The sequence below is a fragment of the Patiria miniata genome, unplaced genomic scaffold (assembly GCF_015706575.1).
Source record: "Patiria miniata isolate m_02_andy unplaced genomic scaffold, ASM1570657v1 HiC_scaffold_6, whole genome shotgun sequence".
NCBI classification, from domain to species: Eukaryota; Metazoa; Echinodermata; class Asteroidea; order Valvatida; family Asterinidae; genus Patiria; species Patiria miniata.
In genome coordinates, this window is record NW_024037073.1 from 4,568,458 (window position 1) to 4,620,530 (window position 52,073).

The window sequence follows — 52,073 nt, forward strand, 5'->3', positions numbered from 1 at the left end:
TAAAAATTGAAAATTCGTTAGGAGAAAGAAATCCAACATGTTTGAAGAGCAACTTTAATTGTGTCGTGATTCTTACAGTTACAAGGAACACAGCTTCATAATTGAAGACATAAAGCACTATTCACAATATCACAAGAATACTTAGTCATACAATGATCTCCCTTCTTAATACATTTATTTGAACACAGTATAACATTGCCACTTTCATGTGCTGCACATGAACTGCACTAGGACATGCAGCTCTCAAAAGTAGCTTGCTCATCCAAATTGCAACCCCCCCCCCGACACTCAACTTGTGATTATCTATATCAGTCTGAGTTTTTATAACTTAACTGTGATACAATTTATAAAAACAAACTTTATATACATGTGCTAATAGCACAAAAATAATTACAAGCAAATCATATCTTTGCTGTTAAGTGCATAAAACATATGACATGTAAAAATTAATGTAAAAATGGAAAATGAACAAAAATATGGAATACGAAGATGTCATAAACTTTAGCATTAAGGCCAACTCAAAATCCAGTGCTCCCCAGGTAGTACGCTAAGCAATTTCCCATGCTAAGCAGAAGTAAGAAGAGGACCAGTTCCAAACAATATACAACTGATAACAAAATGGTTGGCAACCTTGTTTTGCTAATCGAAAAAAAAGTGCAAGGTTAATTGCTTAATTAAAGGCACGTATGAACATTGGGAAAATGTGAACAGAGCTAATAAGAGAAACGTTTATCCAACTGAAGATGGGGATTGGTACAACACCCTGTGTAATGCTATAATTGAAGGCAGATTAAAACGGAATCCAAATATGAGACCCGAAAAAGTATGAACATGTTTTCTCTGTTTTATCAAACTGTATACAGTTTAATCTCGTTAGTACAAACTCTGTTAATACAAAATTCTGGTTATAACAAACATAAAGCCTTAGTCCCGACTGTGCATTTATGTGCACAATGAATGGGACTGATGTTCCTCTTAGCACAAAATTCTGATATAACAAACAGTTTGGCTAGGTCCGAACGAGTTTGTATTAACGATACTTGACTGTAGTTGTCACTGAGCTAAAACTTCCTCATGTATATCAATCAAATAAGGTTTTGCCCTGCACCGATGTTTAAACACTGTATACTCAGTGTGAAAGTTGGAAAAAATCACTCGGGTGGGACTCGAACCCACGACCTCCTGCTTTCTAGTGCAGATGTCTTACCACTCGACCACCGAGCTAACGGGATCGGTTGGCTGGTTCGAATCTGATGTACATAGCAGCGGATACCGCGTAAACTATTATAAGATTATAAGCCCCACCCACCTTTTTCCAACTTTCACTCGGGAGGCAACACACCGAGTATACAGTGTTTAAACGTCGGTGCAGGGCAGAACCTAATTTGATTTATATCACCCCGACGCAAAAATTCAATCTTATAATTCCTCATGTATGTTAGTTGCTGTGCACCTTACTCAGGATTTTGAGCCCCCCCCCCCCCCCCCGATCCTAAGAACCTTTAACTTTGGTTTGATACTTGACTGAGGAAAACAAATCTTGTGACTCGAATGTGGTCAAGCTGCATAATCTTTATAATAGAATAATTTCTTTGAAGCAAAGTGTGTTGAACTTAATGACGATGAACGTTTTCTGAGAAACCAAGTGAAATGCATTAATAAACAAGCTGCAAGATCCAACTATCTGTAACGATGTTTGATTATATACAATGAATATCGACAGCTTGTGAATGAGTTTCTGATTAAATTTCAGAAAATGACGTTGTTTTACGGTGTAAATCAAAGATCATTTTGTTGTTACTGTTTGCAGAACAATTAGAACAAGTACCAAGTGGTACAACCCACGGCAGCCGGGTAACGTGTGAAGACGACTTACGGTACCGTCCGAGCACCGGGGCCATACCGGTGCCTGGAGAGTACCGAAAAGAAAACGAATGGGGCATGATCAAATATGCAAAAATGTGCTATTTAGATGCATGCGCAACAGTGTTTGCAAAACCAGTCTTCGAATGCAAAGCTGTTATACTCGAGTTGTATGAATACAAAAAAGGCTGAGTAAAGTGTCCACCAACCAACCAACCCACCAACCAACCAACCAACCAACCAACATAAGCAGCTCAAGCCCACGGCGTGTTTCACACCACCGTGGGAAATAGTGTGTTATGTTTTTTTTTAAAGGCATTGCAGAAATTGATCTTTCCTTAGTTCAGGTCAAACATTCATAAATCCATATAGCAGAAAACACAAGTGAACACACGTATTGCGTTGAGTAAAAACAATTGCAAGCAACCACAAGAATATACCTTGCATGGGATTTTTTTCAGGTAACCCGTTTTTGTCAACCAGCCTTTCCATGAAATTGAGACGTGACCTAAAATTTGCCAAATATGGACTCCATTTCATTTCAAAAGAAAAAAAACTATCACCAGCATGTTCTAATTTGTCCTTCTAGCCCATATTCCCCCAAGGAAAAACAACAGGGTGCTAAAACCTCAACTGATGAAATTTGAGGACCTTTTTGGACAATTTTGGAATGTTTTTATTTAAAGAAGTTGGACAATTTTGCTGAATTTGAATAACATATCTAGGAAACTTTGCCAGCTTTGAGACAGAAGCCAAATCATAGGAGCCTCAAACAGTTTGGATCCACATCCATGGTTTCAAACAATATAAAGCTATTTATGCCTTTTCCGAATTCTGAGCGGTGGCGCTGGAGTGGGGAGAGGGGCAAGGGAGGCTGGAACAGGGGGGGGGGGGGGGGCACAAGGGCGGGGGAAACAGGCCTTGGGAAATCCCCCCACCCCCTCTTACTTATGCCACCGAGCTTGCCTTTTGAATATTTCATTGTTTTACCATGCAAATTTTCTGACATTTCCAAATGCTCCAACTTGACTCCATGTTTCAGTTTTCACATCTCATCGTCTTCCATGTCTACATCCTCTTCAGGGAAATCCCCCGTTGTCACAAACTGTGGTTTGACAAAGCTGCCATACTTGGGCTGGCACTCAAAATACCTCTTGCCCTGGACACTGCAAGGGGAAAAAACCATTTGTTATTCTTAAATACCTGAGACAGTTTATTGGTTGAGACCCTGTCACGTGGGTGGTTTTAAACGGATGATAAAACACCGGCAAGAAATGAAGGTGGCCCCTGAATCAGGACAATTAAAACTGTTCTCCCACACTATTTATTCCATTATTAAAGCTATAGTCCATCATTTGCAGCCATCCGAAAAAGTAACTGGCGTATTATTGTTAAAAAAAACATACTTGGTTGAAAGATAGTAAGTGGACTAAACTCCCTGTGAAATTAAGCTTTCTGGCAAGCTATCATTTTGAAGTAACCAACGAAAGAAGGCCTTTCCAACGGTGCGTCTTAAGACGCACCGGTTGCTATAATTCGTCGGATCAGTGCGCGTCATCGCGTATAGCTGCAATTCAAAACAATTCAAAACATGATTCAGCAACTTTTGATTTGAAATTGAGATCCTAGAATGCTGTTTTTCTCGGAATATACAGCTGAAGCTGAGCTGAAACTTCATCAGATTAGTTGTTCAGTATCCTTCATTAGATTTTGAACACTTTTGTTGCTTCAAACGAACAAAATGCACAAATTACAAATGATGGACTATATCATTAATACATGTGCTATTTCTGAGTTGCACGTCAGAATTGATTTGATTTTTGAATTGCTATTTTTCTAGCAATACAAAATTTATTCACAAAAAGGAATTTAAACATACTAGACAAGGCAAGCAAAGCGGGTCCAAGAGCACACAAATCTACTGGATCGATTTACAAAGGCTATTCGCTAAAAGTCTTTTCGTGCGCATGCCCTACACATTGCAATGGGCCGTATTTAGCCTATTCATTGGCATTACAGGGTGATTTAATTTCATACTTTTGGGTCAGGGTGAGACTATGCAAGTCTAATTGGTGAAAGTCAGGGGAGTGGGGGAGTAAGCCAGTCGGGGAGTCAGTCAGTCAGTCAGTCAGCTACAAAGAGGACGATAGGCTTGCCCTCTAGGACCAGCAACCAAAAAAAATAAGAGTTCGTAAGATTTGGGAGGATTCCAGTTAAGGGGCAAGATAAGAGCAAGGTTGGTGTAGCAGTTCTTTCCTCGCATTTCACCACTGGGACACGAGTTCTAATCCCGCCTAGGCCAATATGTGGATTGGGTTTTCAGTCAGTGCCTGATTCCGTGGGTTTTCCCGGAATATTCTTCTGGGGTTTTCCTCCCAACTCTATAACTGTAATTTCTTCATTGTCTTCTCTAGACAGGTTTCTTCAGGCGTGTACGAGCTACGGTGTCTTGGGCGCTTGTGAGGAATTATTGGTTTCATTACCAGAAATAGAAACAAGATCAGAGCAAGATTGGCATAACGGTTCTTTCCTCGCCTTCCACTGCTGTGTCCCAGGTTAGAATCCCACCTAGGCCAGTATGTGGATTGGGTTTTCAGTCAGTGCCTGATTCCGTGGGTTTTCCCGGAATATTCTTCTGGGGTTTCCCTCCCACCTCTATAACTGTAATTTTTTCAATGTCTTTTCTAGACAGGTTTCTTCAGGCGTGCGAGCTACAGTGTCTTGGGCGCTTGTGAGGAATCATTGGTTTCATTACCAGAAATAGAAACAAGATCAGAGCAAGATTGGCATAACGGTTCTTTCCTCGCCTTCCACTGCTGTGTCCCGGGTTAAAATCCCGCCTTGGCCAGTATGTGGATTGGGTTTTCAGTACCTGCCTGATTCCGTGGGTTTTCCCCGAATATTCTTCTGGGGTTTTCCTCCCACCTCTAAAACTGTAATTTCTTCTCATTGTTCTAGACAGGTTTCCACTGAAGTGCAAGCTGCAGTGTTAAGGGCACTTTTAAGGAATGTTTGGTTTCATTACCAGAAATAATGAAAAAAATAACTGAATTCACAAACCTTCCATCGTTCTTTCCCATTGGTTCATCAAATTTGACTCCAATCCAGAAACCAGGCTTGAAATCTGTTTTTCCTGTAATAACCACAAAAAAAAAAAAATCGTTAAATTTTACACAAAGAATAGACTGATCCACTGAGCCCCAGCCTTTGTTATTGTGACCAATGGGCTCCATACACAAGTACCCCCTCAACGGTAAGAAAGGGAGAGTTGGGGGAGACCACAGGAGAGGCATTCGAACCCATTGCTGATGCCGTCTGACGCCCATGCAAAGACACAACTGGTTTCAATAAATAAATAAAATTACATGTAGTCATGCGTACTTTGCGCTTTATGCGCGCAAACCAGTACACTCACGCAGTATGTCCCAACCACTGGGCCCTCGAAAGTGGTAAAAAGCGCCCTCTCTAGTTTGTGCACGGAGCCCATTGCAGCTGTGATTAATGTCTGATACTAGTGCTCAAATTGTCCGACGTGCATGCACTTGTATATGCAGTGTTGCTTTGGAGCATGCAGAGTCAGGAAAACACTGAACAAAGTTTGACACGTTTGAGGATCATGGTATCAGCCACAAGAAATTCAACATGTACACAAAGAAAAAGAAACATCATTCAAAGTAATATTCTTGAGGAATAACGTTAAGATTTTCCTTTAAACAGGTCATTTTAGCAGCCAGCTCATCAACTCTAACTCTCCTCAATCCTTCAAAATCAACCAGGCACTTTTGATGGCTTTTGGAGGATTGAGCCTTTATGCCTGTTAAAGTGCTGTTTAATTTATGGAGGATTCAGGGCACCTCCTGATTCAGTTTTGGTTGATTCTGGGGAAAAAAACAACCTTGCATTGTTTATTTTCGGCCACGCATAAATGTATACCTACATTATGTGGGATTTTATCCATCTTAAAAGTGAGTTGGATGGCTTTGCCTTAACTCTCTAGCATCTTTTACCAGGAACTGGACCAAGTCCATCAAAATCCATCAATCACTGTGCGTCCATTACAAAACTGTACATGACATAATGGAATCCACCACTGACGCACTGGTTGACATTCATGGACTTGCTACACATGGCTTATATGACAATAGCAGAACAGGAAGGTAGGCAAACTCAATTGGATACCCCTAGCACAGCTTCAGGCCATTAGGCCCAAGTCCATCATACTCCATCAATATTTACTCACGCCAGGCCTCCTGGACCAAGTCCCCCAAAATCAACCACAATGAAGGGATGGATGTTGATGGATTGGGTTGGTTATAGTTAAGGCAGTGGTTGCCCCTCCACTGACCAATATCAAGAGTTCAAGACATACATGTAACAGATGATTTTGGAAGATTGAGGCAGGATCCAATTTTTAAGTAGAGGGAGTTTAATTTTGAAGAATTGAGGATGCATCTTAGCGAAAGGGCCCAGGGTGATGGGAATAATGACTGCCACTACAGCGTGATGAGTGACATTAATGGATCAGTTTATTGCAAAGCCACTGTACACAACCAGAGGCCTTACATCCTTGTTTGACTGTTTAGCAACTCACCGACAAACATGACTGTTCCTCTCTTAACGGGTGGAGCGCTGGGAATGTTGACCTGACATCTCGACCCGACCTCTATCGCCCCTGCTAGTCTCTCCTCCTCTGCCTCTTTCTCCTTCTTCAGGGCTTCCCGCTGAGCGGCCTCCTCGGGATCTTCTTCTCTGAACTGGCCCATCTTGTGCTTCTTCTTGAATGCAAGTACGGAATCTGTGACAAGAGAATAACAAACCTGCTTATTTCTACCACACAGCAGTGTGACATTTTTCCGTACTGACAACACGTACTTCTGCTACTTAGCGTAAAAGAGCAAATAATCTAAAACAGCGAGTTTCATTCTGATCTTAATTTGAGGATCTCATTGCTTTCTTTAAAGTGACTTACGAGCGCTTTTCCTTGACCAGGACTACTGACCTGTTCTTTTGGAGTAATCGTCGTCTGTGATTTCATACTTTTCTACTTTGGACAGATCTTCAAATTCCCCTCTTAACCTGTTTGGGTCGCTGTCTTGCACCTGATTGGAGGGAAAATACAACCTGTCATTAGTTGGGCTGGGTTGATTGGTAGTGGGAACATGTAATAGGGTGTTCGGTCCAATGTTCACGTTCACCTAGTTTGGCACTTATCAGTAATAGACACATTACTAGTCAAACAATGGTCCTGGTTCCCTGGTGTGCTTTATGATGCATGCGGCTTTGGTAACCAGTGATTGAACACTGCCCTGTGTTTTTGTTCTAAACACATAAGTGTAGTCAACTAAAGTAGTCCAACAATCCTTCGATTTAACAAAGTTAGTCGAACTAAGGTTAACTATCGTTCGCCCAGGAACTTCCCATAGGCTGGCCATCTGTATCTGGGACTAGCAAACAAACATAAAATCAGCAATAGGTCTCTCTAAAATGACATCACTTCCTACAGATTGCCACGTTCAGCAGCATCTTGGGCGTCAAATTTTCGTGACACATCGGCTGTGCCATATTTCAAAGCAACACGCACGCGTGTTTAGAACATTTTGCACACTGTGCGCACACGCATCTGATGGCCTTGAACACGCAGCTGTAATTTTCCTACGACGATGGCGTCCTTTGAGAGAGATCTATAAAGAAAAGGTCAGAAGGCTGTAATCTAACAACTTGGGTTTCCAGGATTAACTCACGTGTATCCTCATGCCATCCTCCACGGGATAAGAACCTAAGAGTGCATTATCATCACTCATAATCACCACTAGCTGACCATCCTTGTTGAACAGCTGGAGCTCCATGGATGCACTCACTGAGCCAGTCACCATCTCCAACTTGCCCTGGGATCAAAACCAAAGGAATGTTTAGAACCAGAAACCACTGAGACAGCAGCCAGCAACTTCACCGACGTGCAATTGGTTCATTGTGGTTACTCGCATCACACTCTTTTGCATCCTTTCACATTCCAAGTGTTGAAGTCTTCATACTTACCTGTACCTGTAGTCAGACAGGTACTTACTTTCTTAGTACTTACTTGATCTGCAAGTACTCAAGACTTTTCCCTCATGACAACAGTTAAAAAAAGTTTTGTTTCTTCATTTGGCACTTGCCAAATGTGGTACATGCCAAGTCTCCTTTAGAGAATTTTGTCAGCTTAGTATTGACTAAAGTTGACCTGATTTTGTTTTTTAAAGTTTTTCTGCACTCAACTTCCCAATCTGGTACTAGGAGTCCATTGGTTTGAACGGTTGTATCTGTAACCACGCAAAATTAGTCAATTTCAAACAGTGATAATAAAGCATCTGCATGGCTCTAAAAATAAAACAAGTGTCCTGACATAAAAGGACAATTTACTCCTATTATCCATGAAAATAATTCAGAAATTTGCATTTATTTGGATGGGAAAATTTGTTTTAAAAACGAACTCTTTACTCGCAATAGAGACAATGTCACAATGGGCTTCGGCAATTTATTTACACCACATGTAAAACTTTAATCTCTTTGATAAATCTTAATTTCTTTTTAGATTAAAAAGGGTTCCGACTAGTACACATGTACTCTCGAAGTTGAGAGTTATATTAACACAGCAGTGGAAAAATGACAAGCCTGGCGCAACTGGTGGCCAAGCATGTTTAAAGGTCGGGCACAGAGGCAAAACAGAAAAATTATGTACAAGATTGTACAACGCCTGAAACATCTTGCGTGGCAGAAACCAGACTTACAATTTGGTACCGTATATATGCATAGTGTGAGCAGATGGCATTGGTCTATTGCCAGACTAAGTATGGCACGACGCCTACGCCCCTTCCGTGTTGCCGTGTTGTGCCAAGTAGGATTGGAACTGTAGTCCTATATTAGCCTGTGTTTACGGTTGGCCGTCTGGCATTGTCTGGTCACAACAGCGCGTGCCTGGACAGTGTGCGATGGTATGGGGAAAAAACACTATGCTGTTTGTGTAGAGCAAAAAAAACATGCTCATTTGCTGATCGTGCGTTTCGGTTTTGGGCGTATTGGCTTCAATGATGTACCGGTATGGAATACAAACACAGATATCTGGGGTGATCAGAACATGAAAGAAGACATCTTCAGCTTTCTATAAAAAATAAGGATGAAATTTGTCATTGACAGTGCTCGGCCAATAACGACCATTTTAGTTTGAAAAAACACATCCACGCTTTGTGCTCCTATTCAATAGTGCACATCACGAAGCGTAAACTAGCTTTTTAGTACGCATGTCCAAGTGTTTTTTACCACAGCGTCAAAACAAAAAGTTCAGCAACCTTGGGGTGACGTCATTCATAAAGTTTCTAAAAGTCTCTAAACGCTGATATAAGAAGAAGCATGCTAAATGGACAATAAATTCCGACGACCATTTTGGCTTGAAAACATATAGCCAGCCAGTGTTTTGATAAGTTAGCCCATGGTTAGCCACCCACACACACGCGCGCGCGTATTATGTACATGTACATTGTAGATAGTGGATATTTTGCCGGAGGTAATGACGGCAAACTAACGATTACCAAAGGTTTGCCGGCAGCAATCCATATCAACAGAGGGCGCTGTACTCTTTAAAATAGGGCTGAATTATAAGATGTATTAAATTCCCACCAAAAGTTGTGTAGCACGTTTGGTGTAATGGTTAAGCAAAGGCTCTAGTAAGCGGGATGACTCGCGTTCGAATCCGACCGCACCACATTTTAAAGGTTTTTTTTCTCATCCCCAAATAAATAAGAATATTCTTCTTTTATCATTTTAACATGTCTCAAACATTTTTTGCAGAGTATTACATTTTCTTTTTCAGATTTGTGGCTCTGGAGGATTTTTTTTAAAAGGGAAATAAAGTCCGAAATTATAAAATGGTCTGAATCCCATCTTGTGAATACCAGGTAACAACGATAATTTTGGCATGGAGCCAGACTAAAACTTTTCACCGGAAAATGTTTAAGTACGAAAAAAAACGGTAACTGCGCATGTTCAGTGCATATCCGGCAAACTAACGTTTACTAAAGGTTTGCCGTCTCTGGCAAAATATACACTGCCTACATTGTATATAAATGTGCGCGCCTGTTGTGTAGCGTGTGTTCTGTAGTACAGTGTGTGTATGCAGCGCCCCGCGTACTTGAGCTTATCCTTATGTCCGTTTGCCTATCATTGCCTAGACCCGTGAACGTGGCGTTGTATACAATGCCACGTTGTTGTTTATTTTAAAACCTAGCGAAATCGATCCGACATACATAATTCCGTATGGGTGTTGAGTACTCACCTAGAAATCTAAATTTGCCCGTCCGATTGTTTAAGCTGTGTAATTTCGACGAAATTTGCCCATCAGTAAAGACCCATACAAACGTGTAGAAATTTCATTTTAACCCGACAAGTGACCCTGACAAATGACCCCGGACGAGTCACTTGGACAGATTGACGGCTGTTTCATGTCGCAACCCCGAAAAAAAACCCGCACCCGATTGGCTGCTCGGCTCATCTCGTGTACGTGTGCGCACACGCACGTGGGCGCACGTGCACCCGCGTGCAGTGCGGTGAGAGAGGAAAGGACTTGAAACTTGTCTAAAACGATGTCTCTTTTAGCTGCGACAGTAAACAGCCGTCGAATTATACGAAGGACGGTACAATAAAACGCAATGCGCATGCGTCACTTGGGAGAAAATGGCAGCTAGCAGGACTTCATAAACCGGGGCCAGAATTTTCCTCAAATTTCGTCAAATGCAAGTTTTGATGTACAAACAGATTTCAAGACAGCTTCATATGTGAGTACTTATTACATTTGGGCAGTGGATATTTTGCCGGAGACGGCAAACCTTCAGTAAACGTTAGTTTGCCGGATATGCACTGAACATGCGCAGTTACTGTTTTTTTGTACTTAAACATTTTCCGGTGACAAATTTTAGTCTGGCTCCGTGCCAATATTATCGTTGTAACCTCGTATTCACAAGATGGGATACAGACCATTTTATAATTTCGGACTTTATTTCCCTTTTAAAAAAAATCCTCCAGAGCCACAAATCTGAAAAAGAAAATGTAATACTCTGCAATAAAATGTTTGAGACAATGACATGTTAAAATAATAAAAGAAGAATATTCTTATTTAGGCCTATTTGGGGATGAAAAAAAAAAACCTTAAAAATGTGGCAAGGATCAGGATTCGAACTCGGGTCGGGACATCCCACTCACTAGAGCAATTGCTTATCCACTGTACCGAATGTGCTACACAACTTTGGTGGGAATTTAATACATATTATAATTCAGCCCTATCTTAAAGAGTATAGCGCCCTCTGTTGATATGGATTGCCGCCGGCAAACCTTTAGTAAACGTGAGTTTGCCGGCGTTACCTCCGGCAAAATATACACTTCCTTACATTTGCAAAATAACGTCCAGTGTGTGTAATGGAGGGAGTCAGAGGGACAATTTCGCCAGGTTCTGAAATACACAACAGCGTGGCGTAGTTTACAAGCCACGTTCACGGGTCTAATCATTGACTATATCAACTTTTCATTTAGCCCCATAAATGTGGCCTATTTACTGGACTGCCTCCGTAAACATAGGCCACACATCCACACATCCACATGTACAAAAATCGTGTCGACGGAGCCAAATTTTGATTTTCACATTTAGGCTTAGTTTGTAGGTTTTTTTTGCTTTAGAAGCATACTCACCCTCTTTACAGGCTAATCAGAAAGTGCTGCCTTTTTCAGATGTCTAATTTTTGTGAAATTTCATGTTGAAATTTTGATACGCAAACGTGTAAAAATGAATCTGGAAATTTCACGAAAAATATACATCTGAAAAAGGCAGCACTTTCTGATTAGCCTATAAAGAGGGTGAGTATGCTTCTAAAGCAAAAAAAACCTACAAACTAAGCCTAAATGTGAAAATCAAAATTTGGCTCCGTCGACACGATTTTTGTACATGTGGATGTGTGGCCTATGTTTACGGAGGCAGTCCAGTAAATAGGCCACATTTATGGGGCAACTTTTCATTATGAGGCTAATAAACGTAGTTTACCTTCAGTGTTCCGATAGTCACATCTTTTTGAAATCGTTTTTCCGACGGGAAATTATTAAGAGTACTAGTGATCTGTAAATTGACATAACTAGCGGTAACAACGGTAAATTCTTGAGCCATTTTGGTTGGCACTGGCAGAAGATTAATTGTGAAGTAAACCGAAATAAATTTGCGATCTGTACTGTTTGCGCGCAATCACGTCACCAGACTTTCGAGCGGATTTACAACAGGAAAACCGGTCATCGAACGGGGACCCGACTATTACTAACATGACGGCCAAAAGGGGGCGCTATTTTACACAACAGGCTGAAAGCCCATGTCAACTCGGTGTCATTGCGGGTCTTTACTGTCAAGTTGCCTGCCAAAATGAAATTCCACCTTCCTACTCAAGAAATAGAAAGAAACTTGAAAGAATCTGAACGACATACACCCATATACATAAAAAAAAACCTCGTACAATTTCTAAAAACAGTTTCTTAAAGGGCCTATCAGTAGTTTGTACAAATCCACCGGGGCCCATTTTGTGTTGGTGTGGGGTAGGGGGCATGGTGGGGGAACTGATCTTTATGTAAAAAATATGGATAGCTCGTTGGGCGTTCAGTGAAGTTACGCACTGGTTTCCGATCCTTCCATTCGAATGTGGGGAGGGAGCCAATCTCAACCACTCCCATTTTTTTGTTCAAAATAACATGAGTCAGTCTAACTTAAAGTACACGAAACTTTTTTAAACAGAAATTGTTATGTAAAGTATATTTTCTTGCTATTTTAATTTCATTGAAAACAAAAATAATTATTCATTGATTGAAAAATGTACTTGCCAATTAAATGTGATATCTCTCATTACAAATCTATTGTTTTGGAGTGGATATGGCGGAAGGCAAAATGTGCGTCTAATTAACAATGATACGTATTTTTCAGCCGTCAGATGCGAAAGACGGTTATGCCGAAAGCAGACAGCAAAAGAATAAGCATTACACGCATACGCATCTTCATTGAACTGTTTTCCCCAGCGTCCCTCCTTAATTACGCCATATTCAGACCGTACGGATTATTGCACGACATCAATTTCAAAGATATATATACTCTGCTAATTATCATCTTGCGCGTCACGCGAGCAGGCCTATTAAACTATCAAAGTACCTGCTCTGTGTTAGCAAATGGAGTAGGCCTATACTCTTTTTAATATGCAAGGTACCCGGTACTGTATAATACTTGATATAAAAATGGAAGTATGAAGAAACTGAGGAGAAATTAATGCAGACATTGGGGGGGGGGGGGGTGACTCCAAAAGGTATTCCGTGGAAACGTTATTAGCTCATATAGAGATGTGAAACGTCATTTTTTGCAGGTTTTTGTTATGGTGTTCATCACACGTTGTCTCTGATCAGCTTTTTAATTGGCAACAAAAATGTAACGTGTATAGAGGATCGATCGATGATGATAATACTAATTATATTATTAATATATCAAACCACAGTGCCTATCGTTAATTTGTATCAACGCAATGCCAACATTTCGATCGTATTGGCACTTAAATCAGAGGTTCACTGAGCGGAGCGGTCATTGACATTGCCCCAGTCATTACTGATTAAAACAGTTTGAATCAGTCATGAGGTGTAAATTAGCCTACACTGGTGAGTACGCTTGGCTGTTGTTTTCTATATAGTTATTCGATACGTATATCATGGCCACATAACCAACTACAACATACTTTGTTTGAGCTTATTAAAATCTCACATTTACAAAGACTTTTGACAAGCGGCCCTTACAGCTTGAAGAAAGACACTGACATGATGGGCTGGTATATACTCGGTAGAGCGCCGGAACGGTAATCCGGAAGTCGCGGGTTCAACCCGAGTCTTGCTGTTCAAGAGGATATGATACGCGAGCAGATTCAGTGATTAATAATGCAAAACAGGCCTGCGTCTTGACCTCGAAATTCTGACCATTCAGCAGGCTTCTTCTATCCTGTTTTCCGTAACCCGTTGTTGTATTACAAAAACATGACATCAAAATTGACCAATCTACAGCTGAGTCCACATTTCCGATCGAAATGACGTCACAGTTTCTAAAGACCTCTCCGACTGAATGTCTGACATTCTCGATCCTCAGACTAGTTCAGGGTGACCGTAAGATTATTGCCAATTTCTGCTAAATGCACTTCAAAAATCTAGCAGATTTATCAAAATCGGTCAAATTCCCCAGAATTACTCGAAATACACTATAAACACTTAAAATCACATGCAGGTGTTGTAGTATTGCCCCAATTAAGGTTCAAATTACATTATAAACTATGTATAGACACAAAAAGATGTTATGAAATTATTGCGTAAATTTCAGGAAAGTGAATCTCAGCACCTAGACAAGCCAACCTGTCCCATTATGCAAGGGTCTGTTTGAAAATTTGAAGCTTTTTTTTTCAAATTTGCAATGTGTTTCTGCTCAATAACCATTCTTGCAGAATTCTGACAGAAATCTGTCAAAAAAAATTAATTCTGTCAAATATTCTGTCAAACTCGTTTTTTTAACAAAAAAATCTGTCAAAATTAGCCGAAAATCGGCTTAAACGGTCACCCTAGACTAGTTCTAGCCCCGCTACGGTTAATTTCTTTGTGTGACTTCCAAACTTTCAATTGTTAATTTTTCCAAAAGTGAAACTATAGGGGCCAGACGGATTAGAAGTTTAGAAATGCTTTGAAAAAGAGTCACGGAAACTCAAGTGCGGAAACTTGATCTAATCGATTGAATTAATTGCACTCCAAATCGCCTTGTCCATAGTTTCAATTTTCGCACGAAAAAAGCGAATTGAATCCATTTCTTGAAATAAGAGAGGTATCAGCGGCGGCGATTTGTTGTCAACACCGGGACAGTTCGAAAAGCGGAGGAGGAGGGGGGAGGGGGGCTTGGGCTTGAGCAGTGGCGAAGGGTTCTCATCGTAGGGGGCGTGTGGGGGCGCCCAAAAATGTCATCTGTGCTGAAAGGTAGACAAGGTATTTTTCCCCGGACACCCGGCCTCCGTAAAATCAAAAAAAAGGGGGGGGGGGGAGGGGCTGGACACCATCTTCTCATGGGGGCGCTGTTCAAAACATATATATATGCATGGTTATAGTTATACAATAACTGCCGCTATTTACTTTCCATGGACGTTAAAATAAACAGCCACTCGCCAAAAGAAAGCGTTTGGGAGGAAAATACGCACAAAATCTGTCTTTTTCTCCAGCTGCCAAATTTCCAGGGGTGGGGGGTGGGGGGAAGCGACTGGGGGCGCGAACTTTGGGAGGGGGGGGGGGCGTGCGCCCCCACGTCCCCCCGTAGCTACGCCGGTGCATGGGCTTGAGGGACCATCTGACTATTATATTTAAAGCTCGTCTATCGGACGCCATTCATTACGGAAGCTGCAGTCATAGATTGTTCGATTTTCGGTGCCTTGGTTGTGGCTGTTTTGAAAATGACTCAGTTATACACCACTTCTCTGTTCTCTGTTTTGAGTACACATGTTTATTCAATTCGTGGTAGTCAAGTTGTGGTAGGCCTATACAAACAATCATAATGTTGCTACATTGTTTGATCGTGCTCGATCGCACATAAGGGCTCATCATCCGTTAGGGCCCTGTCACACTTCTGCGTATCCTAATTCCTTATGAGTTGCGCATTGACATTTTTTTCATACGCAGTCGTACGCACAATACGCACCTCATATGCATCTCTATCGTTTTGTATAAGTTTTGTGTACGCAGGCATACGCATGGTACGGCCCAGTACGCCGGATAGTTTTGGGCATGCACAAAACTACGCTGCGTACGCTGTTACGCAGGTCATAAGTTATAAATACGCAACGCATCGGTCCCGCATCGGTCGAGCACGGTACGAGTACGCTATGTGTTCGTGGGGATTTAGCGGTTCATACGCGGTAATACGCTGACCTCCCGGCACGCACCCCGTCAGCATATGAGCCGCCTAAATTGGACGTATACTTGTAGCGCAGATACAACGCACGCTGAACGAACTCATAGCGAATGCCGACGTATCCTAATTCCTTATGAGTTGCGCATTGACATTTTTTTCATACGCAGTCGTACGCACGATACGCACCTCATATGCATCTCTCTCGTTTTGTGTAGGTTTTATGTACGCAGATATACGCATGGTACGGCCCAGTACGCAGATAGTTTTGGGCATGCACAAAACTACGCTGCGTACGCTGTTGCGCAGGTCATAAGTTATAAATACGCAACGCATCGGTCCCGCATCGGTCGAGTGCGTTACGAGTACGCTATGTGTTCGTGACGCGCCCCGTCAGCATGTGAGCCACCTGTATTGGACGTATACATAGCGTACTTGCAGTGCAGATGCAACGCACGCTGAACGGCGAGCGGCGGAAATGCGGCGGGAATACGCTCAGAAGTGCGTCAAGCATGCGGTCGGCATCAGTCGGGTGCGCACTGCATACTGACCTATTCGCAGCCCGAAAAATAATGTTGTACACTGCATACGCAACTCATACGCATCTCATACGCAATGGATGCGCTGATTTCGTTACTTGTACGCTAGATGTGCGTCGCACATAGGCCTAAGTCAAAGTGATCAAAACATTTCGAGGTTAATTGAGCGTACGGCTGCGTATTGAAAATTTTTGATAAGGAACTCATAAGGAATTAGGATACGCAAAGGTGTGACAGGGGCTTGAAATGACTTCCAAGTCGTTAACCCGGTATTTCACGACTGGAAAATATTAAGTTTTTTTTTGCAATGCCCTGTGTGGTTGGTCGGGTGACTGTTTAAAACATTTGGACATTGAACCCGGTAGAGTGAAGCCAGTACATGGGTTTATGTTGATGAGTAAACCCGGGAACGGGATCCTCCAATGCGGATCTATAATGATGGCGAGATAGAAAACCGAGTCCGCAGCAAATTAATCACACCGGAACAGCAAGCCGACACCACGGGGATCGGGAGACCATAAAAAAAAAACAATCGGCTCACCGAGTCTCCACACAGAGCGCCAGAAACTAAAGAGGGAACAACGCCGCACCGCACATGTACTGAATCAACTCCTATATGAAACATATTGACTTTGTTTCTCAATCAAAGTCACCAGAATATCGTCGGGATCTCGGACTTGAGGTGTTTTGCTTATACCACTTGAAAATGAAAGTGTTTACGTTCGTCATTTTCTTCCTGTGCTTGCTATTTGTGGTGGACTTGGTCGAGTGCCGTCGCCCAAGGCGCGGGAAACAAAAGAGGCGAAGACCAAAGGTAATGTGGTGGAAACTGTGTTTCTTAATTTATTGAACAGTCTGAAACATCATGCGAGTCTGAGTATGTGGCTCATCCGAATCTTTCCTCGAGTATAGGCAACACGCACACGGCCTAACATAATTGTTTTATACATCACAGGAATGTGTTGGCGTTCGATTTTATTTGGCTATATCCATTGAACGTGACAGGGAGACATGAGACTTTAGGAGTTCCGATATGAGTTCTCAAGTTCCCTGACCTTCCCCCAAATGATCAGACACGCGGATAAAAGACTGTTCCATAATGTGTTGCAGAGTTACATACATGTATAGCAGCAGGTGAGTATGTGCAGGTGTACAATTTGACCATGAATTCTTGTTGGATGTAACGAAGGAGCAATAATAAGAGCGCATGAAGGTATTAAAGGTTATGTACAATATTCGCGAACATTAAAATACGCAGCCACCAAAATTGCTACGATTGATTGTAAGTCAAGCATTAGTATCAAGCGTCCTATATAATCCTTGTGCCAGGTATTCCGTAAAATAGCGACAAAAGCAGACGTCGTATCACCTTTAAGACTGGAGGCCATATTTTGTTTAATGTATCTATGCGTTATATTAAAGTTGACAAAGCTCAAGGGAGGTGTTTTCAAGACTTAACACACCGCAAACTTGCTGCCAATTTATTTTACAAGTTGAACAATAACATTATGTTTAACTTGTGATTTATATCACCCCGACGCAAAATTCTATCTTATAATAACTTGTGATTGTCAGGAAAACATAGTATCGAAAACTCCAGAGTCGATCATATACAGGCCCTTGATTTGCACTTAAACGCTAGAACAAGAATTCATGGTCAAATTAATTTATTGACCACTGTTTTAAATTATAGCTATAATTGTTGTTTATTTCATAAGTTATTCACAAACAGGACTAGGCTCTGTATAAGCTTAGGCTTTTTTTCCTGGTTCCCCCACCTGTCACCATATATGTTTAATTGATCAAAAGTGTTGTACATGTATTAGCATTCTATTAATTTTAGTTATTGTTGTAGTAAATAATCTGTTTCATTTGCATTATATTAATTTGTGACAAATGGAAATAAAAACAATACAATACAATACAATCGCAACACAAATTGCTTGTTGACTCCGTGGACTTGGTTTACGGACTATAGACAGAGGATAAGAATTCGAAATTACCGACAAGACCCTTGGTCTTCATTTAAATGAATAAGTTTTGCTCATAAAACAGAATCATATAGCCGCAAATATTGTGAAACAAATACCAAAGCAAAAAGTGAATTTACAATTTCCCGCTGATAGAAACTATTTTGGCCGTCATTGCTAGTATTGTAAAGTAATACTCTATTTTTTGAAATATATTTTAGTGATCAATTTTAATCATAAATGTAATTGCAGAACCAAGTTGGCGCGGCGGTTTTACGTGCTTATGTGGACAACATAATGTTGCTCCTTTGATGTCTGCACTTGATCATGTGACTTGCAATGAATGCTCCGCGATGTTATCTGTGGCATTCCACGGGAACATGGCAACCATTATCACTTTGATTCTTGGCCTGCATGCGTATGCATAATGCAGTCTTGTTCAATGTGGTATGATGGATACAAATATTCTTGACAACTTCCCCAATGCACAAACATAATCATTTCCGCGTGGGGTCGTGGGGGTTTGCAATTTCCTGTCGTTGCGGTGCAGGAATAAAGCTCACGTACTTCATTAAAATACTATTCCAGAAGCGAACGTACATGCTCGTAGATACATCAAGTCATCAACACCTGAAAGGTGGAGCTTGACCCCACTTTTAATTTTCTGCAATAATTAATGAAACACCGTGCCGTGTGTTTTCTTACACTTGATACACGATGCAGTATTTTGTTTTTAAAGCGTATCAGCATGTGGACAATTCCTGCGTCATGAAAGGGATCAGTGTAATCTCCGTGACAGACCCAATTAACCATGATAGTTAATTAATGATACCGACAAATGATCTGAAACTCGTAGTCTGTTCCTTGACCATTACTATGTGATGGTTGAATAAGATTTGCAAAATATATTTTCAGGTTATGATTCACTTGTGCTCTGTCACAGACATTACGCTGGAATTGTCAGAGTACATGTATATGAAATAGCTGTGTAGAGCGTTGTAATCCTGCATAAAGTGAGTATATTAAGCTCAGACGCTTCTGTCTACCTCATATTGTGGGACAGGTAGCCGTTGATGAAACTATTCTGTGACTTGGAATAGGCTTGAGCTCAAATTAAGATGTAAAAGACATTGGATGAGTGCCGATAATAGGCTCCCTGCTGTTCACACAGCTTTTGCAGTTTTCAACTGGGACCGGGGGTTGGGTATTAGAAGAGAGATACCGACTATTTATACTAATTAGGTGTAACGTCCATGCAGTGCATTATTAAAAAGACAGTTAAACCAAGACTGTCACTGTTGTATCATGACATATTCCACTTCTTCTTTTTTTTGGGGGGGGGGGGGGTAAGTTGAAAGAAGTCGATTCAGATGACTCGTTTGCCGAGTCCCGTCACATCGTCAGCAACGTTTGCTTGAGTTTCAATAACAATACCCGTTTCCTAGCTTGAAAATACTCTTCAGCTTTTGTAATATTAAATTCCGTAACTGTCTCCGTAACTGTCTCGAAAGACCAACAACTGGTTTCACAAAACTATGGAAGCACACAAGCAAGGCATATGTAATGATATATGTCAATGAATGACGATGTCTGCTGTTGATAAGGATGCCTGATATCAAAGTAAAGCTGGCAATACTCTCGATCCACATTTCAAAATATCCCATCATGGTTGTTTCTCGAAAGTCTGATTTCAGTTGGTGTATTTTTAGAATGGTTTATGCACAATTAAAATATACCTTTGGCTTCTGTTTGTGGCAGAGCAATCACAATTCGAGCTCGGATAGGATTTCTGTAGAATGTCTAGAATCTGGAACATGCCCTATCACATGTCATCGTTAGATACACATGTATATGAAATACATCTGCGCCAACTTTGACAATTGTGAACATAAATCGTGCGGAGGTCAAGTCGGTCTTGTCAACAGGATAAAGGCGTAATTACCAGTTATACATGTATATACTTGCATGCATGCACAGGTTTACTGTTTTTGGTGTGTTTTTTACAGTTAAGGTGGACATATATGTTTACTATTAAAAGTGTATATTTGGCCGGGTGATGCTGTGTTTTTGTTCTTTCACATTACTTGAAAACTGGATGGGTTAATAAAATTGTTGACGTTAGCTGGAGAAGAGAAAACAAGACAAGGCAAGCCTAGTAAAACTGGTCCCAGAGCGCAGAAAATTGTATTGAGCCGATTCAAAATGGCTGTTTAATGGAAGTCTTGCTCTATGATCTGGTCTATGCACAAAGGGTCAAATATAGCTCATTCAGTGACGTTCCTGAGTACTCCTATACGATAGCACCGCCCGGCTCACAAGTGACAGTGAGTGATTCACTGAATCCTCTTGGACCAGCAAATATGAGAAAACTACATGACCTTTAATATTTTGACGTTTAATCCTCACGCATTACGCTGCAATAACTCTGACGATAATATTGAGCGTACTGTTATTTCTCACGTCCAAGCTGAGTACGTGACTTGCACGTATACAGGGTGACCCGGATTAAAGATTTTATTCCAAAACTCAATCAACTTTGATACATCATTGAAGCATGTCTTAAAGTAGCATGTTCTTCCACTTATCTGAAAAAATAATAATTACTGAAATTGATCCATGCCATCAGAAGTAGGCCTAATGCATGTTTTACTAATAACCCATTTTTATAGCTGGTCATGGAATGCCATTGGAATCTATTGAGCTGAGTGAGAATTACAGATTACACACAGGCATTCAAATATAAATGAGATATTATTAATTGAAATCAGGACTGAAACATTGTCTTTACGGTCGGATTTTGTGTTAGTTGAATATGAGGAGCAAGTCACCTTGTTTTCTGAAAAATTGATGGTGATATTTGTATGTTTTCCTTTGCAAGTTCTCGTTCGTTCATCGAGGTGGGAAAACATTCTCGTTATATTGTACTTAATGGGCATTCCTCAGTTCGTAGAGCGGTATATGATCAGTGGTGGACAGCCGAGTTTTGTGATCTTTTTTTTTGAAATAGACATAACTTGCGAACAGAATGCAAATGACGTGAAATTTTCACAGTTGAAAGTCAATGAGATGTACTTTATTCCTTTTTTTTTTTAAATGAAATGGAGCAAGCCCCAAATAGTAAAAAAAGAAAAAAATTCAAATTCGGTCACTTTCTTTTGTACGCACCCTGTATTTATTTGCGGACAATTTACATACCTATCCTATAGAGGCCAGTGGTATGGCAATGGGGTAATTGGTATAATCAGTGGGTGTGGTCATAGTTTCAACACAAAGATCTTTGTTCTTCGCCAGCTTTTTAACTGCATGGGCCCACGTAGGACTCACCACGGATGGGGCTAGTACTGAGAGCATGAGGGGTTTGGAGGCGTGCCCCGTTTTTACGCCCCTCTCAGGTCGAGATATTTACTTCTTTTGGGTCAGTCTTATCAGTTTTGTTGTTGGTCAAGCTATTTAGGCAACCTCTCTCTCGTTTTCTGTTCGTTGGGTTTGTAATATTCCCATCCCATCTTCGATTTCCCTCCAGCTGATTGTACCAACAACGACAAGAATTACAACACAGGCAGTCACTAGCCCATCATTGCCTTCAACTACAGTGCCATTCATTGCTGGTGAGTCAATCGTGTTTTGTTCTGTTTTTGTGAGTTTGTTCATGGTGTAAATCGAGGACATACATGTCAAACATCATGTGTAATTGAGGACATGAGTCAAATCGAGGACGTCCTCGATCAGAAAACGTGTACAAAACCAATGGAAGCTGTTGCCAAAAAAAGTTAAGGTATGAACAAAAGATCGATGATGAGGAACAATAAGAAAATCTTCGATTTAAACCATAAACAAACTGTGTGTTTGTGGGTTTGTTAAGGTGTAAATCGAGGACACACATGTGACATATCATCGAGTAATATTATTGAGGACATGAGTCAAATCGAGGACGACCTCGATTACAAAACGTGTACAAAAACCAATGACAGCTGTTGCACAAAAGTTGGAGTAAAAAGATCGATGATGAGGAACAACAGAAAATCCTCGATTTACACCATAGCATAAACAAACGTGCTGGTGCTTTCGGGAGTGTTTGAGAGTTTCCATCACTTGTTATCCACGATAATTGTGTTCTTCTGTAGTCACTCAGCCCAGCACACCGACGGATCCAGAACCAACTTCTGGGGGGGGGGGGCTCAATGAAGCTAGGGACGCGCTTTTCCCCATTTCTTTCTTCCATTTATATTTCACGAATCCAGGAAGGGATGAGTAGCATCGATTTAAAAGCAGTCGTCTTCACGGCTCTCCTGGTTGCTAATCCCCTAAATAGAACACAAAATATTTATCTTTGTTTAAATAAAATACACAAGTTGAAATTGTTAAGAAGAAAGGATTTTGTTGAATAGCGCAGACAGTCATCTTTAACCATCATCTTTTCTACTGCGTAGCCGAAGCTTGCCATCGTGTATGCGAGGGCGACTCCTTTCTCCAGGAGGATCTCTGTACTTGCGATTGTGTACAGCCGGGCTTCGCTTACAACGAACGGGCCGGAAAATGCAAAGGTAAGGCTGTGCGCCGCTGTCATTTTAGACTCCTGTGAAAATCTTGTCTCTTTCCGTTATGGCACGATATTTCGTTTACTGTGACAAAGATTGCGTGGCCAGTTTGTATCCCAGTCGAAGTTGTCAAAATAAAAAGTTTAATCTTGTCTTTTTTAAGCCCGCTGTAAAACATATACATGTTTTCAGCACGAGCAAGTTTTTTTTCCACGTGCACATCATCAAAAAGTATAGGCTGTATAGCGTGCCTCTAAATTATGCGGTTTTTGTGGGTCAGTTGAAGATGCAATTGTAGGAGTCAAAATAGAATCAGCAGAAAAAAAATACTTCTCATTTGATGTTCGGGCTCTTGAAGAATAACTTTGCCTCCATGATAAAAACTTTGAAAGAATATTATACCATTTCTTGAACCCCATTCTTCATCAGATATTGACGAGTGTGAGGACGAGTCAAATTGCCAAGGAGGAACTTGCACAAACTTGAAAGGATCCTATCAGTGCAACTGCCCCAGCGGTTACAATCTGCATGCCAATGGGAAACTCTGCCTGCCGCAACCCCACGTCATCCGTATGTATACATTGATTATGTCAACTCCCTTATGTTGATTTCCTGTAAAAACCAGAATAGAATGAAGTGAAGTATCGGTTGTGGGCTCCTTTCTTTGTATGCCACATACTTCGAATACCACATAACCAAAATCTTCACCGCCACTGCGGAAACCTTCTCATCTTAAAGGTAGGAAATGTGGCTCACGTCAGTTGTTGTGGGTAATCAATCACTCGGTCAAGTGCAGTGTGTGGTTCCGAGAATTATGTGAGTTACCTCAGAACCACTTGACTCCAGAGGTTTGGAATTTGTTTTGGTTTTACTGACGTAACTTCGTTCCGCAAGGCACGGCGCGGCGTTGGTTTTGTATCAGCGGGACACATTTGTATTTCAACTCACTGACTGTTGAAAACATAATCAAATAACAACATAGTTTGCGTGGTATCAGTTCGCGGAAAGCTGCAATAGACCATTATCATGCAGCCATTTGTTTTTCCCATTCAAATCAATGTAACTAAAGCGAGGCTGGAAGGAAAAATGGTCTATTTCCTTTTTGCAAAAAAAAAGTATCATTCATCACTGTTATTGGATACAGGGAACATGACTGAAATGGTGGCATGATATTGGGGTCTGTACTGTGTTGAGTTAATCACAAGCTAGACAGGGGGCCTGGAAACTACATTACACTAGGGGTCGCTCTTCAGGATATAGATGTATATCAATATGTATGCTCGCGCTTACATCAAAACGGCACATTTTTAAAGCTTTTGCATTTTTCAGTGCTATTGAATACATTTTGGTTGTTGAGATGTTCGAAAAATACCTCGAAATCCGCATTTTTTTCTCATCACGAAACAGTGGGGGATGATTCAATAGCCCATCCCCCCTGGTCAAAAAGTGGGGGGATATATACCCCCATCCCCCGGGATTTACGCCCCTGACCCGAAACGTATTCTTCAAAGTGAAGATATGACTGACCCTGTTAAATGATTCCGCCTGAAATGATATCATTCGGAAGAAAACATGGAAGGTGGATTAAGAAAATGTACCCGCGAGCAAATGTGTTAAACGTGCGTTAGCAACGGAATCCAGATCCAAAACAAATATGCATAAGGCCTAATGTTTCTGTTTTCTCAATGTGTATAGTATCCATTGAGCTGAAATTCAACAAGTTAGTTGTAATGCACCCTTCTTAAGATTTCAAGAACTATTTGTTTCAAACGCAAACAATGCACAACAAATGTGTTGCCATGTACTTTAACGGGTGGGCTAAACATTCGATGGCTTCGTCACTGCTTGAAATAATGCCGAAAATCGATGCCGCGTTACATGACATTGTAAACAATCGATTGTTTTCCAACTTTTTCTTCGAAACTTTAAGACATTGTGTGGGCTTTCTGTGACCAGGACCTTTGAAATATGGTTTGGAAAAATTGGCGAACTTCGGACGAAGGTGAACACTGATTTGTTTTATTTATTTATTTGACTAGCTTGCCGAGGGCTGCTCTGTTTCGATGGTGCTTCTCTTGACGAAGATAACTGTCGATGCAAGTGTGACAATCGGGGACTCATGTACGACTATTTTGAGGAAGAATGTGTCGGTAAGCGGTTTCAATGTTCTTTCTTTAAAAGCAGACACAATGGTATCCGATTTTTGACCTGGCAATACAGGGTGAGTCAAAAAACACGAAACCCAAATGTCGGGACTATTGTTTTAGTGAAGTTCTGCATATAGCACTTTCAAAATCTAGGATATGAAAGCCCAATTCATAAGCTTTCTTTTAGTACAAAAATCGTTCAAATCACTCAAGTACTTTTCATGGTATATACTTTTATACACAACCACCGGTTTAAGTTCTGTCCACGGATCACACAAAAGGTGTGCGTTCTTTCAGCAAAACGAAAACAATTCATACAGATCCCTATGTGATTTGTTTTCGTTTTGCTGAAAAGAACACTTACCTGTTTGTGATCCGTGGACAAAACTTGAAAATGGTGCTTGTGTTTAAAAGTCCGTAACTTGAAAACTACCTTAATGATTTGAATGATTTTTGTACTAAAAGAAAGCTTATGAATTGAGCTTTCATATCCCGAATTTTCAATGAGCTACATTTAGAACTTCAATAAAACAATGGTCCCGATATTTGGGTTTCGGTTTTTTTTACTCACCCTGTATACTTAAGAAAATGCAGACACAAATCTGACGAGGTGTTTTAAGAGCGCACATACAATTAAGAAACAGAAATGGGAAAAATAAACGAAGTGGAACCATGATTAAATTGATCAGTAAATTTTACCTCCTTTTTTGGGGTTATTAATATTCAGATATTAACGAATGTGCCAAGGGCGTAGACAACTGCGAGCATGTCTGTGTCAACACGATGGGTAGTTACCGTTGCCATTGTTACCAAGGTTTCAGGCTCAACTTTGACGGGGAATCATGTGACCCCATCGATCCAGGTAGGTTTGGTCCTTATTCTTAAACGAATGAGGGCGCTATTGGTGTATAAAAGACGTGAATTCAAGGTTATTGGCGTATTGTTATACATTTTGCAACAGCTCAAAAATTACTTATTATACTCTCTATTTTTTTTCGATTTAAGTAAGTTACTAAATATTGCTTACGCAAATTAAAGTTACTAAACGGCTTCAATAAAGAGATTTTCTCGTGTTCGAACGCGAACAATTGTTGTTTTGTACAGCTCTCTTAAAGTATGACCTATTCAAACTATCATATTGTGCATTTAAAGTGCTACCGGTACTACTCGAACAATTTCCAATCGGTCATCACGGTAATGGCTTCTTCGCAAAATGGACGAATATCCTGAACAATCTTTTGTGACGTTGCCTGCTTGCACACTGGCATTTTTGGTTATTTTCATCGTTGACTTTACCTAGGAATGGTTGCTCTATGTAAAGATCTTTATGCAGAGATTTCAACTATTGGTGATTTGGGTTACATTTATTTCTTTTTCAGATTGCAAGGATAAAGCAGCATTTTGTGTGCACCTGGCGAGTGCCATTGAATGCTATTATGATCCAAACACTCGCACCATGTGTCCAAAGAGCTGCCGAGTCTGCGTGGGTTAAAGACGACCGGAATTCGTGCTTTTTCGAAGGGGGTGGAAAGATAGTGACATATTTAAAGGCAACTCTTACAATAAATTGAAAATGTTCGAGGCCATGATTCCGATCCTAGCAGAATCTTTTTCAATGGCCCTGCACCTTTTTTGATTTTTTGGACAGTACAGTCAGTACGCAGTTCTAGCAGTTTATTTTGCATGTTAAAATAAGTATGAGGCCACCGGTAGCCTTTTATAAGAAACTTCATTCAGAAAAAACTTACAACCCAAACCCTTCACAACAATGAAACTATGCTGTACTTGACTGTCCATATAATGAGAGCGTCCTGCGCCCTCACCGGTGATACAAAATAAAGGTCATGGGAAAATAGAGGGGGTGATGTATGTTGCCTATATAAAAGAAAGTAATACGGATTTTCGCAGCCTACAACACTTTGATCGTAATCTTAAGCTTAGGGATTATGAGTATTTATTAATAACTATATTTATTCTTTTGACAAAATGTACCTATCCCACTGATCTCCATGTAACAAAATCTGGATAACCCATTCTTGGGCGTCGCTAGGATGGGGCAAGGGGTGCACCTGCCCCCCCCCCCCCGGAAAGCCCCCCCCCCCCCCCCCCCACCAGAAAAAAAAGGGAGAGAGGGAAATAAAAAAGGAAAAGGAATAGGAGAGATTCGAAGTGAAGATATTGCTGGTAATTTTATGTATATTTAGCAATATGAACCACCGAAAGGACCGTTATACGCGTTTTCGTACATAAATACGTATATAAACGTTTATGAACAGCGCCTCCAAGTGTCAAATCATGTTCCGTCCCCCCTCCCCCTTCGATTTCCCCCCCCCCCCCCCCCCCCCCCCAGCTATAGATTGGGCAACGAGCTAGCCAGATTTTTACTTGGAGATCGGTGACTTATTCTCGGGCAACCCAAACTTCTCTTTTTATGTACATACTTTGTATTCACTACTATTCATTATTTATTATATAAGAATAACAATTTATTCATAACTTTTCCTTGTAGTAATCGTCTGCTTTAAATATTTAATGGTATGAATTCTGATTTAAATTTTGCAATTAAAATATCGTCCACTTTTACTCTGATTTTATTGCAAGGAAATTTAAGCTTGATAATGCAACACCGTACGTTCTGTCCAGCTTTATTAAAATATATTGTGAAAAGCTGAGCAGTTCAGTGACAAATAAATCAAAATTATTTAGAACCGTCACATATCATGTTTTTTATAACCTTTCACTCATTACCAAATACAGCCAGCATGTACATATACGGAAGCTTTTGCTGAGTGATGGGTTGGTACCCCTACACTTATAAAATGGTGTATGCGAAGGGCTAGGAGGTATATGGCGCCATAAATAGCGTTCGCTATTGTCAAATTATGTCAACCCCCCCCCCCCCCCCCCCCCCGCATTTTGCGGCGGTATGGTTATACTGAGGGAGAAAAAGTCCGTATCAGGCAATCAGCAAATGTGTGGTGATTCCCCCGCCCACCACCACCACCACGACACACTCACCCTAACCCCACCCTATTCAATTTTGTCTGGCGACGCCCGTGATATAATTTGAAGCTAAATGTCATCGCAGGTGGACAATCGATCGTATTTTTCACGGTAAAAGAGATGCTTAATGAACCGAAGTCCTACCTGCATCAGCAAGTCATGGATACCTCCAGGCGCGGATTCAGAGAGAGGTGGTTTTTTTTTTTTTTGGGGGGGGGGTTCACCCCCCTTCAGCTATTTGGGGGGGGGGGGTAGTAATATACTGGTAGTAATGTCCGCCTGTGCACAACTTCGGACAGCCTCAGCTGGGTTACGGGGTACTTGTACACTAGGCCTATTCTGTAATATATGTAGTGTTAACGATGGTCGGATTTTAACAACGCCCGCATTGCAAATATGGTACGAGCCCCCCCCCCCCCTCAACCTATTGATTTTACCCTCCCTCAACCTATTGATTTTACGGAGACCAAGTGTCTACATTTCAGCATTGATTTGCTGATGACCCCCCGCCAAAAAAAACCCACACACACACAATTCTGGTTCCGCCCCTGACCTCGCGTCCTATAATGCACCAGGCACTATAAATTTAAACTAACTGCAGCCTCGATAATAAGTAATGTTGTTTCGCGATAAAATGTTCTCCGAAGATGTTGCAAAGAACCAGTACATGACATTTGGTTTCTGGAGTTAGAACTACAGGGTGAGGAAAAAAAAACGAAACCCGAATGTCGGGAGCATTTTTATGTAGCACTTTCACAATTCATAAGCTTTCTTTTAGTACAAGAATCATTCAAATCACTCATGTACTTCTTCAAGTTACGGAATTTTAAATACAAACACTGTTTTGAAGTTCTGTCCACGGATCGCAAAAAAGGTACGTGTTCTTTCAGCAAAACGAAAACAATTCACATACAGTTGAATGGAAAGAAGGGGTTATCGTGCATCCTCGGAAAGCAACTTCTAATGGACGTCTCTCGATCAGAAAAAATGCCTAGAAAACGATTTGCTATGTTAAAAATAAATTCAAAAATGTCCCATGTATTGTTTTTATGCAAATTAGTGCCGCCATTGCCGAAAAATCAATTTTTCACTATATCTCAGCCAATATTGCTGATATCTGAACAAGTAAGGTGTCTAAACCCATGTTTTCAGGGTCAAAGATCACAATATACTATTGTGTAAGTGACCACATGTGTCTGTGCTATAGGAGTATTAAAGCAAATTAGTGCCGCCATTACGGGAAAATAATGTTTTTGGCAATATTGCTCATAACTACACAATACAAGTAAGGTGTTTAAACCCATATTTTGAGTGTCAAGTATCATTCCTGAAGTGTGTCATGTGTGTCTTTGGCATGTAAATGTGTAAATTCTAAAGTGCCGGTTTACCAGAAATTTGCCTTTTAGCCAATATCTCAGCCAAACTTGAAGCTAATGTTGACGGAGGGGTTTTGAACGCAGGTCCTGGCAGCCCTAAACGCTATCCGCCTACATGCGACCATTATGCTATCCAGTGACCAAATGAACTGTAGATCCAGGACCGAATATATCATTTCTAATATTCAAATTCGTCCGTCAACATCGATTTAGTAAAAGCAGTGATGCCTTTTACCTTTTTTTAATATAAATATTAAGATATTTATGTAGAGGGTGTGATGCGTGAACAATAATTATCTCACATTGATTTAAATGCGTTCGAATAGGTCAACACTTGATTGCTAGTTTGCGGTTAGTGCTAAACGCACCGTGAATACCCACATCTAGAGGTTGTGGGTGTCTCACACACTAGTAAACACAAGTCACTAATTAAACAGAAGTTAATAATATTACTGCATCCATCAAATTAATCACGGTCAGAAAAGGTCTGCAGCGTGGGCGCTATACAGAGGAAAAATACCGAATTCACAAAACAAGAGTCTCCACCAATGTAGCCTTTTTTTGTAGGCGTCCAATCAAGAGTCTTCTATTATCGACCTTGCTTAAAAAGGCAAGACAAGTGAAATACTCCGCCAATTTGCACAAACAACTTTGAACTGCGGCAGGAGTGTTGGGTTGTGACTGACTAAACACGGGGCATCATGGCTGTCGCTGTGGCTGAAATCTACCGACTGTTTGTTTTCACATTTGTGCTGTTTTTCATCTTGAAGCAGATCGGCGGCTGTAGCTTTCAACACTGTCCGTTTGGATGGATTGCCTGGAACCAGTCCTGCTATATGATAACACCCCAAAAAATGCTATGGGTAGATATCCACCCAGTGTGTCGTAGCCACGGCGCTCGCATGGCGGTCCCAAGCTCCGATGAGGAGAACCACTTCATGGCCCAGGTTGCAACCGCAATTCACGAGAATTTGTGGTTCGACTGCACCGACAGAGCTGTGGAGGGAACGTGGGTATGCGCCGAGGATGAAGCGGCAGGGGTTGGCTACCGTCACTGGAGAGATGGTCAGCCGAATCAATGGCCAGGAGACGGGGATTTGGCATCGATGTGGATAGACGGCTTGTGGGGAGACGCCGGTGATACTCGTTTTTACTCACTCTGCGAAATGGACTATAACTGTGCGTCGTTCGTGCAATGCCGAGTCAAAAATGCTGATCTGTGCCACTAAGGTTTTACTTTGAACAAAAGTGATTTCATGACGTCCTAGCTTACATTTGCCACCCCACGTTTGTCATTTAATAACTCAAAAACAGAACAAATTTTGCAGGCTTTTTATTGAAAGACAGAAACAGTCACCTCCAACTCTCCTATAGTTGTGAAAGAATCATCATTATTAAGACTGGCAATTCGCTAGAAACGATGAAAGCCACAAACAGGTTTGTTTTTAAAAAGTATTACAGCGGACAGTCTCACGGCACCTCCATTTCTGGAATTGGGCACTCAATAAAAAATTCATTGTTGTAATCCCCAAATTGCGAGCGGGGGTGCGGAAAGGAGATGGGTAAGCCCCGAGTGGCGTTCCCCTTTCATGCTGGCTAGTTTATCTGTATAGAACTAAACAATCAACATTTTCTAACACAAAGCCAAAGAAATAAATCGTGGTTAGTGAGAAATTGATTGGAAAAAAAATGGATAGGTTGACTGTAAAATGTAAAGTATTGATGGCGTAAAAAAAGTTTTGATTTTGGATGCGAGTCTCGAGTGCACTGAAGGAAATGTGCGAGTTCTGTTAAATACTTTCCTATGGAAATTCAATTAAGGAAAACAATAATATGTGTACCACGTTGGATATTTTAGTTCTTCCGCACAATGTTACATTTTAATCAAACTGTTTAGTAAACGTATTGACGTTTGATGAGCACATAGGGAATCTGTACGCCGAGTTTTGTCGGAGGCGGTCATTAAGCTATTTGTGTGAAGTCATTGAAACTGCGAGTGGCAAATATTACGTGTTCAGAAACCTGTACTCTAACACATCAGAAACGACGCATCACGAATCACACGTTCTTTCTTTAAAGCACGTATATGAACATGAGTGCAGCTACCCGTAAACGTATCTACCGATTATTAAACGAGAAAATCCTTGCCATACCCTGTGAAATTCTAACGCCTTAAATGGTATCATTTGGAAGAAAACCATTGAAGATGGTTTATGTCTGTTAGCAACATAATCCATTTACGAGACCTAAAAACATGTGCATATAAGGACTAGGCCTATACGTTTCTGTTTAAAAAAAACTACTACAAAATTACTTTTTTGAGCTAAAACTACAAGAAGTAAGTTGTAATGCACCCTTCTTAAGATTTTAGCAATTTTGTTCCTTAAAGTGGGTGTATACGTGCTTTATGGGTGTGGCGCCTTGAGAAATAGATTTTCAATTTGAATTGATAATTTTCTAACATTATATTAGTTATGATCACCAGATCACCAGGCTCAACAGCTTCCACCTGCGCAATCTGAGGAGGATTCTAGGTGTCAAGTGGTGGGACCGAGTGTCAAACGCAGAGGTTCTGCAGCGTACTCAAGGTGCAAGCATGCATACCATCCTCACAGAGCGCCGGCTCAGATGGTTTGGACATGTCTGTAGGATGCCGCAAGACCGTCTTCCCAAGAGAACTCTTTTCAGCACTGGAGCCCGAGTTCGTGGAAGACCTCTACTCCGTTTCCAAGACCGCGTACGGGACGACCTACGACACTGCCAGATCAAGGAACGCGGAGTGGAGGAGTTATGTGCTGTGAGGGGAGCGCATGGGCGTCGCGAGGGGGGGGGGGGGGGGGGGGGCAAGGGGGGCACTTGCCCCCCCCCCCCCTGGAAAAGCCAAAAAAAAACAAAAAAAAAACAAAAAACAAAAAAGAGAGGCGCGAAGCAAAGTGGTGTAAATTTAATGAGTTGGGGGAGGCAAAATGTCCCTGCCCCCCCCCCTAACACTGATAAATCGAAAATTTGTTGAGAAATACAAGCATTTTTTGGCCAAATTTTTTTTTGCCCCCCTCTAGAAAAAATCCTGGCGACGCCCATGGGGGAGCGTGGCGGAAAGCAGTCCATGAGGGAGCAGATGCGGCGGAGAAGAAGTGGCGCAAGGAAGGACGGGCGCACCGGAAACAGTCAGCCCAAGGAGCGGTAGCATGATCCCCATTGGATCTTATGCGGCCAACCAACCAACCAACCATTAGTTATGAGCTTTCCAATGAGACATCGAACAAAAAAATCGGCCCACGACAAGTAATCAATTAATTCATTTCAACTTTTGAAGTTCGAGCGAGATGCTCCTAATTCAACCTCGTCCCCAGTACTTACTTTATTTCCAACCTCGTTTCCAATAGTAAGCCCTGAAAAGGAAACTTGCTTCCTGTGTCCTGATTTTATACCGCAATTGGCTAGAAATGGATTTATATCGTGTACTTGGTGGTGTTATTCACAACGTGCAGTGCGAGTTTTTGCGATCATTCGTCCACGCCTTCTCGAAAATACTAATTTCCTTTCCAATTTGGTCACATTAATATGAAATGTGATACTGCATGTTGTCTCGATAAGATCGTAACAGTTTAATGAAATAAATCGTGTTTTCATAACTCACGCCATGCTCGCGCTGCGACGAATTGACTCTGTTTTTACCCCAGACCCCGCATACAAAAAGAAACGCTAATGTAACGCACATGCAGGCACCATACTATTCCTCATTTGCATACTTGCACATGCAAAACTCATGATGTTTCTATATAGTCATTAAAATGTTATTTTCGAATGTCATAGATATAACATCGGTACGACTTTACAAAAATGTTATCACAGCATTATCGCTTTAAAATACATGATTAAACGTCAAATTTGAGGCATTTAAATCACGTTATTAAAATGTTTGTGTATATGTCAAGATGTTTCTATATAGTCATTAAAATGTTATTTTCGAATGTTATAGATATAACATCGGTACGACTTTACACAAATGTTATCACAGCATTATGTGTTTGCTGGGACGTAATATATATATGCGCTATTAACTTGGTTGAATGACGTCACAGACTGTTTCTGCACCGAGAGGCTGCGTCTCGACATCTTCCGTGCTGTCGGCGTTGGTTACGACGATGCGATCTGGAAACCCGGGCTTTTGGAGTTTATCTTGTTTCTGAATTCCCACGAGTCTGACTACCACGCATAACAGCAGGAATGACAGCAGGCAAAGGGCGCCCCCGGTCAAGAACGGCGCGACGTAACTCCCAGTGGCGTCGTAAATCTTGCCTGAATTACAAACGAAACACAAAACATCCGAATGTTTGGACCCCTTGTGCAGAGCGCCCTCACGAAAGACGAATTTTGTTATTTTGGGCCAAGTTCGGGCAAGGACCACTGGTCGACTAGTGGTTGATTTGTGACGTACCTTACGCCTGTGCACTGATAGCAACGTGCGAACGTCTCTAGTCAAACGCTGGTCAAAATGTCATCGCACAACTTCTGGATCCTGGCTCTCTGCTAGCGTTATGAATGCGCGCTGCTATTGGTTACCAGCGATGCAACCAGCCCCAGTAGATTGGTTCCAAATAGTCGACTAGCGTAGTCAACCACCGTCGACTAGACAGAGTTCGGGCAACCGTTAGTCGGACTATGGTTAACCCATTGGTCAACTACAGTCCTTGCACGAACTTAGTCTTATATTCAGTGACAGTAGAGCTTATAAAGTGTCTGCTCATGCGTATCAGAGCGAAGTTCTGTCATTAGTGAGGGCGCTCTATAGGTGTCTATTATTACCGCGACAATTACGAAGTAACCTTAATCAGACACATCAGGTCGACTTGTTGATTTGTTATTTATCTCGGAAAGATTAATTATAAGATAGTCTCTACATATAAAAGAATTTTACATCATCAAAAAGATAAGTTATACCGCAATGTGATATGACACTCCAGGATCACTGTACAAACACCTTCATGCGACATTGTTGGCCAACCGTACTAGGTTGAAAAAGTTGAGTTATTGCAACGGATTCTATACTACCTTTTTATGCTGCTATGAATATAAAAGTTTTCTAGAAAACCTTCAGTAGAGGGCGCTATAAACACCAATAGAGGGCGCTTTCAACACGATGCAACTGAAATATAGTCGGCGGTCACAAATTAAACTTGTACTTACCCGCAACAACTGGCCCGAAGCCATCGGAAAGGAAGGTTGACGCCCAAATCAAGCTGAGTGCGGCCGGCTGCTCCGACGGACTGGCCACGTTCTTCGTGTTCACGATAAAAAGAGGTGTGGAGATTCCGACAAAGGTTCCCAAAACGACTGCGTAGGCGACTAAGAAGCCGTAGCCGTCCGAGACAGGATTTAAGAAGGCAGTGACAGTCATCCCAAGAACAGTCACTAAGTGGAGTTTGAAGGGTCTGATGTAGTTCCTGTCCACAAACCAGCCGTGTGTGGATCGTGTGATGAGTGATACCAGACCGAAGGCGAAGAGCAACATGGCACTTCGGTCACGTGACCAACCTGCCTCCTTGGTGCGCGCCGGTAGATGAATAATGTTTGTCATTAAACCAATCGTGTAAACATAATTTGCCAACAGAATCAACATTACGTTGATGTTGGAGAAAACGCGAAGGTATCTTCTTGATAGTGCGTTCATTTTGTCTCGTCTAGTTCGGTCACTATCACGGTCCTGTTGCTCATGCTGTGGGGTTGGATGACTGAGATTGGACTTGAGCGGCCGGAAGAGGGCGCAAGCAGCAACCCCGTTCATCTGCAAAGCGCCAATGATAAACATGGCGCCTCGCCATCCGTAGTTCACAACCAGGAGACGAATTAAGCGCGGGAAGACCATTTGTCCCACATTCACTCCAAGTAAAACAACTCCTGTGGCGAATGTGTAGCGTTCCTTGAAGTACCGAGAGATCATTATTGTGCCCGGGGAAACAGTCATCACCAACCCGACACCTAAACATCGAAATAATTTCAGGTTTAAAGATCTACTAGCTTAATTGGGTGATCATTGTCATCCAAACGTTAATCTAAAATTGGGTGATCATTGTCATCCAAAAGTTAATCTAATTTTCTAATTTACTATAGTATCATCGAAATAATTAACTGCTCCCAATTGACTTCAATGAAAAATACGGCATATTGTGAGGACACAAAAAAGGGTGGGCTATTTGGATTGAGAAGACAAGTTTGTATTTACGCAAATTTACCCACCAAAAAAATAGCAACCTTTTGTTGTATCCATAATTACAAACTATAATGGAGCAGAACCATCCTGATCGGCGTTTTTTCAGATGTGAAGGACATAATGCAAAAGGAGCGGCCGATAAACCTTTCGACCAACACGTTAAATCTAAGAAAACTGGAGCCTTCATCTGAATCTTACAAAAGGTGATGGTTCTTGCTCCCCAAAACGTTGTACATGCTGAAATGAGCTTGGAACGAAGGAGAATCATGGGAGTTATGGCTTATCTTACAGTTGTCCAAAAAGAAAAACAAAGTCATATTCAGGGAACATTCACAAAGTTGTTACACCAGACTTCGAGTTATATCAAGACGATCCAGCGGCCATGAACCATTTGCTATGAAATTACAATATAGCTCTTAGAATGAACCACGATTTCGATTTGACAACTAGGCCCTACTCACCGGTCAGTCCATTGAAGATGTACAGCTGTGTGATATTGGAGGCGATTGACCCAAGTACAGTTGAAAGTCCGGTAATTGCAGCCCCAACTATGGCTACATGGCGTATACCGACACGAGTTGCTAGAATGCCAGTGAAAAAACCTGCACCATAAAGGTCAGTTTAAAAAAAAGGAATAATACATTGTACCAGCTATGAATCATTTTTGGCCATTATTTGATTTTTCGCTCTGTACCCAAGTGTAGGACTATGCTTTATCAATAGGTACAGCGTCACTTCGAAACACCTCATGTTAAAACTACAAGAAAGTGCTCAAACGTTTTGGTTAAGTTGGTGTCTCATTTTTCTGTTGCAGATAATGAGCCTACATTAAAGGATCTAAACTCATTCCTTCACCGAAAATGCAGTGTCGTGGATATCACTGTTGTGCGCTTTCTTGAAAATCACGCATTCTTAAGAATGCGCATTCTTATGATTGTGCAACTGGATCCTTGCGCAATCTTCGTAAAAAATTACTCTTCCAGATTGAGCGCACATTCTTAAGAATGCGCGACAAGATAACGGTCTTGTCGATACCGAGCACCCAGCCTCGACTCCAGGGGCGCGTGCTCGTTACGATCGCGCAGGGCATGATGGGAAACAACATGGCGCTGCAAGATCGTACCCACGGGGCACGAGGTTGCCGAGCACCTGCTGCGCTTGGCAAGTCTAGCTGCATCCTCGTTCACTGATTCTTAATCATTATACGGTTGCAACGCAAGGCGCTAAAAAGTAGAGTTGATATGAAAAGTATACGCGTATTGGGGGGGGGGGACCGGGGAAAAAATAAGAGACATAATAATAGTGTATTGGAAAGAATTCTGATTTTTGGGATAATAAAAGCGGGGGGGGGAGGTAAGAATGAAGAATGTGAAGAATGAGAATGAATACTATGACATCCCATAGCGCTAATGCTATTTCCCATTTAAATTGCCACCAATTTATTGTTCACACCCCCACCATTACGCCGCAGAGCTGGATTCTATCTAGTCAAAAGAGCAAATTTGGCAGCTTCTGGACATCGTTTTTTTTTCGTGGCATGCATATGATACATACAGGGACTTGTCTAGTCTAAACAAAGCACTTCCCAGACTAGTTCCCAGTCCTCCGTTATTACAAAACTTCCCATAGTGGACAGAAAAAAACAATAATGTTTAATTTGATTCAAATTATCGTAGTCATACGAGTACAGAAGCATAGAGAATTTTCTTTCCTCTTTATATGAATTGTTTCCCTTTTAACCGCTATACATTTCATTTAACATAATTATGTCGTGCAATGTTTGTTAAGATTGCGCAAAATTCATAAATTGTGCACGTGATATTCCCACGCAATCTTAAGAAAGAGCGCTCATTCTTAAGAACGCGTGCACATTCTTAAGAATGCGCGCTCATTCTTAAGACTGCGCGCTCATTCTAAAGAAAGAGCGCTCATTCTTAAGAACGCGTGCACATTCTTAAGAATGCGCGCTCATTCTTAAGACTGCGCGCTCATTCTTAAGAATGCGCGCGAATTCTTCAGATTGCGTGATTTTCAAGAAAGCGCACAACATCACCAAAGAACTCCTGGAAATCTCTGACATGTTAAAACACTTCGCGTGCTAAATTTTGGCAGTATAATATCAGACGCCTGCTGGGAATCAATCCATGACACAATGTAATTTGAGCTACCCGGCCCTCAAAGTCCACCATTCACCCCAGATTAACCCCTGGTATCTATGGCGTGTCAAACGTTGCAATATTCAATGCTTTTGTTGGATGTTCAATATGTGTTTGTTATCTTTTACATTTATGTGCGATGTTCAACATAAGTGTGCGATGTTTTTTATTATGTGTGCGATGTTTAATATATGTGTGCGATGTTTTACAATATATGTGCGATGTTCAATGTATGCGATGTTTTACATTTATATGCGATTTTCAATTTATATGTGCGATGTTTGACGATATATATGTGCGATGTTTCTAATATTATGTTCGATGTTTTGCATTAAATGTGCGATGTTTTTCGATACAATTGTGTGTGATGTTTTCCAATATATTTGCGATATTCTCAATATGTGAGCAATGTTTTACAAATATGTTCGACATTTCGAGCTATTTGTATTCAATGTTTCATCGGTATGTTTGCATTCGATCTTTTGCAATATGCATTTGATGTTTCACTTTTCATTCGATGTTTCGTTAAGAGTCACAGTCTGGTTACTAGACCGCGAAAGTCTGACTATTTTGCCTAAAGTCAGTGTATGAGACGTCAGGGGATCGCGTAAGTGATTAGAGCCAGACCTAAACGGTAAAAACCGGAATTGTGGGTAATTCTTTAAGCATACGCAATGCGTTCATCATTGTTTGGGCAGTACCCCCAGCTGTGTCTGTACTACCCATAGTGTTATGTGCATCATCTATGCATTGAGGAGTGCATGACATGATGGTCTGAGCTCCAAGGCCGATGTCCACCTGTCCCGTTTAATGATCCAGGTCATGATAATTTGTTAGCACAAGCTGATAGGCGACAAACGGAGTTACGTAATTCATTGGCTTATGTGGCACACGATGGAAGTTGTGTGACATTTGGGCCGAAGATAGATATATTTTTTTAAAACTTGACAATATTAATATTCAGTGCAAGTTTAGTGAAGTATCAATTTAGCTACTTATTCTCAAGTTGCACTCTTTTTTGTAGTACAAAATGTCGAATATACGATCGACTGTTGTAAATTTGAGCCGGGAGCGGCACTGAGAGGGATTATAAGGCCATGATATAATACGGCCGATACTGACTACAACCACAAAAAAGTTAATATGTCTGAAAAATGTCATCATTATGATTGTTTATATCATTAGCAAGGGGCTCTGTGCTTATCGGCAAAATGGGTGCGTTTTGGGCGAGCACTGTGTTCGGGTACAAACCCCAGTCCGTTTGCTATTTTTGCAATATTTTCCCGTCCAAAACAATAGCTGAACCCGTTATCGGCCGCGGCTGCCTCATCAGACCTCGGCGGTGTGCGGGGCGCAACGAACGGCACGTACGTGCACTCTGATCAGCGGACCGCGCCTGTCAACACGGGCCGGGCACTCTCATCTCTGGGCCCTCGGCCTGAGAACGTGGCCCTTCCCGACCCGATTGCACTGTGGATTTGAAGGAATTTCAAAAGGGCTTGCCAGTGCGTCGATTTTTTCGGGGCAGGATTCTATTTCATTCCCCTTTCGTAAGATGATTTAACAAAAAAAACACCGAAATTGTCTCATTAAAGATGGAACACATTCATTTCAAAGCTGGAATCCGTAATTCTGATGAACGATGTATGTAAAAAAATGTTTTGCCTGGATTTTAACCTCAATATGAAATTAGTTGGACTGAGACTGTTTCGATACCGAATTATTTGGGGCGCTAATAAATTAAACTTTAGATGTGCCTTAACCCATCTATCGAATCTGGACATTTCTGAAATTAGCGATGGAACAAAATCGTCTGACTGAATTACTGGTTTTCGTTCCACCCAATGGCAGTGAATGTTGAAAAAACCGAATATCCGTCTCATCATAAAATGTATTGGGCTGGGTTTACCAATGCACCGATTTTTTTCAAGGCGCTTATACATTTTTATCATTCCCCCTTTCGTAAAATGATTTAAAAACAAATTAAAATTGCTGTCATTAACGACGGACCAAATTCATTCCAAAGCCGGAAATCTGTTCTATCCGCGATGAAAAATGGGTGTTCAAGTGCCTGGATGTAAACCTCGATGTAAAATGAGTTGGGCTGAGACTGTTTTGATACCGAATTATTCGCAATTATTTCGCTTATAATAGAAAGTTTGGATGTCTTTTCTCTATGCTTTACCCATCTATCGATTTAGTGAAATTTTGCAGACATAGGCCTTATGGGAATTTTCTTTTCTTTGTCGGCCGTATAATGGTCTCAATCCCTCTCGGCGCAACCGTAATCCTCCCGGCTCGAATTTACAACACTCGGATATTCGACATTTCAACATTTTACCCTTTTGTACTAGTAACTTGAGAAGAAGTCTAAATATGTATACTTCACTCCTTGCACTAAATATTAATCCTTAAAGTTTTAAAAAGAAAACATTTTTTTTTGCCAAAAAATATCCGCAGTCTCTCACCATAGAGCAAGGAAGCCCTCGCGTCTGCCACTTATTTAAAGCCAACGAATTCTGTAACTCTTATCTCTTGTTTAAACAACACTCGGTGGGCTGTTTATTCGAGAATTACGATGAATAAACTGCACCTGGTAAGTAGTGTAGGGGGACTGTCTGGTACAGTTTGACCTTGGGCATAAAATATGTAAAGGTCACATAAATATGTAAATATGTAGATACAGATATAAATATGAATTAATGGGGTTAGGAAATTCTGGCACAGTTTGACCCCTAATTGAATGGATAAGATGAATAGGAAATAGGTGTGGGTAAGGAACCGAGCACAGTTTGACCTATTCTATGGGAAAGATTGCATATACATGTATGTATGGGGGGGAAATATAAAAATTCATAGTACAATTTGACCTTAGCCCTAACAATACAGTATACATGTAGTTATGTATTTACACGTGTATTACATGCGATTTACGCAATCCGAACACGACCAGCTGTGGCCGGCAGTAATCCTCTCGGACAATAGACTGTTGACGTAGGTGGCCGGAGGTGAGCATTGATCCCAGATAATCCTGTGGACAATGGACTGTTGACGCACGTGCGCTCTAGTGTGGGGAGTGTATAATCTGTCGGACAATATGACTTTAAGTGGCCGGAAGTAATTATTGATCACTCCGTAGGGGTTAGCCGGAACAGATCGATATTTCTCGAAAGGGGCCACCGTAGGCCGTGGTGTGAGGCATATTTTTTGATAAATCGAAGGTCCAAGATAGCTAATAATCCATGCGTATGTACGGAGACTGGTCGTCGTTTCATGATGATACGCAATTAATTATCTCCGTGCACCTATATTCCTTTTGTTATTCGATACAATACCAATGGCACTATTCTACACTACCACCAGAATCACCTAAGTAAAATATATATCTGTGCGCGGTGATCGTAGAAATGGAAGGTTTTGGCGTCAGCCAGAGCGAATGCTAGTACACATGCACCTGTGACATTCTACTGTATACATTACACTCGTCCAATCAGAAGGCGCTTAATCCATGAAGGCTAATTTATCGATTAGGCTCTATATTTTTAAGTCTACATATAGATGCGCGTACAATAACGAATGGATTCAGTGGTTTAAAAAGCGTCATTATAGCCATAACAAAAACGTTGGTTTTTAAAGGGACACTACGGCATGGACAGTGCCCGATTGAGCAATGCTTCTCGAATGATGTTTATCGGAAAGAGCATTGTATAACACAACCATCGTTTAAATGTGGGCGTTTTGTGTTATTTCGTGCAAGAACGAATTTCAGGGTTCCCCATTTGCAACCCCACCCCCAAAAGACAACAAACCAAGCTATATAGTTAAGTAAAGTGCTCGCCTTTTGCAGACGTATGAGAAACCACATTGGCGTTCGACAGGAAAAACGTATGCGTACACCGTCGTGCAACCGATGAGAGCCGTGTTTTTTTTTCATCCTTTCTCAGGAACGATAACTCATTATGGTTTAATTAGATGTTTGAAAATAAGAATCAAAACATGAAATTTTCCGATGAAACTTACACAATGGACTGGCGACCAAAAAGGGCACGCTGACAAGCCAACTTGCATCCGTAGCAGTCAAATCGAAGAACTCCTTCCATTCGATGTAGAAAACGCCGAGTGATTGCAAAAACCCTGAGGTGAGCACTAGACCGATGTGTGCACCTAACAGTACCATCCAAGCCCATCCGTGGTCCTGTACCGTAGGCGCCATTACTGCAGCAATGAACTATCGAGCTCCACCTACAACAATAATCATAATGTTGTTGAACAGCCAGTCCGCAGTGCACGCGAAAGTGCTTCCTTTTCTTTGCAACGTATCATAAATTCCCGTGCGTGACCTCGCCTTGCATATTTAATGAGCTGGAATAGCCTGTGGACAGTGGCGTAGCCAGGAATTTTTCAGTGGGGGGGCGCTGGGGGGCTGAACATTTCATGGGGGGGCGTCAAGCAGGGGCGTCAATCGCTTCTCAAAAGTGGGGGGGGGGGAACATACCCTGATCAGAACTGATGCGAGCGCGAAGCCCTTACGGCGTGGGGGTTCGGGGCCCGCTTAAGGGCCCCGAAAAAAATTGGATTCTAGATGTTCTGTGGTGTGATTTGAAGCAATTTCTTACCACTTTCCTCCATGCTTTAACTAATATTTCCTTAGCAAAAGATAATTATTTGAACATCGTTTTCGAGGTTGGAGTCATTGGATCAGCCATCGGTATTCTGAGCTATAGGCGTGGGTTCGGGGCCCGCTTAAGGCCCCGAAAAATTTTGAATTCTAAATGCTCTGTGGTGCTATCTGAGGCAAGTTCTGACCACTTTAACCAATATTTTCTAAGCAAAAGGTACATTGTAGTACATAATAGGGCCCTGTAAATGAGACACGAGTTCAAAAATCTGGGGGGGGGGGACATTTGATATTGTGTCCCCCACCCTTCAAAAAGTGGGGGGGGGGGACCAGTCCCCCTGTTCCCCCCTGGATTGACGCCCATGGCGTCATGTAGATCAATGATAATTTTTTTAGAAACTCAAAATCTCAGTGGGGGGGGGGGGGGGGGGGGGGGCGACTGGGGGGGGGGCGACAAGGTTTCATGGGGGGGGGGGCCTGTCGTCCCCCCCCCCGGGCTACGCCACTAATTTCAAGGAATTTTAATTGGTCTATTATTACTATTTAGCTTATATGAATGGAGGAAAAAGTTTGTGCGTGGCCGATTCGCGTGATATCGCTGACTGAAACTGTGTGACTCACGGACCACCTGTCTATAATACGTGTTCCGTGGTGTGAGCGAGCAGTGCAGTGGGTGTTAATACGCATTTTAGATTATCATCATGCGCTATGTCACGCCGGTTGTCAGCTTACTGTCCGCGGTCGCCGGTCGAAGGGTCGTTTCTCAGTGATCATCATGTGGATCATTCGCGACTATTTAGATTTAGATGAATGATAATTTTTTTTGAAACTCCAAATCTCAGTGGGGGCGACTGGGGGGGGGGGGGGCGACAAGGTTTCATGGGGGGCGTCCCCCCAACGCCCCCCCCCCAACGCCCCCCCAACGCCCCCCCCCAACGCCCCCCCAACGCCCCCCCCCCAACGCCCCCCCCCCAACGCCCCCCCCCCCCCCCCCCCCCCCCCCCCCCCCCCCCCCCCCCCCCCCCCCCCCCGGTGGCTACGCCACTGTCCAAGATGGCATGCACAGCCCGCGCGCTATGAACGACTTTGCGGCGGCTATGGTTTGCGGTGAGTCCGTTCTAGACCCGTGAACGTGGCGTTGTATACAACGCCACGCGCCTCCGTCGGGTAAATACAAGCGACAGCATTTTATCTTTTGATCCGCTACATATAACCATACATAATTTTGCCCATAGGTGAGTCACTTTCCTGTTGGGGTAATCCTTACCTTTAGGACCCCTTTCCTGTAATTTTTATAACGTTAAAAGACTCACCAAAACAGCTGTCTAAATGACCCTCTAAAGTGACATTCTGATATTTCTTGGCACATTTGAACAGTTGGCAATGACACCTCTTGATGAATATCAGCAGGTTTAATTTTGTAGAAAGAGGGCAGGGCTTTGATTTATGAGGGGTAAAAAAAGATGGCAATGACAAACAGAAAATATATTAAAAAGCAAGATGGCGAACTGCAAAAAAAGGTAGGAAAGTCACATTTCTTTGAAAGTGCTTTTAAAATTACAACTAACATGAGTTTAGGCCTATCTGAAGTAAAAAGACTGCTCTAGCCTGCAAAAGTCACTTTGGTACTGGACAGGCATCTGCAAAAGTCAGTTTTGAACAGAACTCGTACAAAATAGAGGTGTCCTTAAAGTAAGGATTACCTTTGTTGGGCCTCCTGTGAATTTCCGCCTCGGAGTGTTGGATCTGGCATTGCCAAGAAATTTGATGTAAAGTATAGGTGGACTGTGAACATTGACCTGTGTGTGCAAATAGTGCAGATCTGACAGTAAACACTGCTTTATCTGAACAAAATTTGACCCAAGTCAGTTTATAGAATTGGGGAAGTATAAAGGAAATACAGCAAAATGACCGCTGCTGCCCCTTGTGACCCTTGGCCTATAAATTCGCAAAAAAACCCAAGAACATTAGGAACTGGCAAGATGGTATAGGGCCTGTATATTCTGGCGAATGTCTCATGACGTTGAATTCGCTTCGCATTCGCATACACCGTGCACTTGTACATGGCTTTACACTGCAGTTAATCCCTTAAATTATATTACATTCATTCTTTCGCAGTTGATATTAATTTTAGAGATTTGTGGTTCTAAAGGGAAGAATAAACATAAAGGGGTACTTATAGTTACCATGTGCACAGGCCTGGGGAACCCTAATCATACAATAAACATTAACAATATACATGTAAACACATGTGTGCCCATAGACCCGTGAACGTAGCCACGTTCACGGGTCTAGTGTGCCCATAATTAGGCTGACAAAAACATGTAGATGTACATAACATGTACATGTACATAACATGTACATGTACATAACATGTCTTACATGACCACAAATATGGAGGAAAATGGCCCCAAATACGTATTAACAACCTCAAACATTGGTTTAATAGCAGCTATATTCATGGAAAGACCCTAAATACTATGAAACCCTCAATATTCCCAGTAAAGTGCCCACAGACATGTGTATAAACACGCGTACGGCATGACATGTAAATTCCCATATGCGTTAGTACAGCGTAAATTGCAACCCAAAATTGACAATAAACATGAAGTAAATCCCCCCAAGTATCATATCTTAATCAACCAAAATTGTACTCACTTTCTGTAATTCACGCACAGGGGGTATTTATGATAAACCTGGTAATTGGATAATAAAGGCAAATGATGATTAGGAGTCATAAACAAGGATTTTACGGAGCAAGAATTAACGGTAAATAACGTGATTGAATAAGGATTGGACGATTATAACAGTAAATCACAACAGGGCGCTGTACATGTTGTGCGCTCTGGTGACGGAGACGCTTTTGCACAACCTATGTTCCCCAATACTGATGTTCCCCGAATTAGGGTTGGGGTTAGGGGTGCACTGAACCAATTCAAGCTCCATTGAAAACAGTGTAAAATCAACAAAGTTCAGGGCCAAATAACATGCAAGCCGACATCACTGGGGTTTCTCAAACAAAAATTAAATTATTGTCTAGTACTTCATCTTTTCATTTCTTTTCAATTTTGGGTAGACTAGCTGATTACATTTTTAAATATTCACACCAAAACAAAATCAACTCCCGAAAAGTGATAGTTCCCAAGCCTGCATGTAGCCGTTTTACAAGTGGCATCCTTCCACTTTCTCAGGCAAACGATAGGACCCATTTTTCAACCGTAGTTTTATCAAGTCTGCCCTCAGATGGAAGCCCAAAAACCAGGGAGTTGATCCTTGGCTACATTTACACAATTCCACCGTTTTTAAAGCCAAACGGTCTCCGTTTTCAAAAGAAACTGTGGGGTCACTTTTTATGCTAATCAGCTCGCGTACAAATTCTCACTTGAATTAGTTCACTGCACCCTTAGGGTTAGGATTAGGGTTAGGGTAAGAGGAAGGATTTCGGGAAACATCGGTATTGGGGAACATCGGTATTGGGGAACATAGGTATGCACCCATCTCACCTCCAGGATCATTATATGATCAGGATAATTTCATTTTGTATGTTGTCTAGCAGCGGCTGCCGCATAATCCTTAGCAAAACTGTTCAGAACCTGAACTTTAATAATTGACACAAATCTACACGAGCTGAGTCAAATAGAATTATTTCAATAATGGCACTAGGTTTGCTATATAATCCTAAACCTGCATGGTAATTTGTCAGGGAAGCAAAACAAAAGGTCCTCAGCAAAGGACCCACGACATGAGTAAACAACATACCACGTATGCTTCTCCGAAGTAATAATCATCTGTTCTGTGTTTTGGTTCCGATTTCAACTTGTGGTACGCTTTCATACAAACAAGGGCGAATACAGAACACATTTTTTTGGGGGGGGGGGGCACAATAATTTTGGTCAACCAAAAAAGGGGTCCAAAAATTACGGAATGGGGTTCGGGGCTAACCCAAGTTTTTTTGGATTCTAGATGTTCTGTGGTGCGATCTGAGACAATAATTTTGTGAACACATTAACCAAATTATTTTGGATCCCCGGATCCGCCCTTGGATACAAAATGAGGCCACCTTGAGCTCAGTTGAACATTCGCTCCATTTAAAGGGAAGATACAACATTGGCAAACATCAAAAAACAAAATGACCAAGTTATCACGAAATACCTTACTGAATTGTTAGAGATGGACAGTCTAAAGCATCCTGTAAAATCGTGGCTCCTGGTGTGCTGACATTTTCAAGAGAATTTTTTTCAAGGCTGGTCGGCCGTGTCTACTGACACGCATTTAAATGGGCCGTGTTTTGTCGACCGTAAACTTGAAAAATGGACTCTCCGCGGCAAACTCTTGGTGTGGCGCACTGCATTGTGAATCGCCCGAATTCCCCAAAGTCTTTACGTTTCTCCGTTTCATCTTAAGTGGGATCGGGGAACTAGTCTACAAGAAAATGATTGGGTTGTTTTTTTTTGTTTTTCCAGCATAAACAAGCCCAAAACGTGAAACAAGTCAGTTTAACATTGCTATAACTACTAATCCTCCCAATCCATTTTTTTTCTGAAAATTGCAGCAAAAGCAAATGTTGTACATTCCCTTTAAGTATGTAATATTTTAGGAATAATTTAGGGCAAAACAAGAAACATTCCATACATGTATAACCCACATGGGATGGATTTGTTAGGATGTTCAACAAAACCCTATACAGCCACCATGATTGAACTTAAGCATCGACAGGATTTGGACTTTCGTACGTATGGTAACTTCGCATCTTGCCCCAGACCTCGAGTGCGCCAGCAACTCTGAGTCAATGTCAAATGAGGGCCAAGGGCAGTAAAGATGACCTCTCCTACCCAAGCGATTGAAGCAGCTGCGACTCCAGAGCCACACAAATAACATAAAAGCAGGATATTCTCGGTGTAGTGCCAGAATATCAACCAGCTCTGTTCCTAGATGAAGACATCCCTTCCGCGAGGGAGGTTTTTGGTCTCTCGATCATCTACATTCATGATATGTTTCAGCACCCCATCCCTCCATGCGACCAGCACCTTTGTTGAAGGCTCAGCGGGCACTAGTTTTGCCATCAGCTGGTGAGGAGGGCTGTGCAGTGACTTACCAGGTCCTCTAAAGTAGCATTGAAGACCGTCTTGGAGGTGAAAGAGACGGCCAACAAGTTCCATAGAACTCGATTCCTCAAGCAAGTTCAATGAGTCCGCGTGTACAAGATTCAGAAGTGAAAGCCAACCCAATTTGGTCAATGGTCGCCAAATAAACTTTTGACATTTTTGTGTTTGTTTGTAGGTTGAAAGTTAAATTACCAAATTAAGTGTGTCTCACAGTTGAGCAATTTTGGTGTCTATAATGATTTATCCGTGGTCCAAAAAGGCAACCAACACCTACATTTGCGTAACCAAATGTTCGAATGTGCTGTTCATAGTACTCAGACATCTCCGCTAAATGCTCGTCTATTGATATTAAATCATTTAAAAAGGTAATAAAACGTAAACATAATGCCTGTAATCTTCTCAGTGCTGCACATCGTTGAGTACGCCATCCAATAGCCGCTGGGTCAGTTGTACGTATACTTTCTGTGTACACAGTTCATTACTGACCCGACGGCTGTTCCATCTCCTAAACACTGTTTATGTGACGTCACTTTATATCTGCTCCTGGTATCCAGGTCCACCGCCAGGAAACCATAAGACTAGCCAATTCGAATTCCCCATGGTGTAACCTTTCCAAAAATACCCACTAAACACTTGGTCATTTCCAAAAAATAAATGACCCCTGGCTCTTGGACTGGTGTTTTTTTTTGGTTTTTTTGTTAATGATTGTAAAGCGCCTTGAACGTCAATTTGAAGGATTTGGCGCTATATAAGAATTTTATTATTATTATTATTATTATAATGTTCAACTTTTACGAATTCGCAGCGCCGAATACTTGCCACGACGTCACCGTGATTCGCGTTCGCTTTCGCAAATAATATTGTGGTTATCTGTAATAAATCTTCTTCATTTCTGTAGTTTTGGACCTTCCATAGTTTTGCAACCCGTGGTTGGCAAAAGGGCAGTTTGACAACCAAGCGTAGAAAGGGCTATTGTCCAAAGAAGACCAGACTTTGTTTACGATCCACCAGTCAGTTGCCGTGTCACGCGTAGCTGCTCTATTTTCTCGTCCACACAACAAACAGGAACGCCAGGCCAGCGAACGATGGCCGTGGAAAGGGCTTCAGAAAATTCGCAATTTTCATGGCAAACCACAACCGATCCAAACAAACAAAGTTGTTTTAGGTAGTTAACGCTACTTCATACATCCATCAAGGAATTTTTCCTCAAAAAAAGGATTTCGATGTAATTTGACAATATTATTTCACGGCCAAATCGACTAAAAATTAGGTCATGAAATGTCCGGGTTTTTTCGAGAACGACGAAAGTCTCCCAAATATTGAGGTAATCAAAGGAAAGAGTGAACCTTCATCTACAAAAAATCTCGTGAACGTGATATCATTAATATTTTAAGAATTCGATGTTCACCTAATGTTTCCAACAACTACCATTTTTCACAACGCGAAAAGATCGTCGCCATTGTAAAGCATAGAGCGAGGAACCCAAACACGGTGTGACCTTGTGACCCATACGCCCACTGATTGGTCGAGCTCAAGTATGGCCTGCTTAATATTCATAAGTCATTCATTGCACGGTGAAAAGCAGGTCAGCACCAACCTCGTCCCCAGGGTGTCGAGCAGTACGCGCCCATCACTACCTGCTCTCTCAACCTGGTATTGGATCATTTGCATGTGCCAGATTTTTAAACACGAATGCAAATGAGGAATAGTCTGGTGCCTGCCAATGCGTTACATTTGCGTTTGTTTTTGTATGCGGTGTCTGGGGTAAAAACAGAATCAATTCGTCGCAGCGCGAGCATGGCAGAAGTTACGAAAACACGATTTTATTTTAATTAAACTGTTACGATCTTATATCGAGACAACACACGCAGTACTTTTTTATATTAATATTAACAAATTGGGAAAGGACATGAATATTTTCGAGAAGGCGTGGACGAATGATCGCGAAAACACGTACTGCACGTTGTGAGTAACAACACCAAGTACACGATATAAATCCATTTCTAGCCAATTGCGGTATCGAATCAGGATATAGGAAGAAAGTTTCCTATCCAGGGCTTACTATTGGAAACGAGGTTGGAAATAAAGTAAGCACTGGGGTCGAGGTTGCGTTAGCACGTGCTATTCACAATGTTTTCAGGCCAACGTACGTCGGCGTACCTACGTTCGTTTACACGCGTACATTGTGATTGCAAATCATGAAATCCTTTTTGGACCTAACATTAGAAGTCTCCTGCACGTGTTTCACATGAAAATGAAACGTATACTTTCCTCTATCTACTGAGCCTTGCCGTTTCTTTCGGCCTTTTTTAAAGAATCGAATGAACACCTAAATACTATCGGCCCTCGATTTTGTTGATACAAAATATGATTTTGTTTGACAGGCCGTAACAACACTTTATATTTGTCAAAAGCAGTAATTTTTGGTATCAAAATAAAGCACACGATTTCAACTTTTCACTTATTTAGCCACCTTGGCCAAACAGTGCATGTATCCAGGCACTTTTCGTGTTTTTCTGTAGTCTCGAATAGATCTCGTAAAATCTCGCGTACGCTTTTGGGCCATGCGTGCTTGACCTCGGGACAAGAAACTGAGGTCAAACGGGGCTCTGTGCGTGACACGGCCACTGACTGCGACGTCCCGTTTCATTTATTACGGGATTAATCAGGACATTATTTCACGACGGCTGGTCTGCAATTAGGCCTTTTTACTAATAGATTCATAATTATGCACGCATGCGCATAAATGGGCCTGGCGGCCAAAGGCGAAAGCTGTCCATTGAATGGCTACAAACCTCTTCATTTTCTGTGCGTTTGTCCAGGATTTGTCAGCAAAACTCGTGGTGTTTGGAACTTTGAAACAGGGGTGATTTACAATTATCCTTTGTGGGGTATTTTTGCCCTGTGTGGAAGGGTGCCATGCTAATATCTCGGTCTATCTGTTGTTGTTAGTAAAAACCTGAAATTTGGGTAAGTTTGTCTATAATAAAATTGTAGACTCTGAAATTTCTCATTTTTTTTCAGGAAACCTTGCTTAATATTGGGCTGTGGTTTGGTTGATTTGAAGTTGTTTTGAAGTTTGTAGTTGATCGGCTTTAGGATAATGGCGGAATTGGCAATAAAAAATAATGAAAACTTTGAACTTAGTACAAATTAATCTCAATATATAAAATACACGTTGACGTCATCCTGACGTCAGATTAATTTGTCATACATAACACATACGTAACTGTATATTAACCCATTTGGCTCTCTAGAACTATAGATATCAAACTTTAAAATATGTAGCCTTAAGATTACGTCACATGCCCAGGATGACTTCATCATGACGAAACTTGTTAAGGACCAACTTTACCTTAGGGTCTTTTGAAGTCAATCTGATTGCATTTCATGTAATATTTTGCGATCAGAAACAATTATTTAAATTTTAAAAATGAATAAAACATCAACTGATGACGTCCATGGCGATTAAAGGGACATTTCTAAAAAAAAAGCGACACACCCTGGACAAATTAACAGAAAATGATCCGAACGCTTTTTGCCACCAGGCCCATTTATGCGCGTGCGTGCATAACTATAATTGTATCAGTAAAAAGGTCAATTTTCAAAGTTCGCATGACATAAAAAAGGGCACTCTTTAAAAAATAAAACACGTGAAAAAAAGGGCACTTGTGAAAAAGGGCACTCTTCTTTTAACAAAAAACTTACTGTACCGCCCCACGCCCCACCCAAGCTGGTAACGCCTCTGTGCATTTTTGTTTTATATTGGAAAATATGCCTTGTTTTTTTAATTCTGCAAGTGCCTATTCCAACCAGATATCGAGACTAGTTTGAAACTGAATTAAAGCGCACACCAAGTTGACAAGTAAATTGCGATGTGAAACGTCGGTGTTGATTTATTTTGTTCTCTTGCTCAGAAGGATAGTAGTTAGTTAAAGTATTCCACTTCTGCCTAAACAAAGCTGCGGGGGTAGAAAGATGATTCCACCATCAATAAGTTACATCAAAATCTGGCATAGGGGGATATCAAGTTCCGTCTCCAGCCTGTGGCATGGTCAAAACGAACAGCTATCAAATGACATGAACTTTGTGTGAATCTGTATTTTTGGCAAATTGTATTCTTACCGCAAGGCGTTCCTTTTAAAATGCAATGCACTCTTAGTGTCCCTCTAAATGGAACCAAACTCACTAGCTACATTTCCAACAAAATAGTACTGACACAAATTGATACCAAACCCCTTGAGCACAACTCAACACATTAAAATCCAAACCCTCGATGAAAAGAAAATCAAAAGTAAAAACCAAATCCAAAATCCCAGGTAGTGGCGTCACTAGAGTTAAACTTGGGAGAGAGGGGAACCCGAGAATGCATAAAAATGATTTTTCAAACGGGGGGGGGGGCTGAAACAAATGACTTACTGTTGTGGTTTAATTTAAGATTTTAATGGGGCACGGGCAACCGGGGGGGAGGAGGAGGGGGGGATCGAGCGCTCCCCGTGGCACCCCCACCATTCCCACCTCCCTCGTATAGTGACGCCACTGGTTCTGGGTTGCGGAAGATGATAACATCATTACATA

General features: G+C 41.6%; 4 protein-coding genes across 5 annotated transcripts in view; 1 reads left to right on the forward strand and 3 right to left on the reverse strand.

The window, feature by feature from the left end:
- Window positions 1–1,471: 1,471 nt before the first annotated feature.
- Window positions 1,472–12,135, reverse strand: LOC119742997 (tubulin-folding cofactor B-like). The gene is made up of 6 exons (XM_038219293.1): window positions 11,927–12,135; window positions 7,605–7,748; window positions 6,863–6,962; window positions 6,455–6,658; window positions 4,924–4,996; window positions 1,472–3,029 (listed from the first exon to the last, which is right to left on the reverse strand). Exons 1-6 carry the CDS (start codon window positions 12,044–12,046, stop codon window positions 2,909–2,911), a joined length of 762 nt encoding a protein of 253 aa, XP_038075221.1. The 5' UTR covers window positions 12,047–12,135; the 3' UTR covers window positions 1,472–2,908.
- Window positions 12,136–16,684: 4,549 nt separating this feature from the next.
- Window positions 16,685–26,652, forward strand: LOC119743562 (latent-transforming growth factor beta-binding protein 1-like). The gene is made up of 7 exons (XM_038219984.1): window positions 16,685–17,182; window positions 21,862–21,946; window positions 22,769–22,882; window positions 23,306–23,446; window positions 24,916–25,026; window positions 25,751–25,885; window positions 26,403–26,652. The coding sequence occupies exons 1-7, from the start codon at window positions 16,985–16,987 to the stop codon at window positions 26,513–26,515; spliced, it is 897 nt and encodes a 298-aa protein (XP_038075912.1). The 5' UTR covers window positions 16,685–16,984; the 3' UTR covers window positions 26,516–26,652.
- A 6,405-nt stretch (window positions 26,653–33,057) lies between these two features.
- Window positions 33,058–44,141, reverse strand: LOC119743629 (monocarboxylate transporter 13-like). Of its 2 annotated transcripts, XM_038220045.1 has the most exons (5): window positions 44,094–44,141; window positions 41,793–42,014; window positions 36,078–36,218; window positions 34,593–35,384; window positions 33,058–33,704 (listed from the first exon to the last, which is right to left on the reverse strand). In XM_038220045.1, exons 2-5 carry the CDS (start codon window positions 41,983–41,985, stop codon window positions 33,463–33,465), a joined length of 1,368 nt encoding a protein of 455 aa, XP_038075973.1. In that variant the 5' UTR covers window positions 41,986–42,014; window positions 44,094–44,141; the 3' UTR covers window positions 33,058–33,462. The 2 variants fall into 2 exon arrangements, with proteins under 2 accessions (XP_038075973.1, XP_038075972.1); XM_038220044.1 differs by lacking the exon at window positions 44,094–44,141 and having other exon boundaries at window positions 41,793–42,106.
- Window positions 44,142–51,029: 6,888 nt separating this feature from the next.
- Window positions 51,030–52,073, reverse strand: part of LOC119743436 (zinc metalloproteinase-disintegrin jerdonitin-like) — a 12,088-nt gene continuing 11,044 nt past the window's right edge. The window contains exon 10 of the mRNA XM_038219836.1: window positions 51,030–52,073. This exon is cut by the window's right edge and continues 364 nt beyond it. The gene's annotated coding sequence lies outside the window, so the exon portion shown is untranslated.

What these genes read in the sequence shown, in the direction of transcription:
- LOC119743562 (XM_038219984.1), top strand. Translation starts at nt 16,985, where the DNA reads ATGAAACATATTGACTTTGTTTCTCAATCAAAGTCACCAGAATATCGT. An exon ending in ACGGGCCGGAAAATGCAAAG is followed by an intron (nt 22,883 to 23,305) that starts GTAAGGCTGTGC and finishes ATTCTTCATCAG; the next exon opens with ATATTGACGAGTGTGAGGAC. An exon ending in GCCGCAACCCCACGTCATCC is followed by an intron (nt 23,447 to 24,915) that starts GTATGTATACAT and finishes TTATTTGACTAG; the next exon opens with CTTGCCGAGGGCTGCTCTGT.
- LOC119742997 (XM_038219293.1), bottom strand. Translation starts at nt 12,046, where the DNA reads ATGGCTCAAGAATTTACCGTTGTTACCGCTAGTTATGTCAATTTACAG. An exon ending in CGATTACTCCAAAAGAACAG is followed by an intron (nt 6,659 to 6,862) that starts GTCAGTAGTCCT and finishes CTCTTGTCACAG; the next exon opens with ATTCCGTACTTGCATTCAAG. An exon ending in ATGGGAAAGAACGATGGAAG is followed by an intron (nt 3,030 to 4,923) that starts GTTTGTGAATTC and finishes TTCCCCTTGCAG; the next exon opens with TGTCCAGGGCAAGAGGTATT.
- LOC119743629 (XM_038220045.1), bottom strand. Translation starts at nt 41,985, where the DNA reads ATGGCGCCTACGGTACAGGACCACGGATGGGCTTGGATGGTACTGTTA. An exon ending in CATCTTCAATGGACTGACCG is followed by an intron (nt 35,385 to 36,077) that starts GTGAGTAGGGCC and finishes TTCGATGTTTAG; the next exon opens with GTGTCGGGTTGGTGATGACT. An exon ending in CTTCGGGCCAGTTGTTGCGG is followed by an intron (nt 33,705 to 34,592) that starts GTAAGTACAAGT and finishes TTTGTAATTCAG; the next exon opens with GCAAGATTTACGACGCCACT.